General features: G+C 38.8%; 4 protein-coding genes across 4 annotated transcripts; all 4 read right to left on the bottom strand.

The window, feature by feature from the left end:
• Positions 1 to 33,853: 33,853 nt before the first annotated feature.
• Positions 33,854 to 41,636, bottom strand: LOC147490228 (taxane 9-alpha-hydroxylase 1-like). Its single transcript, XM_086571071.1, has 4 exons — positions 41,121 to 41,636; positions 34,946 to 35,514; positions 34,659 to 34,849; positions 33,854 to 34,360 (listed from the first exon to the last, which is right to left on the bottom strand). Exons 1-4 carry the CDS (start codon positions 41,516 to 41,518, stop codon positions 34,043 to 34,045), a joined length of 1,476 nt encoding a protein of 491 aa, XP_086427197.1. The 5' UTR covers positions 41,519 to 41,636; the 3' UTR covers positions 33,854 to 34,042.
• A 681-nt stretch (positions 41,637 to 42,317) lies between these two features.
• On the bottom strand, positions 42,318 to 44,874 carry LOC147490227 (taxane 13-alpha-hydroxylase-like). Its single transcript, XM_086571070.1, has 4 exons — positions 44,390 to 44,874; positions 43,469 to 44,037; positions 43,182 to 43,372; positions 42,318 to 42,883 (listed from the first exon to the last, which is right to left on the bottom strand). The coding sequence occupies exons 1-4, from the start codon at positions 44,782 to 44,784 to the stop codon at positions 42,566 to 42,568; spliced, it is 1,473 nt and encodes a 490-aa protein (XP_086427196.1). The 5' UTR covers positions 44,785 to 44,874; the 3' UTR covers positions 42,318 to 42,565.
• A 4,692-nt stretch (positions 44,875 to 49,566) lies between these two features.
• LOC147490226 (cytochrome P450 716B1-like) lies at positions 49,567 to 52,661 on the bottom strand. Its single transcript, XM_086573337.1, has 4 exons — positions 52,046 to 52,661; positions 51,295 to 51,760; positions 50,402 to 50,592; positions 49,567 to 50,063 (listed from the first exon to the last, which is right to left on the bottom strand). Exons 1-4 carry the CDS (start codon positions 52,559 to 52,561, stop codon positions 49,743 to 49,745), a joined length of 1,494 nt encoding a protein of 497 aa, XP_086429463.1. The 5' UTR covers positions 52,562 to 52,661; the 3' UTR covers positions 49,567 to 49,742.
• Positions 52,662 to 55,603: 2,942 nt separating this feature from the next.
• On the bottom strand, positions 55,604 to 60,428 carry ATSIK (Protein kinase superfamily protein). The gene is made up of 5 exons (XM_086571925.1): positions 60,160 to 60,428; positions 58,823 to 59,492; positions 58,338 to 58,595; positions 57,318 to 57,437; positions 55,604 to 56,438 (listed from the first exon to the last, which is right to left on the bottom strand). Exons 2-5 carry the CDS (start codon positions 59,456 to 59,458, stop codon positions 55,809 to 55,811), a joined length of 1,644 nt encoding a protein of 547 aa, XP_086428051.1. The 5' UTR covers positions 59,459 to 59,492; positions 60,160 to 60,428; the 3' UTR covers positions 55,604 to 55,808.
• Positions 60,429 to 72,089: the final 11,661 nt, after the last annotated feature.

The following is a 72,089-nucleotide window of genomic DNA, read 5'->3' as shown; positions in this document are numbered from 1 at the left end:
TTCTTTTAATCGTCATAAGATTTGAACGAATATTGACACAAGATGTGTGTGACGTTATATCTTTATGCGTAAGTATATATATATAGTTGCATAAAATGGCAATTAAGGAAAAGTCCGTCGTATTACTTGACCAAGGGAATATGGGGTTTGGAATTGATGGAATGACCACAATTACCATACCATATGTACAATTAGGGGCGTAGAATATTTTCCTACAAAGTATAATTAATAAAATGTCATGAATAAGATTTAATCACATACCAATGAGGTGACACGTTAGTATCGTGAGCTTACAGTTAAATCGTAGTATTCCTTGACTAGATTTGGATGATAGTTCTTGTTAGAGATTACTTGCTGGACGCGTTGATTTACGCCCCTATTTACCAATTTTACAGGTGAGCAAGGTTTAGCCCATGGAGCGCGTTCTTAGAGTTTCGGCAAGATCTGGGTCTCGAGTTCTTTAGTTTAGTTTGAAAGATTTATTTTGGTGTCTAGTGTTATTTAAGACTTAATAGATTTCATTATTTGTTAATGAGACTATGGATGTAATAAATTTCGTTGAGACAAGTTTTCAACTCAGAGGTTTTAAATGTTTATTTGTTTATTGATATATTTCTCTTTTGGAACGTTTTTGGATTATATTATTGAGACTCTGGATATTTCTGTTAGTTAGACCGGCCGGCTAATGAACAGAGATTTCTGGGGTGTTACAGTAAAATTGAACATTTTCTTTTTGAATACCATGAGGGGAGTTGTGTCATTTTCAGTAGCTTGACTTGAAAGTTAACGGTCAATCTAAGTTGACCGTATGTTTAAGGGGGAGACCCTAATTTCCCATCTAGTGGGGGTAATACTAGTTAACCCTTCTTATTATACTATAAACCCTGGTTAGTTGTTATGGCCAGAGAAGAATAACAAATTTACAAAATCTATATACGGTTGAGATGACAACCAATTTTTCGAACATTACCATAGACGAGTTTCAAAATTTCTTCTTACAAAAAAAAAATAGTTTCAAAATTTCTGCAATGTCAACAAGGTGAAAACCAAAATGTGAAATATCTTTGTGAGTTTTTAGTGACACTTCGTTAGTAAATTTGATGAACATTCTGTCTTTTTTCTTTGGTAAATGAACATTCTGTCTCGAATTAGGAAAACAATTTTTCCAGAGTTTTGAGAATTCCAACTAATTTTTTTTTTTATGCATAATATGTATCACTTCTGATTGTGACTATCACCGTGACGGTGACCAAGAGATAAATTTGGCTCTCCTTGAACAATATTGTCGCTCTTATATATTTTATTTTATAATACAATCATATATTTCGGTATTTGTAAATCTTTCCCTATTAATTACAATGTCACTAGCTTTGTGCACGTGGCAAAGCCATGTTTTTTAATGTTGAGTGGAGCGGAGCATATAGGTTGACAATTATATATATATATATATATATATATATATATATATATATATATATATATATATATATATATATTTTTTTTTTTTTTTAATGTGGAAATTTTATTGATAATGATAACAAATTTTACTGAATAATTATAACAAGCGTCTGATAAAATTGCGCCCTTGAGTCTTTTCTGAATAGCAAATTCTATCCTCCTAAAGACAAACTTGTTAGAACCAGCTGTCATTACGTTGCAGTCCAATCCATAACTTTTTGCAATCTCTTAAGGAGTTCAACAGACTGTTGTGCCAAAAAATCAAAAATGTTAAAACTGAACGGAATGAAACCATGTTTGTTAGCTTTACAAGCTTCTTCGTGTTTCTCAATTTTCTCTGCCACTGCTCTATTAGCCGCTTCTCCCATCTTAAAGACTCTATTTCCATGCCCTACCTCGTTTTTTTTTTTAATTTTTTTAAGAAGACTTACAACTTTGCCCTTGCAATTGATGATATTAATAATTTGAAATTGTCATGGGTAAGCTTTTCTACCGACACAGGGGCTTATTGATGCGACACGTTTGACAAATAAAAACAAATTTTAGAATTGCGAAATCACATTTCTGTCTTTAAAAACTCAAAAAAATAAAAAATAGATAAAACCAAAACAAACTGGGAAATTACACTTCTGGCACCGTGACAGAAGCAGAATCTATTTTTTATACTGTTTAGATTTATCATTAGTTTGTCTTATGTAGTACTCTAAGGGCGGATCCAGAATTGCCACTAAAGAGGGCTACTACTAACACGTTACCAATATTTTTTGGATGAATCATACACTATTATAACTACTATATTTTTTTGAACGGAAAAGTTGGGCTGCAGCCACTGCCCGCCTCTGTGTACTCAGCTCCAAAAATCGCCAATTAACCTGACTATCTTTGCATATTAGACACGTGTGTTGTGTGGCTCAATCTGGATTGGCCCAATGAATCTGTGTTAGGGGACCTTCCAAGCCAACAACTTTCTGACGTTTTTGTAACACCTCAACCAGCAAACACATCAGAACATGTATACAACCAACAGGTAACGCTTACATCTCAGCATTCAATTGATTTGATACTCTCGATATTCTATAGGACCGATGTAATTTTTGTGATAGAGAATGTAGAACCTACCACGTCGCATCTCCTTGCTCAATATGATCATTGAACAACATGGCCCGTCTAATAGTCGACTCCCACAAGTTTCTTTGAATGGTAGTAAGATTAGTAGCTGCGATGTGTTCCAAGATGTTTGCAAGATCGCTAGCGTCTTTCTCTGCGACCGTAAGAGAGATATCTGGCCATCGAATGGTGTTCGAAAATGAAAGCCTGATTCCATCGGCTATAAAGACTGGAACACATCCGAGGGCTACTGATTCGGCTAGTCGAGGACTCCATGGAGCCCAACCTAACGGACATAGACAAAATACTGAACACACGATTTCAGATTGATATCCATCAAATTTGTGCCTCTTTAGGTAAAATTTGCTGTGCCGGTTGAAACTTTGCCAAATAACAGTCCTCAATTTCCTGAAAATTAAAGAGTATGATTAGATATAAAATGTGTCTAAGAAAATATGAGAGCACAATTTTTATGTATTGTTATGTCTGAATTCAGATGAATAATTGTTGTAACTTCTTTTTTCCACCCTCTCACACTCCCCCTTTCTTTTACTCTAGTCCTCTTTTTCCTTTTTCCTCCCCCCTCTCTCTTCACTCCACTATTCTCTTTATATCCCTTCTCCCCTCCTTGGTGGCCCTCCATCTGTCCCTCAATCTCTCGGTCCATCGGTTGCCGCGTGTAGGGTTTCCACACGTACCTTAGGTTTTTCCCCCATACCTTATGTCATGCGTGTATCACACTTGTCTGACTCTAGGCTTACTCCCCCCTGATTCGCGGCCTTCCACTGTCAGCTCTAAGCCCTCGGTGTTCATCTCCTTCCCCCTATATTCCTTTGGCCGCAACCCTACTAGAATGCCTCCCATTCCATTGTCTACCTTATTTCCATGTCCATCTGCCGCCAGTCTCCCGGGCGTCCTAATTTGGGTTGCTACAATGCCCCCTCTCGAGTCCGCGAACCTCCTAAATGTTTATGGATTCGAAACCCACTTTTTTCCCGCCTTTTTTCTTGGCTTCTGCTCCACGCTAAACTGCCCCCCTTACATATATGTGTCCCACGCGTGCACCGTTTGAATTACCTCGTTTCTTGCTCCACCGGTGTCGCTTTTTCTCTGGTTCATTTGTCAGCCCCTTGGTTTTTGTTCTGCTGCTTTTACCCTTTTACCCCTTTCCTTCTTCAAATCTCGCTCGCTCTCCCTCTCTCATTCACCTCTCACTTTCCTCTTAGCTTTGTATCACATGCCATTTTTATTGCTCCCACTCCTCCTTTACTATCTTCACTTTCCCCTTGCTGGCAGCCATTTTTACCTCTTGGAGTTCCTCTTCCTCCCTCTTTCTCTTCCCAGCACTTGCTCAGACGCTCGCCCTTGCCTTTGGATCATCGTATCAAGTTGGTTGTTTTTCTTGTCCTTTCATTCTTACATTTCTTTTTGTGAAATAGTTCGTCTTCCATTTCTTCCCCCACATGTCGGACTCTCAATCAGAGGATCCGACAACTTCACAATCCAATACTGTGGTGTCCCCTCCTCCAACGGATTCCACCGCGGCCCCCTCCACCTCTGGGCGGCCCTTTAAGTTGCCACCGCCTCCTCCTCGATCTTGTCGACCTAATTTAGAGGTGATTAGGGTTGGCTATGGCATACCGGATGATGTCCTCATCGAGCACGTGCCTGACATGACTCATTTCCCTCATCTTGTTCCCAATAGACCGGGGTGTCTAGTGGCCACGGTCGGTCAAATTGTCTCGAGTTTGAGATTCCCATTGTCATTATTAGATGTTGAAGTGTGCAATAATTTCAATATTCCCCCTTGTCAAGGTATATGCAACTTCTGGCGTATCATGTATGTTGCGAATCACTATAACCAAAGCCGTGAGCCCAAGATAGTCCTTTGCGACATCATTTCACACTATTACATACGAAAGAGCACCAAGGACGTAAGCGTGGGCTATCACTCATTCTGTGTCCGTCCCGGCAAACAATCTTTTATTCTTCGAATCACCTCTTCAAATAAAACCTGACATCATTACCCCTTGTACATCTCTGGTAATTTTCTATCCGCAGATATACCTCCCGACGTGACTCTTAATCACCTCACCTTTCTGACCAGCGGTGAGTTCCATTACATATTTCTCTCTCTTATGTGCATTATGCCGCGGACTAATTCTTTATCTCTCTCTTGCATAGGTTGGAAGACCGACTCTAAATCCAGCTTCTACACCGGGGTCACCTTTGCGGTATTTGAGCAGCTTCGCAATCTGGGCCCCTCTCAAGCTGAGGTTCTCGACATTGATCCCTCTCTAGGGACTCCCCTATTGACAGACCCCGCCTTACACACCTTAGGCAAATATTTTGCTCCCTTCTACCGCCCACCGCCACCTAAAGAACGAAAGCCACGGCCCTCTCCTCCTCCCTCATCAGTACCCCGTCCTACCAAATGCAAATCCCATAGCCGCGGCTTTACCAGAAAAACCACCACTTCCCAGGCCAAGGCCCGAGCCCTCGCAGAGATAGTACGAAAATCCACCGCTGATCTTCCCTCTCAATCTTGTAGATACACCTCCTCGTCCCTTCGCTCTATCTTTGACTGGGAGGATCAATACATCTCCCAAGATACCCCTCTCGCAGACTCATCCCCTCCTCCCATGGATATCACTAAGATCAGGCTTTTTGACAGCGACTCAGATGACGAAGTGACGGAGGTTGCCGCTGTCCCGCTTGACCCCTCTGCGGCTACGGATCCTTCCTCCGGTGAACCCCCTCTCAAGCGCAACAGGCCCTCCCCCTCCACTGAACCTGCCGCCGTGGCTCCACTCACTGCCCCACCCCATCGTCTCGGCAAAGACACTGCTCAACCACCACTAGGGTCTGCGACCCCCGAGATGTTTTGCCCTACCTTCAAAGTTCGTGATCATCACGTCAATGTCTCGGATTCTACTTTGGAAAATCCGGCTGTGGCCTCTGCCATGTTCTATGGTGCCGATCTCCCCCGCGACTTGGCCTACGCAAATACTGGCACCTTTGAACAGCATCGCACCTCCCTCTACGCTGGTTGGGAGAAGGTATCCAGTCTTTTCTCTGCTCCTTATTCTCTTTTGCCTTTGTATATTCTAATCTCCCCACCGTTTGTAGGTGAGCCTGGATATGTCCTATATGATCCGCGGCCTCTTCTCTTCTTTGAGTACCGTTGAGTCCCTCGAAAAGGAGGTTGGCGGTCCCAGTGGGTTGAGGGCCACCTGCGCCTGCCTCTAAACAGACCTTGAGGCCGCGGCTATGGCTAAACTTCGAGCCGAAGATGAGCTGAGGACCACTGAAGCTGTCCATCAGAAATTCATGGATGGAGTAAATGATCGCTTGAGTAAGCAGCGGGAAGCCCTTCTCCTCCAACACACCGAAATCACCAATGCCCTTCTCTCGCAGCACACCCAAGATATGGAGCAACTGGGGATAAGTATCAAAGCTCAAGCTGATAAGTGGGTGGCTAAAAAACTCTGTGAAGAACATGCCCGCCTGGTTAAAGAAGGACGCCTCCTCCCAGCCAAGCCTCCATCTCCCCTACAAAAAACCCACAATGTCGTGGACCCCGTTGAAACCACTTCCCCCCTGCTACCTGAAGATCCTGTTGAAGCAAGTACTCCTCCAGATCCTACTGCGACCTCCAATGAACAGATCGCCCCTGCCGAAGACCCACTTCAAGACTTAGATTAGCCTCTTGTTTCGACCCCCACCTACGTGGCGAACGTCCATTGGTAGGAATCTCCACTTTATTCAATAATCGGCCGGGGCTAAAGCCCAATTAAGCAATACCATGAATCGATGTACGGGCCCATTAACTCATGTGTTTAAAATGAACCTTGCACATAGCTTGCCACTAATGTCACGTTAATTTATGTCAGTTAGTTTCTTATCAAAGAGATAATTATCGGTTGAGTTATATTCTATCACAATGACTCAAGCTACAAGAATACTTGAGCTACAAAGGATTCTCTACTCTACCTATATAAATACCAAACTATTTTTCATTCGAACTACGTTCACGAGACTTGATCCCATTGATAATTTGGGTGCGTAGGCAACCGCAAGGATCTGATCTCATCGATTCGCGATCACCATCATTTTCCAATTACTTTTCTCGTTCTTCGTCTCTTTTATCAACACTTGATGTTTTGATCATATCCGGTCGAAACATAATTGGCGCTCTGCGGTTCTTATACTACACCCTCTATCATGTTCTCGCGAAAGTTATGGCGCATACTTTCGAAGAGCTCAAGGTCCCGATGTGATTCTTGGCGATCATCCACGAACATGATGGTCAAGGACAACTTGGCGGCGGCATAATACCTTATAATCTTGTCGTTCCACCAATCGCCAAATTATTCAGAGAGGTTATTGCCTCGGCGATTCTCCGATTATCGATCGCGGATAATGTAAGTCATATGTCTCGAGAAGCACTTCTTCAAAAGTTAAAGACCTAATGCGCAAAGCGGAATAATTACTCAGGCGTCATCTTAAGCGACTCGCTCCACTTTCGCGAGATGATGTTGTATCTGTCACACCACAACGTCGTCACACGCCAACGACATAATAGTGTGTGGGATCGTTTAAGTGGTGAGGATGAGATTAGCGATATTATGACAGCCATCAACGAGTTAAGAGTAATGGGACGAATTCCCTGACCTCCGCCGAAATCTCCACCCACTTGGTCCGCGTTCCGGTAGGCAAAGTAATTGCTAATAATCGTCCGACTGCACCCACGATCCTACAAATTATCGGCAAGTCAGGAATTCGAGTGGCGAACAAAATAATGATCGCACTCATGATCGGAACCATCGGTATGGTGAAACACTTCAGTGGCGTTCTTATCATTCGAAGATTATCGTCTTTGAAAGCCAACGCATACCATCCACAATCATCTCGACCGCGAAGCGATGAATCTTCGTGCGTTTTCTTCTCGTTCTGTTACGGCTCCCATAGGCGTCATCATGACTATGATTACGATCCAACGATCTGGATCGATGACTCCTCAACGTGTCGAGAAATGATTAAAAAGCTCTTACGGGACGACGATCCTTTTGAATCGACACTAGAAAATATGGCGGTTGAAAATGGTATTTTGGACAAATTTTCTCGCCCGTCAAAGGTCTACTCATAACAAAGACTTCAAACAACCAGAGTTTGATCAATATGATGATGTCGAGGGTTACCCTATGCTTCATGTGATTAATTTCACAAACAAACTGGTTTTATCGGGAGGTGATGATGCTTTAAAATGCAAACTTTTCCCTTCTACATTGAAAGAGGAAGCGTTGGTATGGTTTAGCGAATTACCTCCGCGCTCTATTCGTCGGTTCAAGGACTTAACCGAAAAGTTTTCAAAACGTTTTCATCATAATCTAAAACGTCCAAATAGAGTCCGAGTTCTTTTCAACATCAAGCAACAACGTGAGGAAACTCTCCGTAGTTTTATCGCTCGTTTCCGCCAAGCTGCAGCTGAGATTTCTGAACAATCCAATCTAATGGTGGTTTATGCTTTTAAAGAAGTTATCTTGTTTGATAAAGATGGGTTATACAACTCTCTTGTTCGGGATATCCCATCTTCCCGGCGTCGTTATACCAAATGAGTTCAATAATTTATCAATGTTGAAGGCGACCGCGGTTTTGCTCGAACTTCGTGACAAAGATAATAAAGGAAAGGATTTTAATGATCAGCGAAATAAACAGAAGAATCCGACTTTTGATCAACAGCAACCCAGTCAGAAACCTCCATATAATAAAGAAGACTCCACGAGCAGGACCGGAAAGCCTTTTACTGATTTTGAATTAACTCCGCTTAATACCAAATATATGGTAGTTTACGACAAAATCAAGGATAAGAGTCTGCTCACTCCGCCGTTTCTCTTGCGCGACGACACTAAAATAACTCGCGATAAATCGTTATGGTGCAAATTTCATAATGATTATGGTCATAAGACGGAGAATTGTCGGTCTTTGCGGGGAAGACTTGAAAAGCTTGTGCAGAATGGGAAACTTGATCAATATTTGCAGAAGAAAGTAACAACTCAAGCTTTAACTATCACTGATCACAATGTCATTAAGGTTGGACATGCCATCATTGATTCATTGTCCAATACTCAGCGGAAAAATGCTCGTCGTTCTAAAGTCAAATATCTGTCTAATTCTTACGAAGTTAATGAGATCAATTTCATGGAAGGTTTTCGCGCGGAGACTATTGAAGATGAACCATTATGTTTCACTGACCAAGATCTAATGGGCGTGCATGTTCCTCATTATGATGCTATCGTGATAACTGTATATATCACCAGTATCGTGTACAACGATATAATGATCGACGACACCGGTAGTTCGGTTAAGCGTCATATTTTAAGGTGTTATCGCGGTATTTCTTTTATTGATAACTTGGTCACCCCTGAAAATGCACCTATCGTTGGTTTTGATGGTACCGCTACTCATTCGCGTTGGAAAGGTGTCTCTCCCGGTCACTCTTATGCAGAAAGAAGTCAATATTGATTTTCTATTGATGGATTGTAAATCCCCTTACAATGTCATCCTTGGTCGCGATTGGATTCATTATATGGAAGCTGTCGTCTCAACATATCATCAAGCCATCAAGTTCCCATTCAATAAAAAGTCCGTAAAGGTCTTGCCGATCAATTGGCATCTCTAATTTGCCGCGACAATGTTCTCGATGATTATAAAAGTCCGAAGTTGTTGGATGAACTATTCTGAGTTCCAAATCGTCAAATAGCAATTCTGACATCCGGGACCTTTAGTTTACTCTGCTAATAGAAATGTTGAAGGACCCCGACGATCGATCCACTTTTTAGAAGTTCAAATTGGCTAACTCCACGAAGAGACTACTTTTATTTCAGTAGAACTTCCGAAGCGAGAGACAAGAGCTTATTTTGTTATTGCAAAAGAATAGTCATGTTTTGCTTGGCGAATAGAGCAAATGCAGGTATAGATCCTTGGTGGCTTGTCATAAGCTCGACATTGATCCCATACAAAACCGGTTTGACAAAAGCCCCGGCGATGGCCCCCGATAGAAAGATGAAAGTGAAAGACGAAATCGACCGTCTCTTGTCGTTAACTTTATAAGGCTGTGACTTATCCAACATAGATGTCAAATGTTGTCGCGATGCCTAAAAAAACGCAAAGTGCGTGTTTGTATCGATTTCACAAATCTCAATAAGGCTTATCCGATTCATCCATATCCATTGCCTTGTATATCTGAAATGGTCGATCTGACATCCGGTTTTCGGCGTTTGTCTTTTTGGATGCTTATTACGGTTATCATCGATTCCGTTAGTCATTGAGGACCAAGAGTTCACTACATTCATTCGCACCAAGGCATTTCTTTACTATCGGTAATGCCTTTCGGTCCCCAAAAACTGGAGCCACATATCAAAAGCTAGTCAACACTATTTTTCGACCTACTTGGAAAGACGATTCGAAGCATACATCGATAACATGGTTGTCAAATCTACGTAAGCACCTGATCATCTTCGCGATTTGCAAGGCTGTTTTCGACGAACTCTCAATGTCAACATCGCGTTTGAATCCGGCTAAGTGTTCTTTTCGGTTTATCATCATCGGTAAATTCTTAGGATACATGATGACTAGGCGCGAATTGAAGCAAATCGGATAAGATTCGAGCTTTGTCCTTGAAATGTCTTCTCCGGCGTCAAAGAAAGAAATTCAACAACTTACGGGGCGGCAACCCTAAATCGCTTTATCTCGGTATTACGATCGATGCGTCCTTTTTCCAAACATTGAAAGACGGATCAATTTGGATGGAGGACTGTGAACTTGCATTTAGTCATTTGAAAGCATACTTTGTCCAACCTCCGTTCTTGCCGGTCCGAAAGAACGGGCAACCTATAGGTCTGTATTTAGCCACCACCGATCATCGCGTAAGTGCCGCCTTATTTGTCAATGGTGGCGATGGTCGCCCCATATTCTTTGTTAGCAAGACTCTTTACAACTCTTTGAAACAAGATATTCTCGAGTAGAAAATTGCATTGGCCTTGGTTCATCTTTGCCCGGCGTCTTAAGCCTTATTTCCGGGGGCGAAGTCGTCAAAGTTTATACCGAATATCCACTGCGAAAAGCTTTTCATAATGCTTTCGGGAATCAAATTAAGCCTCGCGAGAATGGGAAAGTTACCTTAGCGCTTATAGCATTGTGTTTGAAACTCGCACAGCTGAGAAAGGACAAGCTTTGGCTTCGCTAATGGTTGATTTTCCAATTGAGGATATTCTTATGTTTGACGCATTACTAGACAAAGAGAATGTCGTCGACAACACGCCATTACCTCTCAGGGACGATGATTTGCCAAACTTATCAGATGTATCTGCTGATTGTTGGATTGTTTACACTTATGGCTCGCATAATAAGTATGGCTCCGGTATTGGGTGTGTAATCTTGTAACCGAATGGAGAAAAAATTAAGAAGTCAATCGTTTGGGTTTTGGCGCTTCAAATAATGAGGCCGAAAGTCGAAGTCATCATTTTGCGGCTTATTGCACTTTGCTTTCACTTAGGGCGACTAAGCTACAATTATTCCGCAGATTCTAAGTTAGTTAAGCTAGCCGGTTTGGTGGATCGTGATGCAGCTTCGTGGACGATAGAATGGCGGCTTATGTGGACTTAATTCATCGGATTGCTCGATATTTTGATTCTATCGGTGTTGCAGCGGCGTCCAGCGTCATGGCGTCGCGACATCGCGGATTCTCTCGCATATTTATCCGCGACAATTAAGTCAGATAAGCCTCGCCAGATTACCATTGAATTTCAAAAGGAACCGAGTATCGATCTGTCCATCGAGGATGTGCGTGATATGTACATCACTCAGAGTTGTTTTTTCATCCAGACATTTTTTGAGGAATCACGTCATGCCAATTTGATATCTCCCCGTCGATTTCGAAAACGTAAGCGTGATCTTGATAATCAAGCTATCATTGCAGAGAAAACGCTTGATCTACAACTTATGCTATCAGATGACCACAATGATCCTGTCAACGATATTGTCTCGGTCCATACCGACGACGATCATGAAGCTGACAATGCTCGGGAGGTTCCCTGATATAGAGCTAAGTTTTCCACTTACACCTTGTGGCGAAGATGATTGGCGTCTTCCTTATATCACATATTTACATGATCACATCTTGCCTCCCCATCATAAAGTGGGTGATCGTGTCAACGCGATGCTTGGAAATATTGTCTCATATCGACTTGAACGATTACATTTGCAACTTTATCGCAAAAGGCACAAGTCTTAACCACTATGCTTCGTTGTCTCCGCAGGTGAAGGTTTGCTTTCGTCTTGGCGGAAATTCATTCAAGCCTATGTGGGAACTACTCGGGGCGGGAGTCTCGCTCATAGAGCAATGACACAAGGATCTTGGTGGCCGTACATGCAAAAGGATGCTAAAGCGTTTGTCCGAGAAGTGTGTTCCTTGTCGAAATATGCTAATATGGGAAATCTTCCAAAGAACGGAACTTCATCCAATCTTGAGCCCTTGGCGTTTGCAAAGTGGGGTCTTGACATTGTCGGTCCTCTTCCGAAAGCTCCCAGCGGTGTTAGTTTCTTACTCGTGCAATCGATTATTTTACCAAGTGGGTCAAGCTATGCCCTTAGCCCGGATCCATGCTTCGGATGTTAAAAATTCTTATGGCGAGACATTGTTTGTCGTTTCGTATTCCAACATCATTGACTTCCGACAATGGCAAACAATTTGATCTTGAAGAAATTCGACAATTTTGTTATTCGACTTGAAGATTAATCACAATTTCGGCACCATACCATCCTCGAAGCTAATGGACAAAATTTGAAGCTACTAACAAATCCATTCTTGCAATGCTCAGCGGCGACTTCAACAAGCCAAAGGAAATTGGGTTAAGGAACTTCCTAGCGGTTATATGGGCTTATCGAACCACACCTAAGCATTCAACCGGATTTTTTCGTTTAATCTTGCTTACGCATGCGGAAGCGGTCTTGCCTCTGAGAGTTGATGACACCAACCACACGAACTTCTAACGTGGAATTGGAGTCAAATGATCAAGCACTTGCTCGAGCCAAAGCCTTGATAGATGAGACAAAGAGATGTTGGTTTTCAACGGTTAATTAGTTATCAAAGCTGATATGAAACGAAAATATGATAAGAAAGTTCGACTTAAAGTGTTTGAGAAAGATGATGGGTACTCTGTCGAAGAGCGAGGTTGATAGATTCGGTAAATTTGGAGAAAACTGGGCAGTCCATACATCATAGATCGCACTGCCACTAAAGGATCTTATTTTCTCCGAGATTTAGATGGGAATGTTTTCGATAAGCCGTGGAATGCGTTTCATCTGCGCAAGTTCTATAAGTAGATTTTAGTTGTGTTTTTCCGTTATCCGGGAGAAATAAAATAATACAATATTTAGTTTGTTTCCAGTTCAGGCATGTATTTTCCGTTGTTATCTTTGCATTTTTTAAGACTCGGTAATCAATAAAGAAGTAGTTCTTTCACTTCAGTTCCAATGGTATGATTTTGGTTCTAGCGAACCTTATAATCGCTACAACAAAATCTGGCAAAATTACCACGTTTAATTTCGTCAGTCTAAGTTGAACGCTTTTACGCTCGCTTAGTTGTTACTATCGCTACAACAAAATCTGGCGAAATTACCACGTTTAATTTCGTCGATCCTAAGTTGAACGCTTTTACGCCGCTTAGTTAGTTACTATCGCTACAACAAAATCGGGTGAAATTACCACGTTTAATTTAAATGGGTCTAAGTTGAACGGCTTTTACGCAATTCGTTACTATCGCTACAAACAAAATCTGGCGAAATTACCACGTTTAATTTCGTCGATCTAAGTTGAACTTTTTTCGCTCGTTTAGTCGTTACTATCACTACAACAAAATCTAAGCGAAATTACCACGTTTAATTTAAATGGATCCTAAGTTGAACGGCTTTTACGCTCGTTTAGTCGTTACTATCGCTACAACAAAATTTGGCTTAAATTACCACGTTTAATTTTGTCGATCCCTAAGTTGAACGTTTTTACGCAAAAAGTTGTTGTTACTATCGCTCGACAAAATCGATGAAATTACCACGTTTTAATTTGGCAGCCTAAGTTGAACATTTATTTAAACAAGCATTAGTCGTATTATCGCTACGACAAAATCTGACGAACGTACCACATTTAATTTCGTCAGTCTAAATTGAACACTTTTACGCTCGCTTAGTCGGTTACTCGCGCTATGTCAACATCTAATGAAGTTACCCCGTTTCGTTTCGTCAGTTCTATGTCGGAGCATTTTTTCACTCAATCTAATTTTGCAAGCTTAAAGTTAGCATTGGGGGCGTTTCATTCTATTTCGTGTCATCTATATAATTCAACAACATTGTCAGTTTTCCACAGGTATGTTATTTGACATCACAATGATATTCAATTGCCAACACATACTTTATTTTATTAAAAACGAATTTTTAGCTCTATGGTATTACAAACGCACAATCACATGATCATTGGTTTGGGCAAATCCAACGGTTCCTTACAAACTTTTCGCATATACAACTCGTACAAATCTTTGTAATTCATCTTCTCACGTTCTAGTTCATCTCTCGTTTCTATTAAAATCTCAGTCAATTGTCTTACGGACGATTCACAATGTGCCATTTGCACGTGATCTTGGCCGAGCCGCTCGTTTAAATCCGTCATTAAACTTTTATTTTTCTCTGCCTCTTTTTTTGCCGTTTAAGTTCCTGATCTTTGGTCGCCACGAGTGACTTTAATTCTATCACATCTGCTTTTAAGTGTTTGTGTTCTTCCATTATCTCACAGGCTTTCCCAAAATCTTCGTACGATCTCTGCTCGGCTTCTTCCGTCCGCTCGGTTAAGTTTTTGTTTTCGCTTTCTAACTCTCTGTTGGTTCCACTTAACGCTTTGTTTGCCTCTTCCAATTTTCAGTTGAGTATTTTCATTTTCTCTATTTCTTCTACGACATTGACTTCTGTAACGCCCGTATTTAAAATACGTATTTATTTATTTATTAATTTATTTATTTATTTAAAAATCGGTTGGATTGGATTTGGATATGTGGGCCTAGTTTCTGGGCCCAAGTCTGTGTTGGGCTTGGGTTTCAGACCCAAGTATATAAACACATTGTTTTAGAGAATATGGTTGTGGAAGGATAAAAAATATTAAAAATGGAGGCGGCTGGTTTGCTAGAGCGTGGAGCGGGACGACTCGGACTCGGAGGAAATTCGTCGAGCTGTTAATACAGGTGAGTAGCTATTGTTGCTATTTCACTGGATTTATAGTTTTCTGGTATACCGACAAATTCTACGGTCAACTGTTTCTATTCATTTTCGGTTTGTTCCGCTGTAGTTATTTGTCGATATGGTCGAATTGATTAAACTAGATAATGTTAGGGTATCTTTTGTTTAAGTTATTGGACTGTTGCGCTTATTGGGCTATTTGATGTTGGTATCGGAAGCTTCGCTGAGCATCAATAAGCGACCAAGGCTCGATCGAGATATCGGCAAGTACCACTTTTGAACTGTTAATTGTTGTTTTTTGTTTGGTTGTGGGTGATGATTGAGTGTAGATTCGTGGGGAGGGGTGTGAGTGCTGTTGAAAGCTCCAAGAAGCTATTAATGGTGGCACACCCATCCTCCAGTAAACTAGTCGAACTGTTTTGGGTTGGTTTTGTTGGGTGATCGATAATGGGTTGAAGGGGGTATGTTTGAGTGTGTGAGGACGTCGAGATGGAAATTAGAGTGTGCTGTTGGAGCTTGAGAAGGCTTTAATGGCGCCGAACGCCATTACTGTGATATTGAGGGTTTGGTTTTTGATTTGTGATTTTCGTTGTTTGAACTATTATTTGGTATTGTGAGTGGGGGTTTGATGAATGGTGGTAGTGGGGCTGTTGAGTGAGGGTGGTGGGGAGCTTGGAGAAGCCATTAATGGAGGTCGAAACTTTAGATCTAGTTTGAAGAAGAGTGTTGATTTACTGATATTAGAGATTTTAGCTTTTATTAAAGTTGTGGGGTTTCTCATCCTCACCAATATCGGTTTGATGGAGTGAGGGGTGGTGGCCGATTTTTGGGTGGCCGGTTTTGGTGGTGGTGGAGGCTGCTGGAGGAAGGAGATGACCGAATTGGGCTTGGGCTTGGGCCAAAGCTTGTTGGCTTCTTTGGGCCGGTCTAATTTGTTTTGTGTTGGGCCCGGTTTTGTGTTTAGTGGCTGGACGAAATTTCAATGTTTGGTTGGGCCCGGATTGTGTTTAGTTTGGGCCGGATTAAATCCTTTGTTTCGGACCAATTTAGTTTAAGTTGTTTGGGGCTAAAACTAATTGCTTTTCTTTGGACCAGTTTCAAGTTAGTTTTGGGCTGGTCCATATAACTTAAAATAGATCTAATTGGGTCTTTAAATGTTTAGACTTAAGGTTAAGGTTTGGGCTTGGCGGTTAGGTCGAACCGTTACCTTAGTCATGAGCCCATGAGCCATGCATATTGACCTTAGCCATGAACCATGGCTATGACCCTGAACCTGTCAAACATGGAAACGACAGTTTGACTTTGACCATGACATGTTGACTTTGACTATGACCGTTGACTTTGATCTTTGACCGTTGACTGTGGAATGTTGACTTTTTCCAGTTTTCTCATATTTAAGAATATGGACAAATATAGTAATAAAACATTATCGGAAATTATATAACGTTGTTTGTCATTATCTAATTAAGATTTGACGTGAGTAGTGTGTAAAACGTATATATATTGGGCTTTGATTGTGGACTGTAGACTGTTTGATTGTGCTACATTTTATGTTGTAAATTGTATGGACAAATCAAATGCTAAAATGCTGTGGAAGCTTGTATAAATTTGGTGGTCATTATCTAATTAAGATTTGACGTTGATATTGTGACATTATATAATATGTTGGGATATATATATTAAATGCAATAGTTTTGGGAGAAATAAATGTATAAACACTCCATTATTTTATATGTGAGATGCTACTATGAGATAGTATAGTATGTGTGGATATTTTCCCACGGGATTATGGCTTAGTGCAATAATATATTGGCACGTGAAAGAATGGAAGTGGTTATGAGATATAATTGAGATATTTTCTAAATATTGTGGCTTAGTGCAATAAGATATTTGACATGCACGTGATATAGTGGAATTGTTATGAGTCATAAATGTATGACACTGAATAAATTGCGTAAACGAAAATCCTATAACTTGACTACCACAACTCATGTGATGCATACGTGTTGGTATGTGCTATTTGATTGGCCCTTACGGCATTTCGGTGAATCTGAATGGCCTCACGGTAAGTAATGTGATTGGCCCTTCGGCATTTCAATAAAAGGTGAATGGCCCATTCAAAATAATAGCCGAATAGTGGCTTGATTATTCCGTTAAGCAAAATAGAACGCGAGGCCGAGCGATATTTTATGCGAATAGTGGCATTACTTACATAATGGCTTCCGTGTGAGGGTTACGGGTGTGCGGCATCCGCATTTCGGGGTAGTTACGCGCGGAGTGGTACATTATGTAAGGGGAGGCATGTGGATGTACATGTTAAAAGTTGGGTAGCGATTGTGGTAGCCAGGGAAACTAGGTAAGACATAGATACGACGTGATTTTAGGGACACACAAAGAAAGCTTTAATTAATATAATTATGGTAATATGTTGGTTAATGATATATCTTTAGATAGATGATTGTATATGCTTGGCTGGTTATAGTTTAGTTAGAACCTAAGGCGCCTCGTGGAGGAACTAAATGCCTTTTTATTATAAGTATAGTTTGTTGTGTGGTTAGTGGGAAGTTAAGGCGCCTCAGCTGAGGAACTACCTGCCTTAGTTATTGAACTTAAGGATGTTGTATTAGTCATGGAAAGTTCAGGCGCCTCGATGGAGGAACTAACTGCCGTATGAATTGTGTATATATATGTATAATTATATATTGTATTTTAGAGCTACTCACACCAGCATTTTTATAATGCTGACCCGATTTGCATGTTTGCTTATCGGGTGTGTTCATTAAATGAACACAGTTGATAAGTCTTGACAGTTGATAAGTCTTGACAGAATTCGGAAAAAACATTATTTGTTCCCGACTCCTCGATCTCCAGAGGTGTGGCGACTCTCCACTTCCAAAACCCATAAACGGTTTAAATATGTGGATAATTAAAACCAATAAACTAAACCTATCAAGACTTATCAACGTGTTCATTTAATGAACACACCCGATAAACAAACATGCAAATCGGTCGGCATTATAAAAATGCCGGTGTTTGTAGCTCTAAAATACAACATATAATTATACATATATATACAATCCATAATGGCGGTTAGTTCCTCCATCGAAGCCTTAACTTTCCATGACTAATACAACATCCTTAAGTTCAATAACTAAAGGCGGTAGTTCCTCCTTTGGCGCCTTTAACTTCCCACTAACCACACAACAAACTATACTCATAATAAAAAGGCATTTAGTTCCTCCACGAGGCGCCTTAGGTTCTAACTAAACTATAACCAGCCAAGCATATACAATCATCTATCTAAAGATATATCATTAACCAACATATTACCATAATTATATTAATTAAGGCTTTCTTTGTGTGTCCCTAAAATCACGTCGTATCTATGTCTTACCTAGTTTCCCTGGCTACCACAATCGCTACCCAACGCCGAACATGTACATCCACATGCCTCCCCTTACATAATGTACCACTCCGTGCGTAACTACCCTGAGCGGGATGTCGCACACCAGGTAACCCTCACACGGAAGCCATTATGTAAGTAATGCCACTATTCGGCATAAAATATCGCGCGTCTCGTTCTATTTTGCGAACGAAATCAATCACTATTCTATTCGGCTTTCGAAAAGCCATTCAAAACTTTGAGATGCTAGAAGGGCCAATCACATTACTTACCCGTAGGCCATTCCGGGATTCACAAACGCCGCGGAAGGGCCAATCAAATAACACACACGAGGCGGATCACATGAGTTGTGGTAGTCAAGTTCTAGGATTTTCGTTACGTAATTTATTCAGGTGTCATACATTTATGACTCATAACAATTCCACTATATCACGTGCATGTCAAATATCTTATTGCACTAAGCCACAATATTTAGAAAATATCTCAATTATATCTCATAACCACTTCCATTCTTTCACGTGCAAATATATTATTGCACTAAGCCATAATCCCGTGGGAAAATATCCACACATACTATACTATCTCATAGTAGCATCTCACATATAAAATAATGGAGTGTTTATACATTTATTTCTCCCAAAACTATTGCATTTAATATATATATCCCAACATATTATATAATGTCACAATATCAATGTCAAATCTTAATTAGATAATGACCACCAAATTTATACAAGCTTCCACAGCATTTTAGCATTTGATTTGTCCATACAATTTACAACATAAAATGTAGCACAATCAAACAGTCCACAGTCCACAATCAAAGCCCAATATATATACGTTTTACACACTACTCACGTCAAATCTTAATTAGATAATGACAAACAACGTTATATAATTTCCGACAATATTTTATTACTATATTTGTCCATATTCTTAAATATGAGAAAATTGGAAAAAGTCAACATTCCACAGTCAACGGTCAAATATCAAAGTCAACGGTCAAAGTCAAAGTCAACATGTCATGGTCAAAGTCAAACTGTCGTTTCCATGTTCGACAGGTTCAGGGTCATAGCCATGGTTCATGGCTAAGGTCAATATGCATGGCTCATGGGCTCATGACTAAGGTAACTGTTCGGACCCAACTGGCCAAGCCCAAACCTTAGAACCCAGAAGTCTAAACATTTAAAGACCCAATTAGATCTATTTTAAGTTATATGGACCGGCCCAAAACTAACTTGAAACTGGTCCAAAGAAAAGCAATTAGTTTTAGCCCCAAACAACTTAAACTAAATTGGTCCGAAACAAAGGATTTAATCTGGCCCAAACTAAACACAATCCGGGCCCAACCAAACATTGAAATTTCGGCCCAGCCACTAAACACAAAAGAACAAGTGGGTTTTGTTCCGGGCAGATGCTCCCAATCTAGTATTGCCTTGGCTTCTGAGCTAATGAATGAGCTTGAACTCAAAAGAAATGGAGGTAATATTGCTATAAAGATCGATATTTCCCAGGCCTACGATACAATGTCATGGGAATTTCTCTTTAAAGTCCTAACTGTTTTGGGCTTCTCACAAGGATGGATGCAATGCCTTCACTCTATTTTTCATTCGACACAAATCTCCATTATGGTAAATGGAGGACCGGTTGGTTTCTTTCATATGGAGAGAGGTTTGAAACAGGGGTGACCCTCTCTCCCTCTCCTCTTTGCAATTCTTTGAAGACGTTAAGCGAGAGGATTAAGCGACCTCACAAATGAAGGAAATGCTAAAGCCTATGGTATCTCGGAGAGGATGTCCAGCTCCTAGCCACTTGTTTTTTGCTGATGATATCATAATTTTCGCAAATGGCCATTTTAGAGGTATTCGGCACCTTAATTCCCTCCTTGAGAGATATCAAGAGTCCTCTGGCCAAGTCATGAATAAAGCAAAATGCAAGATTTTCTTTGGTGATTTCTCTAATCTCAGAAAGGCTCGAACTATGCAGGAACTTCACATCTCTGAGGGTTGTCTACCGGATAAATACCTTGGAGTCCTCTTAACCTGGGGAAGAGTCACGAATTCCATTATCTATCCCGCTCGGATAAGATAAAAAAAAAAAACTCTAGTTGGAAGGGTCGTATGTTGTCTTTCCAAGGAAGATGCATTTTGATCAAGTCCGTCATCAATAGTATTCCCATATACAATATGGCCATATACAAATGGCCATCTCGGTTGATCAAAGAAGCAGAGACATGTATCCGAAACTTTCTATGGACTCGGGATGCATCAAAAAAGCAACGACTGTCAGCTGGGAGAAAGTCTGCAAACCCTGCTCTGAAGGTGGACTTGGTATTAGGAGATTGAAGGACATCAACAAAGCCATGTTGATGAAGCTAGCCTGGAAGTTCTTAAGTGAAGCAGACGACTTTGCAACATTTATGCAGCATAAGTATAGAAACAATCGGGGTGACATCATTGAGTACTACAAAATGTCCTCCTCCGTCGGGGCATTAAAGGCGCACTTTCAGAGATTATTCCTAGAAGCCAATGGGTGGTGGCTAACGGTGAAAAGATTGATTTGTGGAGGGACAATTGGCTCCAATCAGCATCCATAAAATCGGTATTAAACCTTAACTCCTATAACTTAAGGGGATGCACTGCCAAGGTGAGTTCTTTCTGAATACAAATGTATGGGTCATCAGACGCCTCTCCGTCTATACTCTGCTACCGGGTCTAAACATGGCGGGGTTCTTGAGACATTTCACAACCTCTCGATTACTTGGTATGGTGCCCCATCTTAAAGGGATCTTTTCTTGCAAATCAGCCCATGAAACCATCGAAAGAAGGGAAATACTATCGCCGGGCATAAGGCTTGTGTGGAACTCACATTTACATCCAAGAGTGGCTGCTACAGCCTGGAAAATACTTAAGGGGTGTACGGCAACCGACGAAGTCATCCAGAAAAAAGGTGTTCATCTAGTTTCTATATGCCGACTATGTGGGAAGCATTGTGAAACCTTAAAGCACATCATGTGGGAATGCCAATTTTCTCGAGGCTTTGGAAGTGGATTTGCGCGGCTAAGTTTGAAGTGTACGGACCGCCGATCCTTCTCGAAGCGTCTAAAATTTCCAAGCTTTGGAGTGCCAGACTCAAACACTTATGGAATGCAGCTATCATGGGTGGCATGGTCGTTCTTTGGAAACACAGAAACCAGATCAACTTTGAGGGAAAGAAGCCAAACCTCATTGAATGTAAGCACTCGATACAGTATCACATCCTCACCACCTCTCATCCAAAAAAGCAAGCAACAATTCTTCTAACAGGGGATGTGGCTACAATCACGAGCATGGAACTTAATAAACAAGTGAGAGATCGCCCACAACAAAGCAATGTTCATGGGTGCCACCGAGCAAACCTGTTATGAAGTTAAATACCGACGGTTTGCCTTTGGCAATCCAGACCGTCCGGTATTGGGGTTACATTCAGAGATTCGGAAGGTGTTTTTTTTAAATTTGTCTTTATGCAAGAATATCGGGATTGGATCCAACTTTAGGGCGGAATGTCGGGCTATCATTGAAGGCATAGAGTCGGCTATTAGTAAGGGATGGTTTTAGGTTATGGGTTGAATCGATTACGAACCGGCAATCAAAGCCTACATTAGTGGGAGAGTGCCATGGGACTTGCAGCCGAGATGGAGGAATAGCTGTACCAAAATTCAGTCTATTTTGTTCACCTCGATTTTTAGAGAGGGCAACTTCTCTGCCGACGTCATAGCCAAAACTGGTGTAACCCTCCAGTTGAATGAAGTCCAAATTTTTGAGGGTAAACCACCGTGGTTACTACATTGGGAAGCTCCTTTCCAGATTTTCTTTAGATATGAGATGTGAAGTGAGGTATGAAGCCATGTAAAAGTTGTTTCAATGTACCTAGTTTGAGAATGGTTAGACTATATGTCCAAACCACACAATTTTGTAATGTTTTCTTTTTTATATAATTTCTACTTAACAAGCAAAAAAAAAACTAAACACAAAACCGGGCCCAACACAAATTAAATTAGACCAGCCCAAAGAAGCCAACAGGCTTTGGCCCAAGCCCAAGCCCAATTCGGTCATCTCCTTCCTCCAGCAGCCTCCACCACCACCAAAATCGGCCACCACCCCTCACTCCATCAAACTGATATTGGTGAGGATGAGAAACCCCACAACTTTAATAAAAGCTAAAATCTCTAATATCAGTAAATCAACACTCTTCTTCAAACTAGATCTAAAGTTTCGACCTCCATTAATGGCTTCTCCAAGCTCCCCACCGCCCTCACTCAACAGCCCCACTACCACCATTCATCAAACCCCCACTCACAATACCAAATAATAGTTCAAACAACGAAAATCACAAATAAAAAACCAAACCCTCAGTATCACAGTAATGGCGTTCGGCGCCATTAAAGCCTTCTCAAGCTCCAACAGCACACTCTAATTTCCATCTCGACGTCCTCACACACTCAAACATACCCCTTCAACCCATTATCGATCACGCCAACAAAACCAACCCAAAAAACAGTTCGACTAGTTTCTATCGAGGATGGGTGTCGCCATTAATGGCTTCTTGGAGCTTTCACAAAGACACTCACACCCTCCCCCGAATCTACACTCAATCATCACCCACAACCAAACAAAACAACAATTAGAGTTCAAAAAGTGGTAATCGCTCGATATCTCGGTCGAGCCTTGTCATTATTGATGCTCTGTCGAAGCTTCGACAGTTCAACATCAAATAGCCCAATAAACGCAACAGTCCAATAACTTAAACAAAAGATACCATAACATTATCTAGTTTAATCAATTAGACCATATCGCCGAATAACTACAGCGGAACAAACCAAAATGAATAGAAATAGTTGACCGTAGAATTTGTCGGTATACCAGAAAACTATAAATCCGGTGAAATAGCAACAATAGCTACTCACCTGTATTAACAGCTCAACAAATTTCCTCCGAGTCCGAGTCATCGCGCTCCACGCTCTAGCAAACCAGCCGCCTCCATTTTTAATATTTTTTATCCTTCCACAACCCTATTCTCTAGAACAATGTGTTTATATACTTTGGTCTGAAACCTAAGCCCAACACAGACTCGGGCCCAGAAACCAGGCCCACATATCCAAATCCAATCCAGCCGATTTTTAAATAAATAAATTAATAAATAAATAAATAAATACGTATTTTAAATACAGGCGTTACAACTTCATTCGGAACGATACTTGTCTTCGCAACTGTTTCATGAATTTCTTTGGTCTGCATTTCTACGTTTTAACCTCAAGGGCGAAAAATATCTGATTTCATCAATCTTTCGGACTTAAACACAAGTTTGCAATAACCGATAAAAAAATACTATCATACTGGTTCATACTATCGAAAATCATTGACCTTTGCTCTGTCATATTCTCTTTGATGTTCTCCATATTAGTCACGCTTTGATATTTTTCGAGCCCCTCCATTGGCGTGGTCCCCTGGCGATACCTTCGGCTTCCGTCGTCAAACTTGAACATCTTTGCTTCATCTACCAATTTCATCGGTTTAGTGTTGGACATAAATTTCTTTACCATCCTAATGGAATAGTAAAAGTCAACGGTCAACTTCTATCATTAATGATTCGTGGTTATCCTCCATGAGTAGTATTACCCGGACAAGACTTGCCGTGGTGGTTGGATTCTTTGCTCCTGCATTTTGTTTTGTCGTTTGTTTTCTTTCACCGACTTTGTGTTTCTTTTTGCACTATCTTTTGTAAGTATCACGGTTTTCGTTCTTTTCCCCGCCATTCTTTTCCCTCAGATATACCAAACCGTGGCGAGATATTACATCTCCCCACACTTTTACATATCTATGTTTTCTATGGTATATACATGTTCCTCTTTATGTTGAGAGTGTATTATATTTCGTCTGAGATGTTTTGTGCATTGTAGTCTCGTCCCTCGAGGCATCATACATTGTAATGTTGGTTGTCTCTCTTGGTCTCCGTTCGCCCGTTTTCTTGTGGAACATCTTCTTTTGTACAATTCGCTTTTTCTGCTTGGCAAGCTCAGCACTAGTTCTCGCTGTGTTAATTCCGTTCCATCTTCTTTTTCACTATCATTATCGCTGCCAAATATTGCATTTCTGATAATCTTATTCTTCTTCGCCATTTCACTATGTGTCTCCTTGGACCTATCGGGCTGTTGTTCGATACCCCCATAGTGTTGGAAATCAACAATATCATCAAAATAGCTCAGATCTACCAATCTTTTGTCAGAACATTCATGAAAGAAGAAACGAAGGTTGTTCTCCACTTCCTTGTCCAATTCAATGTCTGGTAGTGTACTCGTGTTTTCTGTTAGACACAAAATAACTCGTGTTAGTCAACAGTTTACTCGTAGTACAATTTTCAATACTTATGTTTTGGCTTACCTCGAAATTTGTTTGGCACTTTAAACTCTGTCGGATTCCACTTCCCTCGCAAGTGGTATAGAAATCTATCCCATCCGATGTATACTTTTGGGAACCCTTTAAATGTTCTGTTTGAATCCTTGAATTCAACTTCAAATTTTATGTACCCTTTCGTCAGTATGGCTTTCGGTCATTCATCAACGCCAAGATTTCTTGAGCCCCAAACCTTCCATAAATTCATTTTGTAAATGGTGCAACCATTCGTAAGATTAACCAGAACGATATTGGCAGTTGTCCCAGTGCAATTTACCACCACTCCAATAATTGTGCAATTTCTTTGTTCAACGGAATTGTATTCCTGCAATTTAATTGTGTGTAAGTCATTACTACTTCATCTTCTTCGACTTTCGTTTCAAATTAAATTACACTTCTTCCATCTCAAATTTCTCGAGTCCTAGTATTTTCTCAGATTTCCTTAAGCGACCATCAACGCGGTTTGGTAGTCATTTGATATCATCACTTCTTTCCACCTCACCAAGTCTGCGATCGTCATCGAGTTTTCTTCTCGAGTATTTTTCACCCGTATAGTACGGTCGTTTCTCCCTGAAAAAAACATAGTCAAATAGCTCAAAAACCGGATTCACTAGCTCCACAAGGGTGAACCGGGTCAGATCAAGGCAACACAGGTACGGTGCCCTTCTTTTGCTGGCGTCACCGTATCGTATCATGTGTAGTTACTTTCAGTTCCGAATGCACCAGCCCAAATTAGATAACAGCAGGTACGGTGCCCTTCTTTTGTTGGTCATTGCACCGTATCATGTTTGTTAGTTTCGGGTTTTGAATAGCAGCGCCATCAATTTCGTCATCTCAGTCCGTCTTCCACAGCAGTTCCTGATGAAGTTCAATACAAAAACCAATTTTACTATTTTGTGTCGCCACCACATGTTCCATACAGAAGACATCTTAAGGAAAGAGTTCCAACGTTCAAAGGCGGATAGAGGACAAAAAACAAAAACAACACAAAAACAACAATAACGAACAACAAGGTAGAAACATACCGTAAACATCAATATCAAGATGGGTTGAAAAGTGCCTGTTTGAAAAAACAACAACAACAACAACAACAACAACAACAAGGTAACGAGGAAGGTAGAAACAAAGAGTTTGGGTATTCCCCGGTAGCCCGACCATTTCCAGAAGAAAGAGTTTGGGTATTCCCCTGGTAGTCACCTTCTTATCATCCGCCTCTCCTCCGAAGTTATCCTTATTTCTTACCATCCGTTTCTCCGAGTCGCGAGATAAATCTAGCTCATACCACCCAAGCTCCCCACCTAGACATGTTGAATCTTCAGGGGCCAAGGGGTGTTTAGGATATCTCCTACTCCCGCAGGCTTGATGAGTGAGATGTCAAAACGAGATATATGAGAAGAGCTGATGGTGAGAGAACGTGCGATTGAGGCGGAACCGCCGGAGCGTTCTAAGCGGCAATAATCTGAAAGAGGACGAGTTTTCTGCGACTTCAAAACTTTTCTTAACCACGGCTGTTTTGATAAGCGCCAGCACTTATATAGGGTCAAGCTGTTTTTCAGTTCTGATGGGATTCTTTGCTAATCCAACTTCATCTCTAATCTCAATTCTTATCTCCTCCACATTCTTATCTCATCCGAACACTTTGAGTCCAATTAGTATTTAACTTCCTTTTATTACTATTATTACTAAAATTCCCCTACATTTAATTTTCAACGGTATAATCCAAGTATCGCTATTCCGTTGGCACGCATCGTCGAATTCAAATTTCGTATTATTACGTGACGCGTTCGGTACAGTTTTCGCCAATCGAATTTTTTTGCAATTTTATATATGTGCATATTTTATTTTTTTCTATGCATTTTCGGCCATCTCTTATTTAACTACATTGTGTCCCGTATACGTTAGTTTGACATTATTTCGTTCCCGATAATTCCACCGAATTTTTTTCGACAAATAATTTTCAAATTATTTCTTTTTCGCCGCGACACTTCGTTATACATTCCGGCTCATTTTTCTTTCTTCTTTGCCATATGAACTTTGTTCGCATGCCAAAGAGGGGCGATGTTTGACCCCCACCCTACGGCGAAGTCCATTGGTAGGAATCTCCACTTTATTCGTTTACTCGACAGGGCTAAAGCCCAATTCGCAATACCATGAATCAATGTACAAGCCTATTAACTCATGTGTCTAAGGCTGAACCTTAGCCACATGGCTTGCAACTAATGTACGTTAATTTATGTCCAGATTCGTTTCATATCAAAAGAGATAATTATCAGTTGAGAGTTATATTATATCACAATGACTCAAGCTACAAGAATACTTGAGATACAAGGATTCTCTACTCTACCTATATAAATACCAAACTATTTTTCATTCAGAACTAACGTTCCTGAGACTTGATCCCATTGATAATTTGGGTACGTAGGCAACCGCAAGGTACAGTCTCATCATTCCCCCGATCACCATCATTTTTCCAATTAATTTTCTACGTTCTTCATCTTTTTATCAACACTTGATGTTTTGATCATATCTAGTCGAAAAACCTCTCTATTGGCTCTCCCTTTGCCTTTCAGATTATATTTTGAATGTACCTTAGCTGTTTTGTAATTGACTTTGACATTGGTAGTACTCAGTTGTTATTTTCATGGCGCTTAATTACCCGATTTGAAATGCTCTGTTCCCCTATCTTGTTCTTATCTCTATTTGTTGTAATTATGGTATTGAATGTGGTGCCCCCATGTGTGCCTCAGGCACCTCCTCCACGAAGGGCTCGTCCCGCTTCGCAAGCTCTAGTAATCTATACACCCCGTTGGGGCAGCTCTTCCTGCCTCGAACTTTATCTGGATCTCTCATCCGCGAAGGGCTCCTCCCCCTCGCAGTCTCTCTAACAAATTGTCGGGGCCTTTTCTATGCCCCTATGTGCATTTTGGACCTCTCATCAGCGAAAGGCTCCTCCCACTTTGCGGAATCCAATAGGCCACAATGACCTTTGAGGGCAGCTCGTCCTGCCCCCAATTTGCTTTCGGCCCCTTGCCCGCGAAAGACTCCTTTCCCCAAGCGGTATCTAACGTGATTGTTTGAAGTATGTATGACAAGGTATATTCTCCCCTTAAAAGTGCTATTGTATTATATATTTACAAACAGCTCCAGTGTTTTGTCTTGGATCTCCATTACATTCAAGTGTAGAATTTTTTCAACATTCTCACATTCCACGGCTTTTCTATTACTTTTTTCCCCGGTCCGTAGTTTGTATGTGCCAGCCCCTCCCAGCTTGGGCCCAACTTTCCGTCGATCTCTTTCTTGGTACTGGGAGTCACTCGTCGCAGCACTTAATCCCCTATTCTGAACTATCGCGGCTTGACTATCTTGTTATACTGTCTTTGAAGGCGTCGATGATACTCCTCTAGTCTAATGTGTGCCACGTCCCTTCTCTCTTTTGCCAAATTCATATCGACTGCCAATATGCTTTTGTTCAAACCCGTTTCCACTACTTTTGTTCGCGTTGTGGCTGCCACCATTTTTGAGGGGATCACGGCCTCGACGCCATAAGCTAGAGAGAAGGGAGTTTCACCGGTGGATGTTCAAGGCGTGGTCCTGTAAGCCCAGAGGACGTGATTCAGTTCGTCTGCCCACGCACCTTTCTTATCCTATAGCTTTCTCTTGAGATTGTTCATAATAGTCTTATTAGAAGATTATGCTTGCCCGTTGCCTTCAGGATTGTATGGAGCCGAGAACCCTTGTTTCACCTTATACGCTTGTAAGAATGCTTGCACCTTTGATTCCGTGAACTGGGTTCCATTGTCCGCAATGATTGTATATGGCAATCCAAATCTACAGATGATGTTCTCCCATAAGAATTTAATCACTTGTGTTTCCTTCACCTGCTGCAGGGATATAGCCTCTACCCATTTGGTAAAATAGTCTGTGGCCACTAGCATGAACCTCCTCTTGCCGCTGGCCATGGGAAGCGGACCCACTATACCTATTGCCCACATTGCGAATGGCCACGTACTAGATACACTATGTAGTGGTTCTGCTGGTGCAAAGATCATCTGAGCAAATCTCTAACATTTATCACACCGCTTAACATATTTCACGGCATCCCTCTTCATGTGGGGCCAAAAGTGGCCCTGTGTTATCAATCGGTGCGCCGTGGTTCTACCCGCCAAATGGCTTCCACAATCTCTTTCATGTAACTCCGCCAGCACCTCTAAGGCTAGCCTCGGTCTGAGACATTTCAACAAAGGCCCGTTAAAGTTCTTTCGATATAACTCTCCTTCTAACTGAATGTACCTCCGAGAAGTTTGTTCCAATCTCCTTTTCTCCTTTTTATCCGTCACCAAGTCCCCAGATAAAAAGCTCTTGATATGATTCATCCAACTTTCCTCTTCCTCCTCGTCCTGACATATTCCACTTCCTCGGTACTGGGTTTTTCCAATCGCTTTATCTTTATCACTCTCTCCTCAGACCCGGGTATTGCTGCGGCCACATATGATAAGGCATCAGCATGTCTGTTCTCGCCGCGACCCAGATGCATGAACTTGATCTTTGTAAACCTGGTAGATCTCTTTTGTAACACTTTCAAATACTTTGCCATCCGCGAACACCACACGGCAAACCCTCCATTTGCCTGACACACTACCAGATTCGAGTTCGAATACACTGTCAACTCTTTTACGCCCCACATCCTCAACCATTCTCAAACCCGCTATCACCGCCTCATACTTTGATTCATTGTTGGATGTTGTGAATCCTAATTTCATGGTTAGTTCTATCCTGCTGTTATCTGGTGTAACCAATACCACCCCTATCCCACTGCATGCGTCCATGGTTGACCCGTTGGCGAACACTCTCCACCCATTTCTCTTGTCCCAAGGGTCTAACAAATCCTGCTCAATGGTTTTCTCCAGTTCCATGACCATCTCTTCTCCCCAAGTGGGATCCTCCACTGGGAACTCTGCTAGGAATTCTGCCATAACTTGTGCCTTCTCTGCCGTCCTGATTTGATATTGTATCTCGTATGAACTCAACATTACTGCCCACTTTAACATTCTCCCAGATTTTTCCGCTTTTAACGCTTGTTTTAAAGGCAGATTTGTTACTACCACTACCGAGTGTGCTTCGAAATACGATTTCAACTTCAAGGCAGAGAAAACCAATGCCAAAGCATACTTTTCTACTCTACTATATCGGGTCTCGTCATCCAACAATGTTTTACTTTGGAAATACACCGGCTTCTCTATCTTACCAACGATCCAGACCAGCACTGAACTAACTGCATATTTCATGACCCCCAGATATAAGTAAAGTTTTTCTCCATGTTCAGGTCGCGACAACAGAGAGGCCTTGCCCAGATAACTCTTCAATTCCTGAAACGCCTCCTCGCATTCTGTGGTCCATACGAAATCTGGAGTGTTTCTTAGCAACCGATACAGTGGCCTACACTTGTCCGATGACTTTGAGATGAATCTGTTCAAGGCCGCGACCCTTCCTGCAAGTCTTTGCACCTCTTTGACGCCTTGCGGCGATGACATATCCACCAAGGCTCTTATCTGCTCAGGGTTAGCCTCTATTCCCCGGTAAGTAACTATGTAACCCAAGAACTTTCCCGTGGTCACGCCGAATATATGTACACTTATCTGGGTTAAGCTCTAAATTGTGTGTCCGCAGTATATCGAACGTCTCTTTCAGACCCTCTAAATGTTCCTCCTCTGACATACTTTCTCCACCATGTCATCTATATATATCTCAATCCCCTTTCGGATCTTGCTTTCAAACATTTTCTCCCCTAGCCATTGAAATGTAGCATCGGTGTTCTTCAATCCAAACGGCATTCTCGTATAACAATATGTGCCTCCTTCTACCACAAAGGTTGTCTTTTCCTGATCTGGCCCATATATCGTGACTTGGTTATATCCCATAGATGCGTCCATGAAAGAGAATATTTTGAACCCCACGGTTCTATCCACCAATTCGTCCACTCTCGGCATGGGGTAGCTGTATTTAGGACATTCTGAGTTCACATCGGTGAAGTCGACACACATACGAACCTTGCCATTCTTCTTTGATACCGCGACCACGTTAGACAACCAGTCGGTGAACGCCACCTCTCATATTATACCAGCCCCCTTCAACCTCACGACCTCCTCGCGAATTCCTTCGGCGTACTTAAGCCTAATGCTTCGCATCTTCTATCTCACCGGCTTAGCATCTTTCTTCATGTGCAACTGATGACATGCAAATTCTGGGTCCAATCCGGTGACCTCCTCAATCGTCCATGCAAATACCTCTTTATTGGCAGCCAAAAACTGTATTAATTTAATCTTCCATTCCTCAGACAAGCTGGAGCTTATTGACGTGAACTTCTCCTCATCCCCTTCCCCTAAATTTACTATTTCTATCTCATCCAGGGTCTTCGGCCCCTCCGCCGACTCCCCCTCCTCCTTCCCGAGGCGCACTATAATTGCTATGTTTGCCTCTTTCTGGGATGTGGAGTCTCTCCCTCTGATCCGCGGACCAATCTCTTCACCGTACTCTGATGACTGTTCTTGGCCGTCACCTGATCCCCGTGGACCTCATACACCCCAGTAGGGGTAGGAAACCGGATCACTTGGTAGTAGGTAGAGGGAACCGCTTTCATCTCATGAATCTACCTCCTCCCCAAGATGGCGTTGTATTGTGAATCGGCATCCACCATTTTGACCCTAAAGAACACTGTAACCGGTCCCGTGGTCACTGGAGCAAGAGCTCCCCTAGAGGCTCAGTCATGCTTCCATTGAACCCATACAAATTTGTCGGCGAGGGCCTCAGCTGCTTCTTTTCTATCTTCATTTCCTCCATTGTCCCTCTAAACAGCAAATCCACCGCGTTGCCACAGTCAACTAACACCCTTTTCACCATGTAATTTCCCATCGCCACTGTGATTACCAATACATCCTCATGCAGGGAATCAACTGCCTGGAGATCCGCATCGGTGAACACTATGCTTCCCCTATCGCTCGCGAACCATGGGGTTGCCCGCGAATGGCCCGCTGACTCATGGACCTGTTGTATACTCGCAGCTCACCTTATCCTGTCTCGGTGTGCGTTGTGGCTCAATATCTCTCCACTGAAAATTACATTGATCGTTCCCAATATCCTCCCTTGAGCCGGTGTTTGCTCTACTTTCTCCTCCTCCATTATAAATTCCTTCAACAATCCCTTCCCTATCATCCTCTGAATTAACCACCTCAACGCATAACAGCCGTCCGTCTCATGATTATGTATCTGATGGTATGCGCAATAGGGCTTGCCTTGCATCTCCATTGGTTTGGTTCGCGGCCCCTTGTACCCCTACAAATTCTGAATTAGTGGCAATATCTCGCTCAGCAGCTTGTTCAACGGCACTTGTTCTACTTCGCGGTAGGGTTTTCTCTCTCGGTTCTCCCTCCTAGCCTCTTATCTACCCCTTTCGGGCCGCGATGAATACCCTCGGTATCCGCTGCCTCCTCTGTCAGATGACTCATATCGTCGACGGTCCTCGCCTCTATCCAATGATAACACTACCTTCCCCGGCCTTTTCATCTCCTTTTGCATTGTGTCTTCATACCTGATATATTTCTCCACCCTCGGGTATAGATCCTGTAATGTCGCAATTTCATTCTTGGCTACCGACTCGTGTACCCTCGTCCCCGGACATAATCCTCTCTCAAAAGCTATCACCGCAGTCCTTTTATCCAAGTTCTCCACTTTTAAGGTCTCCGCCTTGAATCTACACAAGAAATCCCTCACCGACTCCGCGGATCTTTGTCTTACATTAAACAAGGATGCAATGTCAACTACCCGTTTCTTTTGGTGTATAAAGTGAAAAGCCCACATATAATGTTTGGCCCGTTTCGTGACTAACTATGTTTTGGGTCCATTAGTCAGAGAATAGTTCCATGTAACTTTGGAAGAAAGAGAGATCGACAACAACAAAGTGGATATCAATCAAAACCGATTTTTGAGGGATTGTGATCAACAAAGTGGATATCAATCAAAACCGTTTTTTGAGGGATTGTGATCAAAACTGATTTGATCTTGGAAGTCTGAGAGGTAATATAAAACAAGAAATGCAGATAGTTGGGGTAAGCTTTTTCAGTAGAATAATTCTAGAGATTCCCAAGTGCGTTAAGAAAAAATACTTCATTCATCTTGCCAGTTTAGTGTTCCTATTGTTGAGACGACATGAGATCACTGAATTGAGTTCTTCCATACTTGTTTATTGTTGGTGGCTTCTGCGAAAGGAGTGATTCTTCTTTCTGCGAAAGGAGGTGAAAGGTTACAATATTGAGGAGTACGATATTCGGGTAATCATGGGACTTGATCCCCATTATGAGTATTCTTACTTTGTAACTGATTGATTTATATAGTGGATTTTTATCTCACTACCTGAGATAGGTAGTGATGTGGATGTTTCCCAATGATTGGGTTTACCACGTTAAAAAAATTCTCTGTGTCTTGTCTCGTTTTATTTTTTCAGTTTGATTGTCATAGATAATTGTTTGCTTGTGCATGATTAAATCTAATTGGGAACATTGAATTCATCGAGATTACTCTGTGAAATCGTATCTGGGAATTTCATAAAGTGGTCTATGAAGTCCTGCTCTAACTCCTGAAAGCTATTGATAGTCTTAAACGATAACCGGTAATACCAGTCTGATGCTCCCCCTTTTAAGCTTGTAGGGAATATCATGCATCTCAACCCATCATAACGCGGCTCCTGCCATAGCGGCATCTGCTGCCGAAAATGGTGGATGTGGTCCGCTAGGTCCCCCGTCCCATCATACCTCTCGAACCTAGGCTGGTTGAATCTCTTTGGCACCTCGGACTTCCAGATCGTGTCCGCCAACAAGTTATGGTTTAATCCTGCCACCACCTGGCTTGCCGCCTCCCCTTGGCCTGTTCTAGGTTAGCTTTCAGATCGCTGGCGATCATTTCCCTCACTTGCTCCTTCGTGAGTCTAGCCACCGCCTGATCTGCCAAGTCCGGCCTCCCTTCCTCCTCTCTCTCTGTGCCTCCGACACCTCCCTATCAGACTTCTCTATGGTCTCTTTCTCTCTCCTCAACCCTTCATTTTCTTCTCTCAACCTTGATTTTCTATCTTAAATTTCTTTTCAAGCGCATGATGGACGGGAAAAATAAATATGGATTAAAATGCGATAAAACTTCACTTTAGACACCTTAATGTAATAACGGTCAATCGAAATCCAAACCATACAATAACTCAAATGATAAACATTCATCTTCACATTTTAGTCTTTTTTGCCAACTAAAATGTAAGTAAAAACATATCAATTACTATCTTCTGGTTCCACTCCTCCGTCGAACAAACACACATTGAAGTTTAAATCTTTGACGATGAAAGTATGGGTTTGAGGTTGATTGGAAGACCCAGTGATGGATATGGAAACGGTTGACACTTGATCGCTTCATTGGGATTCACCAGTGACCACTCAAACTTTGTTACCAAGTGATGGATGACAGCGAGCGCTTCAATTCTCCCGAATTCGTTCCCTATGCACATTCGAGTCCCTGCTCCAAATGGTATATATGCATATGGAGGAATTGGTTTCAGAGGGTGTTCGAAGCGAGAAGGATCAAATGTAGTCGGATTATCGAAAATGTCCTTGTTCAGGTGAGTTCCACAAGCAACCCAAAACACCTGTAAAAATTAAACATAAAGAAAAATAAAAAATAATGAAATTAAAATCAGCAGAATGCTAAGAAGCAGGTACAGAAAAAGGTGCATCCATACCACCACAGTTGCCAAGACACATCACATTTTGCTTGGCAACTCTTCCAATAATCTCCTAGTCATTTTTTTTCGGTTTCAACACAAACTATGTCTTGTAGACCTGTAGTGAGGTGATATGGGTACAACTCCGTATCATTCCAAGGGAAAGTGCTAATTTCAAGTATGTGCAGATGACCAAACTAAGTTTACTGCATGTGGGGATTACCTGCCATCCTTTGGGGATATCGTATCCTCCAAAACTAGTGTCCTTAACGGCCTTTCTGAAGCTACCAAATACAGGGGGGGTTATCCTCATCAACTCTTGTGCAACTCTCCATGTGTATTTCATCTTCTGTATTTCATTCCATGTAAGGTTTTCATTTGCGTCTTGTCTTTCACTTAGAATGCGCAATTGCTCTAATAAATATAGCAAATGAAGATTCAGTACGGCGTTCCAATTTTTTACATGGCCACGACAAGTCTAAGATGAATTACAATTATATATAATGTTACCTTCTCGAATTTTCTCGTAGATCTTTGGATCTTTTGCCAACTTCATAATCATTGAGCTCAAGAGACTCGCTGAATTATCATGACTAGCTATCATCAGCATCATTAAATTATCCATCACTTCTTGTTCTGTAATAGGTTCTTCAGTGTCGTCTGTTAGCGCCAATAAGCTACATATCACATCAGTTTTGGGATAAACAATGCCCTTGGTGAGATCTTCCTTTTTCTTCATTATGATTGGTGACATTCGACGAATAATCCTTCGTCGTGCTTCTATGCCTTTTCGGAAGTGTGTGCCAGGAAAATTGATAGGGAGAGACCAAATGGCCGTGAATGCTATGGTGAAATCACTCAACAAGTCGTTTTTAATTGTTTCGTCGTGTATACCAAATAGTATTGTGCATGCAACATCAAGCGTGATGGTCTTCATCAAATCCACTGCCTTAACCGTGTTTCTATCTTTGGTTTCACTATGTAACTTCTTAGCAATCAAATCGTCCATATGTTTAACGTAATGTTGGAGGCATTCTGGTTTTAAAAAGCTCACCATTGCCGCCTTGATAAGCTTGTATCTGCATCACAGAAGAAACATTTACTCGATAGAAAAAATCGTACTCAGGTAAAATGCAAGAAATAATGCATGGCGGAATCATTGGTCTGAATAGTATTTGTAGAGGAAATTGAAGTTGTTGTATATATATGCAGAAGCGTCACTTCTACCATTCCATGAGGTTACATTTCATTGAAACCTGGAATGGCCATCAATTCATCACGACCAGCGTGGCGTGTGATTTGGTAGTGACGCATGATGCCATGACGCAATTAGATCCTATCAAAAAGACACTTCTAACACACATTTATGTTGTACAATATACAGTAATACCTTGAGTCTATCATTTTGGGTATGTATTAGCAAGAAGTCTATTCACTTAAAAAAATCATTATATTCCCTCTCTGCCCTAGCATATATTGTTAGTGTGGACCAAAAATAGAAATAGTCTCATATTGAACAAGAAAAGAGTTCATCATGGGTTGATAAAGTGGGAAGATCACTAACTAGTACGGATGCCTTTTAGGATAAAATCCCACACCCATGGCCAAGATGTGGCCCAAGCCTAATAGGTGGTTAAGTAGGGGACAATATCGGTACTAGTTAATCCCATGGGTGCGAGGCCCAGGCCCAAAAAATATATCCGACAGATCCGAACCCGACTCGAATAAATAAACGGATATAAAAATCGACCCGAACCCGAATTATTCGGGTTCAGGTCCAGTCAGATTCGGGTCAAACCCGACCCAATTCCCTGCCCTAATCGGTACTTATCCCATGGGCGCAGAGGCCCAGGCCTGGCGGGTGTGCCCAGTTCCTAAAAAAATTGAAAGGCCCTGTGCTCGAATATATTACTCCTTTGGAGAAGAATTGCCTATGTATCGAGTCGTTTAGCCTGACTCGAATCAAGCCTTACATAGTTCATACCTCCCTTTTATTGTGGCATAGAGTTGTCTCTTCCTTTTCTGGATGCGTCTGTTACGAAGTTAAAACCTGGAGATCATTACCGAGTGAAGTCTCCCATTAATGTTGTTGTTGACTAGTTTGTAGTGCGCAACGGTTACATTTCGTAGGTCATCTGGACGACCTAACTTTGGGGCGTAGTGGTTGCTTCTTCCAGGTCGTGTGCGTGTAGGTCGTGGTTGGAATCTAGACACGTGGGCTGCCACGAGTAGTTGAGAGTGGAGGATACTAACACAGCCCCTCTTTCTTTTTATCACTATTTTTGGAACAGTGGTGTAAAGAAAGATAATAAATGATACCACGTGTCTTACCTAGTTTGAAATGGAGATTGTTGTGGATTGAATTTTCTGTGTTAGTAGGTTGGATGTCGTTTGTTGATTAGAGCTTTGTTGCGAGGTAATGTGCTAGGTCCTACTTCATAGCTCATAGATTGTAGTGCGCAGATCGCAGTTCGTAGCTCGTAGCCGATTATAGTTGAATCGGACTTAACCCTTGCATAGGTGTTAAGTCGATTTGTACGCCTTTTGGGGGTGTTATTGTTGATAGCTAGTCTTTTGGGGGCATCACTATAGTTGATTCCCGTTGAGCGTCTTTGATGGCGATCTGACATCGTAGTTTGTAGATCGTAGTTCGCAGATCAAACTTGATCCTTAATTAATAGGGCATCAAGCTGATTGGTGATAACTAGCCTTTTGGTGGCATTACTATGATTATTAGCCTTGAATTGGCGTGACTGTAGCTAGCTCCAGTTTTGGAGCTTAAGTGACCTGTAAAAAAACGAGCTAGCATCAAGGAGTTAGTATCAACTAGTTATTACACGTCAATATTAATTGTAGTAATTTTGGAGATGTATGGTGTATTGAGCTGGACTAGACATGGCCAGATGCCTTTAGTTAGTCCCTGTTCAGAGATGTTGTGGCTAGCCCCCAGTTTGGAAATGGTTGTGGCTAGCCCACAGTTTGGAGCTTGATTGACCTGCATTGTGCATATGGCTATTGCGAGCCCCAGTTCAGAGTGTAGCTAGCCCCTAGTTCGTGCTGTAAAATAACCTGACAAGGAGCGAGCTGTAGAAAATGAGATTAATTGTATTGAAACTTAATATGGTAAAAATGTTGCACGTAAACTGTTCCGAAAACTTCAAGCGCAAAAGAGACTCAAATTCGGATGAGTGGTAGTCCTTGTCAAAAATCAGAATATGATCAACGCTAGCTGGCGAAGATGATGGTTCATAAAAGACGATAGTTTAATCGAATATTTGAACGTTAGGGGGATGGGTGTCAATATGTGGACGACCTTTCATAACTGAAACTTTTCAGACGTTGTCCTTGACTCTTCTTCCACCTTCAATGTGTCGTTTTCATTTGCAATGTATACAAAAAACTGTAGTAGATATATTAGTTCTTAAATTTAAAATCTCAATCTAAGTTTTCGAAATGAATCGAGCGATCACGATCGCTACATTTTTTGCATCGGCTTTCGCTTATTGTCCGTCGATAGTCTGGGAATTTAAAGCTAAAATGTTGCATATATGCAAATGTATATATGAAACAAATTGTAAGGCATGCTCCGAACATTATGACATGAATATGGTAAAACAAAAGTATGGTCGACCTACGCAAGTAAACCAGGTCGAGCCTTGACATAAATATTGATAGCTCGCTCATTATTATTACAAATCATTCAAAGGGCAACGCATAACAAGCAGCAAGTTGACAACGCATGTGCACTTTGTGAGTTGCATGTAACGAAAACCAACAATTAATAGACTGAGACTTGATGGGAACAGTTTCAGTCAAGCTTCATCAGAAGTAATGGTAGCTATGATGCAATTAACAAGAAATAATTGCAAAAATGAAAGAATAGACTCAGATCTAACGTTCAAGAATAATACTTGTGAAAGACAAATTTCTAGACACTAGTGCTTTGCGTAGCATAGGCCACTGATCATGTGCATGCCATTCAAGCCAAGTATTTTGAAGTTGAGTGAGGTCAGTCAAAAATTAGCTAATGTCTGCACAGAACCAGACACTAATGGAATATGTACGACCAATTAAGATTGATGCTGCTTGTTGGCAACATAAGTATTTTGTTGGACCAGAAACAAATGATTCCAAAGATAGCAGTAATGGAGTTTTGAAAGGAGTACTTATCTTATTAGAACGTGGCAACCTAGTTGCTAGATTTAAACTGCAATTCATCGATTCTACAATTTGTTTTTATCCAATTGTCACTTGCAAATCTATGATTTCGGTAGCTTTTCCTTTTGATTACCACGCTTCGTGAGCTTAAAAATTGAAAATTTTAGAAAGGTTGAGAGAGTTGAATTGAGTGGATGAATTTTCAAGTATTTCGATTCACAGACGGTGCCAATGTTTAGGTATCGAATTATACCTACAAACTAAGATTGAGTTTGTAGGAAATGGTTGTGCTCTTCTTTTGGAGAAGAGTTGCCTACATATCGAGTCATTTAGCCCGACTTGAATCAAATCTTACGTAGTTCGTACTTCCCTTTTATAGGCATAGAGTTGTCCCTTCCTTTTATGGATGTGTCTGTTATGAAGTAAAGACCTGGAAATCGTTACCGAGTAAATTCTCCCATTAATGTTGTTGTTGACTAGCTTGTAGTGCGCAGCGGTTACATTTCCTAGGTCGTCTGGACGACCTGACCTTAGGGCATAGTGGTTGCTTCTTCCATGTCGTGTGCTTGTAGGTCGTGGTTGGAATCTGGACACATGGGCTGCCACGAGTGGTTGAGAGTGGAGGATCCTAACACTTACTTAACATCAGTGATCCAGTGCACCAGTTTTTTACTACTTTTAGCTGTTGAATCTGGTTCGAAGCAAAACTTATCCTGTTTTTCCCTCCAAAGCATACTCTTTTAGGGAATATTTTGAGGAAGACGAAGATAACTTTTGCTCAATATGGAATCTGCTCAACTTAACCAAACTGCTTCTTCTTCACTACCACCACCTGTTCGACCCACTTCCATCCCAATATCGGGTGGCAATGGATCATGGAGCTCTCTCTTCAAGCAAAGTGAAATCTTCAAGACGACTGCTTTGCAAGCTTTTAACCCATCGGTTATCGACGGTGTTGCAGATGTGCCCTTGGATATTATCGAGGATGGTGTTAGTGAATGGGAGGATTATTTAATCGGTTATTTCATTAATAAGAAGCTTCCATTTCCACTAGTTCGAGATGTGCTACAAAAAACTTGGAAGATTAAAGGAACATTTGATATTACAACTGATCAAGATGTTTTCTATATGAAATTCTCAGACCTGGAGGAAAGACGGTTTGCTCTTGAAGGTGGTTCGATTTATATTGCAGGGAAACTTTTCATTGTTAAGCCATGGTCAAGGGAAACTGAGAGTCAAAGAAACAAGATCCAGACTTTACCCATTTGGGCAAAGATCACCAAAATTCCAAAAGAAATGTGGACACTTAGAGGTATTGGATTCTTTGCTAGCTTAATTGGTGGCCCTTTGTGTACTGATGAAGCTACTGCAAAATAGAAAATGTTGGACTTTGCTAAGGTATGTGGTGAAATACCTATTGGATTTAAATTTCCTGAACATTTGTCCTTGAATTTGAGAACTAGAATTGTTGTGGTTGACGACGAATATTCGTGGAGACTTCAAGCCTGTACTTGTTGTAAAAAGTTTGGCCATTTAGTGGTTAAATGTCCACACAAAGGAGCTACTGTATGGATACCTAAGGATTCAAGCATTAAAGTTACAAATGTACCTACTGAGGTAATGGAAGAGGATGCAACTGTAGCTCCTGAAGAGGCTATATGTGAGCAGAATGGTGAGGATTCACCATCAAGGGTTGAAGCTCGAGGTGGAACTCCAGCTAGACAGAATTTACAAAACATAATTGCTTCACCAATTGTGCAAAATGTAAATCCCTTCCAAATGATAGAACAAGAAGAAAGGGACGAGGAAATAGGTACACCTACACAAATCAACTACCATCATCAACTGCCCAATAGCAAAGAAAAAAACATGTATAAAGGGTTAGTTTCTAGAAATGAGGATGTAGATGATGTTCTCTCCGAGAATGAACTTGAGTTGTTTGGGGATACTTTTATAGAGGCCCCAACACTTGCATTGCCTAAGATCGAGCACATCAAGGTATGCATTGTCATTAGTGGATCAAAACCAATGGACTATTGTGAAGCCAAAAAGAAACAAGAGGATCCAAGAGTATTCTTCAGGAGAAATAGAGCCTACCCTTGCAATGTTGAAGAAGGTGAAGTCGTTAACCAAGAACAAAAAAAATGAGATATCTTGAGTACTACACCAAAGAACTTTGGGATGAAACTCTTGGACTCACTTATGTGTGTTGTGATTGCAAAGGTTTCTTTTGTAATTATGAGAAAGCTCAAACTTATCTTAGGAAGGATCATCCTAAGATAGTGAAGGAAATCATGAGTAAAAAGTTAGATTGTGGATGTCTAGTGTACATGTCACCTCATGTATGTAAGGCTAAAGAGCTTGTTGATCTTGTGTCTTGTGTGTGTCCTTCTAACGATCAAACTCTTAAGGAGGCTTGTAAGGTTTAACTTTTCTCAGTAAATACAGGTGGGGGTTTCTTAAACCCATAACCATTTCCCAAAAAAAAAAAAAAAAAAAAAAAAAAAAAAAAAAAAAAGGTAAGTACCTGGCCCCTGTGAGTTCTAAAAGGTGGTGTTTTCCAGATATCTCTGAGATAATCTTTGGTTGCTTTGAAGCAAATATCTCGTCATCAGAACCCAATACAAATTTATTACCTTCCTGACCAATGATAATCACAGTAGGAGCACCCATGAGAGAGGTCTTGAACACTGGACCATATTTGGTCACCCTTTCAGATATCCATTTCATCCCTTGGTTTCGGTTCTGTGCTCGAAGGAAGTTTAAAGTTTCGCCAATGTAAGGGAGACCTAGAGATCCTTTAGGTAGATTTTTCACTTTATGATTCTTCTTGAGAAGAGTAAGGAAAACCAGCGAGGAAAAAACGGTGACAGCAATCAATGGAAGAAGTGACATACCTAACGATGTTTCTAAGGCTCCTAACATGTCTTAATATCAATCAGGGGAAGCTAATTTCTTGAATAAAACTTAATATATAGCTCCACTTGATAAATTGCGTGTTTTTCATAAGAATGGCAAGAGCATTTATAGTGAGAAATGCTGATGGATAAGTGAAAATGAATTTAAGCGAAGAAAGCAATATAATAAGAAGAAGGAAAACCTTTTTCTGATTGGAAGAAACTGACATAACTAGGCCGGCAAAATGATAGAAAGAAAAGACATGTTGTTAAACAATGATCACTACAAAATCCAAAGGGTCGAGGATTCTGATGATTCTGATTTTACTATGTTCCAAGATTCCAAGTTATTTGTTACTTATCCTCCAAGAATATATAGAACTAGACTTCCACATAGCAGAACGTCTGTCAGATCGAATGCATGTATTATTTCGTTTCCTGTCAACTAATTATTTGGTTGAAAAACCACATAATCTTCTAGTGGACTCGTAATTAAGATTTGCAGTTAGAACTGGTCTTTCTGGAGGGACCTCAGTGGCTCAGTCCCATAAAAGAACCAGATCAATTAGATATATCTGCTTACAACAAACTCAGGTTGTTCCGGAGCTTGTGATTGCTTGAACAATTACTTCAATTCATTCAAGTCAGATATTGATCGCAAATAGAGATCGGGGCACTATTTTTTGCTTTTCTTTTTCTCTTTATTTTTTATGATGTCATATACGAGATTGCAGGCGAATGTTGTGTACCTCATTTATCTATCTTCGAATGTCACTTTACGCACTCAAACTAGATATTTTTGAAACCATTGTTAAGTCAAAGAAACATATCTCAAAGGCTAGCTCTTCTAGATTCTTGATCAATATATTTTATCTGAAGAGAAATAGTTCTTAAAACACATAGATAGTTGCTTGACTGATAACACGCCAATGAATTACATTCTTGACATATGGAAGTCCGTTTAACTTTGAGCACACTAGTTTTGTTCAGTACAAAGGCTTAGAATCACATTAAACCAACATAAGTTGGTTCATAACAAGATCAGTTACAGTTCACCTCCGTCGAACATTGAAGTTTAAATCTTTGACGATGAAAGTATGGGTTTGAGGTTGATTGGAAGACCCAGTGATGGATATGGAAACGGTTGACACTTGATCGCTTCATTGGGATCCACCAGTGACCACTCAAACTTTGTTACCAAGTGATGGATGACAACGAGCGTTTCAATTCTCCCGAATTCGTTCCCTATGCACATCCGAGTCCCTGCTCCAAATGGTATATACGCATATGGAGGAATTGGTTTCAGAGGGTGTTCGAAGCGAGAAGGATCAAATGTAGTCGGATTATCGAAAATGTCCTTGTTCAAGTGAGTTCCACAAGCAACCCAAAACACCTGTCAAAATTAAACATAAAGAAAAATTAAAATTAATGAAATTAAAATCAGCAGAATGCTAAGAAGCAGGTACAGAAAAAGGTGCATCCATACCACCACAGTTGCCAAGACACATCACATTTTGCTAGACAACTCTTCTAATAATCTTCAAGTCATTTTTTTTCGGTTTCAACACAAACTATGTCTTGTAGACCTGTAGTGAGGTGATATGGGTACAACTCCATATCATTCCAAGGGAAAGTGCTAATTTCAAGTATGTGCAGATGACCAAACTAAGTTTACTGCATGTGGGGATTACCTGCCATCCTTTGGGGATATCGTATCCTCCAAAACTAGTGTCCTTAACTGCCTTTCTGAAGCTACCAAATACTGGGGGGGTTATCCTCATCAACTCTTGTGCAACTCTCCATGTGTATTTCATCTTCTGTATTTCATTCCATGTAAGGTTTTCATTTGCGCCTTGTCTTTCACTTAGAATGCGCAATTGCTCTAATAAATATAGCAAATGAAGATTCAGTACGGCGTTCCAATTTTTTACATGGTGACAACAAGTCTAAGATGAATTACAATTATATATAATGCTACCTTCTCGAATTTTCTCGTAGATCTTTGGATCTTTTGCCAACTTCATAATCATTAAGCTCAAGAGATTCGCTGAAGTATCATGACTAGCTATCATCAGCATGATGAAATTATCCATCACTTCTTGTTCTGTAATAGGTTCTTCAGTGTCCTCTGTTAGCGCCAATAAGCTACATATCACATCAGTTTTGGGATAAACGATGCCCTTGGTGAGATCTTCCTTTTTCTTCATTATGATTGGTGACATTCGACGAATAATCCTTCCTCGTGCTTCTAAGCCTTTTCGGAAGTGTGTGCCAGGAAAATTGATAGGGAGAGACCAAATGGCCGTGAATGCTATGGTGAAATCTCTCAACAAGTCGTTTTTAATTGTTTCATCGTGTATACCAAATAGTACTGTGCATGCAACATCAAACGTGACGATCTTCATCAAATCCACTGCCTTAACCGTGTCTCTATCTTTGGTTTCACTATGTAACTTCTTAGCAATCAAATCGTCCATATGTTTAACGTAATGTTGGAGGCATTCTGGTTTTAAAAAGCTCACCATTGCCGCCTTGATAAGCTTGTATCTGCATCACAGAAGAAACCTTTACTCTACAGAAAAAATCCAACGCAGGTAAAATGCAAGAAAATGCATGGGCGGAATCATTGGTCCGAATAGTATTTTTAGAGGAAATTGAAGTTGTTGTATATATGCAGAAGCGTCACTTCTACCATTCCATGAGGTTACATTTCGTCACACATGATTTGGTAGTGACGCATGTTGCCATGACGCAATTATATTAGATCCCGTCAAAAAGACACTTCTAACACACATTTATGTTGTACAATATGCAGTAATACAAAAAATCAGTATATTCCCTATCTGACTAGCATATATTTCTAAAAAATTTGAAGGTCCTGTGCTCGAATATATTGTACCTGGCCCCTGTGAGTTCGAAAAGGTGGTGTTTTCCAGATATCTCTGAGATAGTCTTTGGTTGCTTTGAAGCAAATATTTCGTCATCAGAACCCAATACAAATTTATTACCTGCCTGACCAGTGATAATCACAGTAGGAGCACCCATGAGAGAGGTCTTGAACACTGGACCATATTTGGTCACCCTTTCAGATATCCATTCCACCCCTTGGTTTTGGTTCTGTGCTCGAAGGAAGTTTAAAGTTTCGCCAATGTAAGGGAGACCTAAAGATCCTTTAGGTAGATTTTTCACTTTATGATTCTTCTTGAGAAGAGTAAGGAAAACCAGCGAGGAAAAAACGGTGACCGCAATCAATGGAAGAAGTGTACCTAACGATGTTTTTAAGTCCCCTAACATGTCCTAATATCAATCAGGGGAAGCTAATTTCTTGAATAAAAATTAATAGCTTGACTTGATAAATTGCGTGTTTTTCATAAGAATGGCAAGAGTATTTATAGTGAGAAATGCTGATGGATAAGTGAAAATGAATTTAAGCGAAGAAAGCAATATTACAAAAGAAGGAAAACCTTTTTCTGATTGGAAGGAACTGGCATAACTAGGCATTAAGGTAAATGATAGAAAGAAAAGACATTTTGTTAAACAATGATCCAAAGGGTCGAGGACAAACCACCTTTCTGATGATTCTGATATTACTATGTGTCAAGATTCCAAGTTATTTGTTACTTATCCTCCAAGAATATATATTATTTCGTTTCCTTTCGACTAATTATTTGGTTGAAAAACCACATGATAATCTAGTGGACTCGTAATTCAGATTTGCAGTTATGCATAGTAGTGTTGGAATATTTGTTACTTTAGTTAGGATTAGCAATCTTAGTAAGAGTATTTTTTTCTCCTAGATATGTGGATCTAGGAGATCTTATGTATTCTTGTATATATACCTACTATATCAATAAAATTATCAGAAATATTCAGTAAAACATCTTTGACATGGTATCAAGAGTCAACTCCGATTTTCTTTTCATTACCCCATTACTATTGGAATCGGAGCTTTTTTTTGGTGTTTTGATTTTTTTTTTTTTCTGGTCATATAATACAATCTGTTACACTATATCAGATTGTATTTATTACCCTCTTCTTTCTTATCGTTCTTGTCTATTGATCTAGTTCATTGTTTATGTTCTATATCATAATAACAGACTTACCTACCAATAATGATTCCGTTGTTGTGCATTCCAATAATGATTCCGCTGTCATGTCTTCTAACTCGAAGAGTCACTTAGTCACTGCTGCCGGATTTGTTGCCCAGTCAGGTATATCTAACTCTGCTCTTATTGCTTTTACTATAAATAGTGATTGGATAATTGACACAGGTGCTACTGATCATATGACTTGCGATCGCTATAAATTTAACAATTTCTCCTCTAGTTGTTCCAAATTAGTCATTACTAATGTTAATGGTGTGTCATCTCCAATTGTTGGTGTTGGCATTATACCTCTGTCCCTTCTTTATTTATCCATGATGTTTTATTTGTTCCATCAATAAACTGTAACCTTCTCTCTTTTAGCCAATTAACCAAATCTTATAATTGTGTTGCTTTGTTCTTTCCTACTCATTGTATTTTTTAAAACACCCTTACTAAGGAGAGGATTGGCAATGGTAAACAAAGTGGAGGATTATACTATCTGGAGGATGGTTTTCAACGGTCCAATCAAGGAGTCCAAGCTCATGTTATGAGTGACGATAAGGTTAATAAAAATAAATGCGAGATTTGGCTTTGGCATAGACGACTAGAACATCCCTCATTTGGTTATCTTAGGAGATTATTTCTATCTTTATTTAATGGTTGTAGTCTTTCTGATTTTGCTTGTGAAACCTGTGTAATGGCGAAAAGTCATCGTACTGTTTTCTCTTCGAGTGATAATAGAGCTGATGCTCCTTTTTCTTGAGTTCATTAAGATGTTTGGGGTCCTGCCCCACGTCCTACACATAACGGGATGAAATGGTTTATTATTTTTGTCGATGATTGTACTTGAATGACCTGGGTATATTTTTTGAAACATAAAAGTGATGTATGTACAGTTTTTTCCTTTTTCCATCAAATGGTGCTCACACAGTTTAGAATCTCTGTAAAGGTTGTTCGCTCTAATAATGAGGGTGAGTATTTCAAAAAGGAATTGACTGACTTTATGCATTCGGCTGGTATTCTACTTCAAACCTCTTGCTCTTATTCCCCTCAGCAAAATGGGGTTGCAGAACGAAAAAAAATACATCTTTTAGAGGTCACTCGGTCTTTATTAATTGGTGGTCATGTCCTCTATCTCACTTATGAGGCAAAGCTTTGACCTTTGCTGTTTACTTGATGAATCGTACACCTTCTAGTGTTGTCCAATTTCGGAGACCCTTATATGTGCTTTCTGATCACTGTACGCTTCCGCCCATTGTTCATTTAGCACCCTATATCTTCAGGTGTGTGGTGTATGTTCACTTACATACACAACAACGAACCAAACTTGATCCACGTGCATTGAAGTGTGTCTTTGTTGGGTATGGCTTAACTCATAAGGGTTATAAGTGTTATCATCCATCTTCTAAAAAAAAAATTGTCTCAATGGATGTCATTTTCCATGAACACGACCTTTTTTATACGAAGATCACTGATTCTTCACTTCAGGGGGAGAATAGAAATAAAATACATAATCATGATGATATAATGGACTTTGATTTATCGAGACCACAATCACCTAGTGATAAAAACTCAATAGAAGAAGTCGATGGAACCTCCACTGAGTGCTCAAGTGAAGATGTGAAGATCAAGTCCATGATAGTACATTACCTCCTACAACAGACAACAGATCCACTAATCCAATATTCTCTAGAAAACCCATTAGAGGTATTGCCCGACTCTATTATTGTTGATTCCAATACTCATAATGTTGGTGATTCTAATATTCATGATGCTAATCTACCTAGTCTTAATTCTGAACTAGTTCAATATCATCTTCCACCTCGATCTAACCGTGGCCAACCACCAATTCAATATGAACCTGATCCTAAAGCTAAAGTGAAATATCCCATAAACAACCATGTGTCATCTCACAAGTTGCCCAAGTCATATGCATCTTATGTATTTCAGTTATCATCTGTCTCTATTCCTAGTAAAATGCATGAAGCTTTAGCAGATTCTAGATGGACCAAAGCTATGGCAGAAGAAATGGCAGCATTGAAAAAAAATGCCACTTGGGAACTTGTAATCTTACCAAAGGGAAAGAAGACAGTGGGGTGCAGATGAGTATTTATAGTCAAGCTCAAAGCAGATGGGGCTATTGAGAGATACAAAGCTCGGCTGGTTACGAAAGGGTATACACAATTTTATGGTGCTGATTATCAAGAAACCTTTGCACCGGTTGCTAAACTCAATACTGTGAGAGTATTTTTGTCATTAGCAACTAATAAAGATTGGCCTCTTCTTCAGTTTGATGTTAAAAATGCTTTCTTGCATGGAGATCTTATTGAAGAAGTATATATGGATCCTCCCCCAGATATACCAGAATACTCAGATACAACAATGGTCTGTAAACTAAAGAAGGCATTGTATGGGTTAAAACAGTCCCCAAGAGCTTGGTTTGGCAGATTCACCAAATCTATGAAGAAGTTTGGCTACAAACAAAGCAACTCGGATCACACTTTGTTTTTAAAACACAGAAGAGGTAAAATCACTGCTTTGATTATCTATGTTGATGATATGGTAGTGACAGGTGATGATCATGAGGAGATTTCTAGCTTACAACAGTATCTGGCTTCTGAATTTGAAATGAAACAGCTTGGAGACCTTAAATATTTCCTTGGGATTGAGGTAGCCCGACTAATCAAAGAATGGTATTTTCTTATCCCAGCGGAAATATATTCTTGATTTATTATCTGAGACGGGAATGTTCGGATGTAAGCCAGTTGATACTCCCATTGAGCAGAACCACAAGTTGTTTCTGTGTTTGAATGCAACTCCAACCGATAAGGGGAGATATCATAAGCTTGTAGGGAAACTGATCTATTTATCGCATACCAGGCCAGATATTGTGTATGGAGTTAGTGTCGTGAGTCAATTCATGCATAACCCACATAAACCTCATATGGATGCTGTATAGCGCATATTGAGATATTTGAAATCTCCTCCGGGTAAAGGCTTATTGTTCTCGAAACATGATCACCTAAAAGTATAAGGCTACACTGATGCAAATTGGGCAGATTTAGCCAACAACAGAAAGTCTATCCTCAGGATATTTCACTTTTGTAGGTGGAAACCTTGTGACTTGGAGGAGTAAAAAACAACCAGTAGTATCAAAATCAAGTGTTGAAGCTGAATATAGAGGTATGGCATATGGGGTATGTGAGTTGCTATGGTTGAGAAACTTGTTGACGGACTTGGGTGTTAAACCAAAAGTGGAAATGAATATGTATTGTGACAATACGTCATCTATAGAGATAGCAGCTCATAATCCTATTCAACATGATCGGATGAAGCATGTGGAGATTGATAGACATTTTATCAAAGAGAAACTTGAAGCTTGAATTATTATTTTTCCATTTGTAAAGTCTGAAGACCAACTAGCAGATGTCCTTACTAAAACAGTGGCTAGCAAGGCATTTATTGACTCTCTTGTCAAGTTGGGCATGTGTGATATCCGCGCACCAACTTGAGGGAGGGTGTTGGAATATTTGTTATCTTAGTTAGGATTAGCAAGTATCTTGTAATCTTAATAAGAGTATTATCTTCTCTTAGATATGTGGATCTAGGAGATCTTCTGTATTCTTGTATATATATATACTGTTTTATATCTTTGACAAGTAGTACTATCTTGAAGAACTCAGGTTGTTCCGGAGGGGCCTCAGTCCCATAAAAGAGGCCAGATCAATTAGATATATCTGCTTACAACAAACCCAAGTTGTTCCGGAGTTTGTGATTGCTTGAACAATTACTTCATTTCATTCAAGTCAGACATGGATCGCAAATAAATATCGGTGCACTATTTTTTGCTTTTCTTTTTCGATCTCTTTATTTTTTATGATGTAGTATACGAGATTGCAGGCAAAGGTTGTGTACCTCATTTATCTATCTTCAAATGTCACTTTACGCACTCAAACTAGATATTTTTGAAACCATTGTTAAGTCAAAGAAACATATCTCAAAGGCTAGCTCTTCTAGATTCTTGATCAATAAATTTTATGACCGCTAACACGCCCATGAATTAGATTCTTGACATAAGGAAGTCCGTTTAACTTAGAACGCACTAGTTTTGTTCAGTACAAAGGCTTAGAATCACATTAAACCAACATAAGTTGGTTCATAACAAGATCAGTTACAGTTCACCATATCCTTCCTAGGATGAAGCTTAATTGGAAGACCCATAGCTGGATAAGGCATCGGTTCACGTGTTATAGCTTCATCAGGAATCAACTCTGTCCACTTGTAATTTATTATCAAATGATGAAGGATCAACATAATCTCAATTCGTGCAAAATCGACTCCAGGACAAGCACGCGGTCCAGCTCCGAAAGGGATGTAGGTATATGGTGGTGCTGATTTTGAAGGATTCCCAAAGCGGGATGGATCAAATTTCTCTGGTTCTTCAAATATTTTCTCATCCATGTGTGTAGCACATGCAATCCAAAATACCTGTGATAAATTCTTAGTTAGATTTCCACAGGATTACAAACTGAAGTTAATTATCCTCTCATTGGTCAAATTTGCGTCTTTGGTACTCAATCTTCTAATGGGAATTTTTTGTGGTGATTGAAAGAGCACTACAAACAGGGGAAAAATGCAAGCCTACAACGACAACAAGGTGAGAAGAATTGCATACATGGTTGCTTCCATTTCTAGTTGCTTGGCAACAACAACATACACACTTAATATTTAGAGATCTATAATATTTCTGTACTTAAAGATATTGACGAAATAGTGCTTGTGTATATGCTACATTGCTACTCATTAAGTCATTCATGGACACGTACCTGCCATCCTTTTGGAATATCAAAGCCACCAAAGCTAGTATCTTTAGTAGTTCTCTTAAAATTCCCAAATACTGGAGGAGTCACTCTCATGAGCTCCTGGGCCACTCTCCATGTATACTTCATCTTCTGTACATTACTCCACCTAAGCATTCCATCCTTTCCTTCCTTTGTCTTAGAGATTTCTGTTTGCTCTATAGAATGTAACGATGTAGCACTTCAACTAATCAGTACATTAGAACAAACATTCTTAAATTAAATAATACTAAGCTAGATCATAATGACTATGTCTAATATGAGTGTTAGTACCATAGTACAAAATATTCCGATATATCGTAATATTTGGGGATATCTATCCAGATTTCAGAGAAAGATATATAAATATCACGATATGTTCAGAGATATATATGACTGCAAATATCAGCGATATTTCAATAATATTTGTGATATTTGGAGATATTTGTGATATTTGGCGATATTTTGTGTATATAATAATTTTATTTAATATTTACCATTATATTTCAAATAAATATAAATAATGTATCAAGAAATATTCACAATATCTACGATATTTGTCGATATTTTAGATATATCCACGATATTTGCATGTGAAACAATGTCAAATATCCCCAAAGAGGAGAATATATTCACGATATATATCCAGAAATTGAATGTCGATAAATACCCATATCCTGATATTTTGTACTATGGTTAGTACTGCATCCATATTGTTACTGTATATGCATTATAGGTTAGAAGTTATTATATATATAGTCATAGTGTTGATCAAATGTCAGTCACCATCAAGTGAAGAAATGGATATCCCAAATATTTTTGCTGTTATTGACTATGAGTACATTATAGTAATAGTACTGAAATTGGCAATTGTGACTAACCTTCAAGTACTGCCTCGTAAACATGAGTATCTCTAGCGAGGTGTCTTAGAAGGAGACTCAAAACAATTGCACTTGTATCATGACTGGCAATGATCATTGAGACGATGTTATCAATCATCTCATCTTTTGTTAAAGATTGATCTTCTTCATCTCTCAAATTAAGAAAACTTGAGATAACATCTTCACGAGGCGCCTCTTTCCCCTCTTCCATTTCTTTCTTTCTTCTCTCTACAAGTTTAGTGATCACAGTCGTTATCCTGTCTCTTGCCTGGCATGCTTGTCGGAAAATGGTTCCTGGAAAATCTATTGGAATTGCCCAAGCTCCTTTAAGCGCGATTGTAAAATCCTCAAGCAATGCATCTTTCTCCTTACCTTCTGGTAATCCAAAAAGCAAACTACAAGTTACCTTGAATGTGACCTTCTTCATCATCGTTACAACTTGTACAGAATCCTTCCCTTTCAGTTCCTGCGGAACATAGTTATTCAATCCTTTTACAAAATATCGCCAATTATATTCTGGAAAAGACTAATTAAGGTAGTAAGGTCCCAAAATCATTACCTATCAATTATAAAACAATAAGAACATGCTGCATAAATCATCCAGCGTACAACAAAAGTATACTGGCTATTATTTCAACATGATTGTACAGGTTAAATGTTGCAAGAAAAGCAGAGGGGAGACTTGGTAGTGTACATGTAGTTGTGATTTGTGAAGTTGAAACAATTCAAAACTAGTCTTCATGTACAATACCTGTAACAGTTGTTCCTTTACTATTGCATCCATCTCTCCAACAAATCTCTGAATGCTTTCAGGTCTAAGAAAACTCATCATTGCACCCCTCACAAGCTTGTGTCGTTTCCCATCAAGTTCAAAGATACTATGATCCCCAAGAATTCTTGCCACCGATACTGGTTGGTTGCTCCCTAAGGCGTCATTGGCGCTGAATATGAACTTGTTGCCAGCCTGGCCGGTCAGAACAATCACCGGAGAACCCATCAGTGAGGTCTTGAATACTGGACCATACTTGACCAAGCGTTTGTCAATCCATTGTTTTGTTTTGTCAATCTTTTGGGCTCTCATAAAGCCTATAGACTCACCAACAAGTGGAAAGCCGAGTGATCCTGGAGGGAGTTTTTTCCCTAACAAAGGGGAGACTCTAAATCTGTAATACCCACCCAGAAGTGCCAGTAGTGTAACTAGTACAACAGCTAGTGATGGATGTTGAAATGTAAAAAACGGTTCTATACGGCTCAAGAGTGACTCCATTGAAGTAGGCTGAATGAATATTGGTGAGGATGACTAACTCATGCCTAGTTATTTATAGTGCCTAAATATTATTGTGTTAAGTAATGAAGTTGAGTTCCTGTAACCTTTTATTTTTACACATAATACAATTACCTTTAGCCAAACAATAATAATAATGTCAAGTAAAGGAGCATTCTTAAACAGAACAACAATTAAAAGGTAAAAAATAAACAAATCAATCGGCGTCTTGATTTTTTCTATTTTCCAAATAAAAAGCTATGATGCTTACTTTTTAAAAGTATTTCCAGAGTCTATATTCATGGGATTAGGCTCAAAATATATTGTAGCTTACACTTTACAGTGAGAATACAAGTTATACAACAGAGTAATCCAAAAGTACGCCTACGTCTTCCTATCAATCAATTTTGACTATTTGCGTTTTTAACCAAGGCAGAGTACAGGTGGAAAATGATCCGAGTTGCTTGGGTTTTTCGGCATCTTGCTCGCCCACTCTTTTGTGGTACTGTTTAAGTTTAAGCCGAGCCTAATTATACTGAAGTTCGATTGTGCTCACTTCGGCGCTCCAGCTTGTTTTCTCATTTGCATTTCAATATAAGCCAAAGCCTGAACATTTTTTTTTTCTAAGTAAGCAAATATTGCTTTAAGAGTAAAAAGAAAGTGTACAGAGTACAAGGTCGACTTATAGCCCCGCTAAAAACAGCAGTGTTACATGAAGTTAATCAAATCTAAACTCTAAAGTATGACTGGTGAGGGACCTCCCATTTGGGGTTTTACATTATACACTACTTGTTCAGTTGTCTGTAACCCCACTGCATATTTGGCCACTTGATCTGCTGCAAAGTTGGCTTCCCTCCAAGTTCGAGTTAACTTGCAATAATCAAGAACTTCCTTACTTCCTTACATCTCTCTCGTCTTTGCTGCATCCACCATGGAAGTTGCGAGCATCCAAATGCATGTGAGCAAATTTTAGAACTCATGTGAAGAACAATAAGCACACTGAAGCTCAACTCGTTTGGCTCGGATTTGAGCACGCCCTAGCAGAGAGAGCAAGATTACTACCTCATCCCCAACCCCAACTAGCAATCACTAGAGAGAAAGCGATAGCAGCACTAAAATCCAACTAAATCAAACAAGCAGTAATCCATTGAATCAGTGACAACTTTGTTCGAACCGTCCGAAGCGGCATCAGAATCTTAGGGTATTGTAAACTACAAGACCAAGGCTAGTATTATATACTTAATCAAGTTTTCAAGTTTATTGTCATTACTCATAAGTAATAATTGTGGCAACTCAATAACATTTTAGACCATCTAATCAAGGATGATCAATCTACAACTCTGCCTCTTTTATGAGTATTAATGCAAACATGGAGCCAAAAGAGCACCATATTACTAACATAATCAAGAGAAAAGAAATCATATTATTTTAGATTCAGCTCACTTTAAGTTAGACCTTTCTCTATGGGCTATGGCTAAATTTAACCATTTGACCAAATCAAAATTTCTGAGCTTAATTGTCAATTTTTGGAGGCTTTAATTACCTTCAGTCTCTTGCTAAAACTATGTAGTTTTGACATATGGCTGGATGTAAAGATCGGACAGTTCTTTCTACATTTTTCCGACCATTTTACTTAAATATTTTGAGAAGCTATCTTTCTGTTGAATAATGTCATTATTTTAACAGCATTAGGAATCTTGCTCTTGAATCCTTTGAGCCTTCAAACCGTCCGAACTATAAAATGGAATTTTGTGCTTCGGAGGTCTGTGTTCTGGGATTACGTCCCAAAGGACAAAGCCCAACAATAGTTATGCAATAAGTTCAAGACTAAACTGAATTTCGGCTCAAGAACAAAACCGACCTCATGTCAGTAATTTTGATTAATAATTTCGGTTTTATGACAAATCTTCATTAATAATTTCGGTTTTAAAACAAACCGGTCTAACATCATATATAACATATATAACAATGTAAATTTACATAATTTTCTTTACTTATGCAAATTTAAATATGTACATTTATATTTGAATTAAATGTACATATAAATTTACACAGTATTTTATATATGTACATTTATATTTATACGTGAAAATTTAAATTTACATAGTATTTTTCACAATTGAAAAAGTCTGTAAAATTATATTTACACAGTTGTTGTGTGTAAATTTAAATTTACATTGCTAACGTCAGCCTCATATTTTTGTTCTAAATCCATAATTAAAATTCATAGTGGACTTGGGGCGAAAAAAATTGGAAAACCAATCACTTGTTCTGTGGTTGTATCTAGGCCTTTGATATAGAAATCAAAGCCCAATCTAAACAAGTGATTATTTTTTTTAAAAAATTCCAACTTACGTAATGTAAATAGAATTAATATGACAAAAAAAAACGGAGTAGCCCAAAACTTTGAGGGAATTTTGGTTAATCTGGGTCAAATGAGATCATATGCCATGTGCACGAGTCAATAATGGATGACGCGGGTGGAAGAGGCAACTTTCTTTCTGTAGGAATCAATGAATCGTCAATGTTCAAGCAGTTATTGTTGTCTTCTCAATTTTAGAAATGAAAATTAGTCAATACTTAGTGGCACATTCATTGCACATTTGCATATCACTCTTTCTTAAGTTTCTCTGGACTACACGATTTCTACGTAGCAGCACTTGGTACTGGGTTAAGATTTCGTAACAACAACTCCAGGAGCTGAAAGCGGCCCATAGTCTGAAGGAGGGCACCAAATCAGCTTAACAGTGTTCGATACACACCATCGCACATTTTTGCCAAAAGCGCACACTCCACTAGTCCACTGTGATTCACAATTTCACATAGCTAGAGAAACAGTAACGGAACGTGCACTTATGAATTAGGTACACAACACGAACGGAATATGCACTTATGAATTAGGTACACAACACGAACCCAGTTAATAGTGGGAGCCAACTAAGTTTCTATGAGACTAACGATTGAACTAAAGGTCCCGATTCATGTTACTGGAAAAGGCAAATTACAATGACCATTCACCATTGTACTAATTTTAAAGGCAAGATCTCCGGGGCATAAATTGGATGTGTGCCCGACACAACCGATTGATTCCATTTGAAACTCTTCATTATATACACAAGGCCAACCTCTGGTTTTACAGGGATAGAAAGGGTGGAAGAAGCACAACTTTTAATTTCTACAACCTTGTTAATATCTCAAAAAAAGGACATCAAGAAAACCAAAAAATATCTACATATTTACTACCGACATTTCAGAACCCTTCGACTCCATCCCTTTGTACAATTGATGAAACAGATTTGCGGCTTTCCTGTCTCTCATTATTCTCCAATGTAAGAGTAGATGAACAAGTTAAAGCAAGTGACATGGCCAATGCGGGACGTCTTGTAGGAGAAACAGAATGCCGGAACCTTGAAGATGGGGATCGCGAGAAACTTGATCTTGATGCTGGGATGTGAATCACATTCAGGCTTGGGGATCTTAGCATCTGTTTGCCTGCAATTGTTGCAGGTTCTTGAAGAGGGAACCTGCAGGAGTACTTCATTTCTTGAACATTTTTCAGAGACTCAACAATGGTTCTCATCGTAGGTCTTTCGGATGGGTCTTTCTGGAGGCATCTCAAAGCTATGTCAGCTACTGTCCGAACTGCTACGGCAGGAAACCGACCTTTTAACCGAGGATCCATGATTAGCGACAGTCGACAGTCATCAGCAAGATAAGGTCGGCTCCATTTGACCAGGTTCCTTTCTCCTTTAGGAAATCGATTGTCAAGATTCTTCCTGCCTGTAAGTAATTCAAGAAGAATAACCCCGAAGCTCCACACGTTGCTTTTAGGGGTAAGTAATCCTCTCTCCAATGTTTCCGCAGAAAGATTTACTGCTGCCTGGACAGGACAAAGAAGTGTAAGGAAGCAAAACAAAGAACAGAAATTACTACCCCAAAACCAATTATAATCCCAAATACACTTAATAAATAAATGTGCAAGCTGAGTGTTTGGCAATCATTGAAGCCCTTGAACTGGCAACCACTAAGGGATGGTCTGACATTTGGGTTGAAACAGACTCTGAAGCAGCAGTCCAGGCTTTTGGATCGTCACAGCTGCCATGGGCCTTTATGCACAGATGGAAACATGTCCAAAATATGCTACAAAAGTTTGTCATCACTTCAATTTGGAGAGAAGCAAACTTCTCTGCTGATGCTGCTGCCAGAAAGGGAGTCACACTTACAGACAACATGGGAAGAACATATCTTGGTAGACCTTCATGGATTACAAGATGGGAGCATCCTGCTAGTACCTACTATAGATTTAGATAGCGCTTTGCACTTTTTTGAATCTTTGTAAAGACCTAGTGCTGATTCTGAGTGAGATGTGAACTTGTCACAATCCACTCACACCATTTTTTTGTTCTTTTTTTCCTTTTAATAAAATCGAACGAGCTTACCCAGCAAAAAAAAATGTGCAAGCTGATTGATATATCATCCCTCGGGGAAAGAAAGGTGCAACTCATGTATGAAGTAATTCTCTTCTTAGAATTCGTGAAGCACACACACACACACACACACATATTGCTCATTATTATAACAATCTATACATTTCTCATCCTTGAGGTTAGCTGATATCTTGTAATAGTCCATATATATAGTAGGTTCCACGCATAACAATTAATGGATTGAAACGAGACAGCAAAAATGAGAAGGTAGCATTTTAACTCATAGTAAGCATAATTTCAAATAATCCATTAATCCTAATGTTATCCCTTACCGGGGAAGTGTTTGAGATTTCTGCTTCCGGGTTGTGGCTGACACAACCATAACCTGAGAGCTTCGCGCTGAAGTCTTTGTCAATCTGTATGTTGGCAGTTGAGAACTCGTTGTACATTGCCTGTAAATACAGCAGAACCACTGAGTGAATAAGTAAATAAGAGATACCAAATAATTGGACTTTTGAGATGATGATGACATACTGTATGTCCATCAACCATAAGCACATATAAAATGGAAAAGGGACTAGGAGCTGATGGGAAAAAAATGGTTTTGTTAGAGTTCTAAGAAGACATCTCCTGAGAGGCGGACTAGGGAAATGTCCCATAATGCTACTAGTTGTGTGCGGGTGGGTGGCCCACTGGGGGTTCAGGGGGAGCGCCAAATATTTTAGGCAGTTTCTATATTGTACACCATTATTTTTCGTACATATATTGAACTGATACAAGACCAAAACTAATAAGGCCGTATCCTCTTTTTCTCCAACTTCTTCTCCATTAACAACAATACATTTTTATTGGTTTTATACGTTACATAGCCATTTCTCATAGATGTTTGATATCGTTGCTCTTAATTTAAGACAAATAGCGAACAGATAACAGTAGTTGTAATACAAATGAATTGACCAGGAGGTCATCCATTGTGGATATATTCAAAATTAACAATGATTTTTGTGTGTGATCCTCTCTACAAGACTTGGATTTTTAAAGTACTGGAGCAGATAGTTCTAAAAACGCTTTTCTAATAATATTGTGGGTCCAACAACACAGCATGGAGCCTTTACGCTACAACTGGCACCAACTTTTCCTTTTATTTCTCTGGATCGGTGTATTTGACACTAGCTTATACCAGCCAACTATTCCATCTTAAAAGAACAATTGCAAATGTGCACAACTTTTTTATTTGACTTAGCTGATATTTCTATAGAAGACTCAATATTAAGATCATATGCTATATATCTTTTAAAAGTTGAATAATTAGCCCTCAGAGTCTCAGAGAAACCAACTAAATCTATTATTACCTGAAAAGGTCCTTCTTCATGTAAAAAGGCAAGACCCTGTGCCGCACACAGAGCCACTTTAGTCCTGGTGCACCAATCGATGTGAAACCCATCAGATCTACCGAACAATAGCAAGTCCAAGCTCCCATGGGCGAGCCTCTCATAGACCAACAAGCGTTGATCTGAACCCTCACGTGCATGAAAACCCAGCAGTTTGCAGAGATGAGGATGTTGCAAAGATGCAATGATGTTAACCTCATTAACAAATTCTTTAAATCCCTGCAAAGTTATACAGAAAGAACATAGAATAAAACGAAATTTCAGGCTGCATGCGTTGGGAAAAAGAACAATAGGTTTAATTCATTGTAAAGTCTGGTTGTGACTAGTTTTATAACAGTCATTCTAAGATATTAGTTCGTTCAAAGCCAAGGATTGAATAAAGTACATATTCTGTCAAAGATGTATACATGAGGCCCAGCTGCCTAGGGTTGAAAACTGTATCTTACCTGCTTGAACAAAAGAAGGCGAGTAACAGTAGCTTCGAGCTTTTTGGAAGCTGAGGTTTCGTCTCCAAATGAAGCTTTGTAGAATACTGAAGATTGACCTTCCGAAATGCATCGATCTGGTGAAAATTGCTGACAAGCAGATGCGATTTCTTCAAAAGAGAAGTTCCGAAGGCCTACCAGAGGAGGCAGTGGCAAAGGGCCAGATGCATATAGGGGGCCGCTAGCATTCCCTGACTTGAAGCTACCCATGTTTCTCAACATAGAGCCACTCTGTTGTGATGGAAGAGGAAGTGGTTGAGGACATGGACTGCGTTGTTCTTTTGTCAGGCAAATGCGGCTCTTAGAATCTTCATATTCATCACATTGAGTTGGTGAGATTGCGTCATGCTCGTCAACATCTAGGCTTGACGGAGCAGATAAAGCGCGGGCTCTACTCTTGGTGATTTGCCTAACTGGTTGAACTTGTACAGGTTGAGTTCTCGTCTTGAAGCTTGGAGGAGCAGATTGGAGAGACCGGCTATTGGTCTTAGGCTCCGGGAGCACTGTAGGTGTAATATCCTGAGGTTTAATCCGTTTAGCAATGACAGGGTAATCACACTTCTTCTTCTTACTCTTCAAAACTGTGAAACAACCCATGTCTTCAATTTCTTTCTTTAAATTGAAGTGCCTCCTGCAATAAGAGAAGTTTTAATAAACAATGACCACAGAGTAAAACTCCAATACACAATGAAGTGAACACAATGTAATGGAAAATCCTTCTACAAGAAACACTTATAGCTCTAAGCCTTATTAAGAATTAAAAGGGGGAAATCCCGCACCCACTCATAAACACAGAACCTCTTTAAAATTCATAATTTAAAAGAACAGAATAATTGAAGGAAGGGGGAAAATGACAGAGACATTAACTTCTCCATAAAAGGTTTCATGTGAAAACAAAATCAACAATTCAGCTCCCTTGTAGCTCAAACTCAACAAATTAATTAGCAAAATATAAAACAAATATAGAAACAGGCATTTTAAATTCCAATGATGTATATCACAGAATTGCATCAAAACTCCAAACATAAATCTCTTGTTAATTTTCATCAAAAGCATGATAACACATAAAGGGGCACTTTGAGTCCCTAGTTTAAAGATCACCATGCATATTAAATTAACTAATCTGAATAAAAAACCAATCTTGCACTTTCTAACAAAATTCATCAATAAAAATATATATATATAAACTAAAAAGGGTATTTCCATTTCCTAAAGGTAATCACTATTGAAGCAGAACTTGAAGTAAAAAACAAAAGTTTAAAAAAAAAAAAAAAAAAAAAAAAAGAAATGAATCTGACCTGAAAGGATCTGAAGAAATTAACCAATTCTGAACCAATTTAAGATCCAAACAAAGAGGGGGGAAAACAGAGACTCAGTGTGGAGTTCCGTGAGTTGATTGGATTGAATGTGGAGAAGGGGCACTTCAGAATTAGACGTCAATTCAAAGCAAAAGCTTATTGAAAATTTGAAATGGTGAGAAAAAAGGAAAGAAAAAAAAACAAGAAACTGAAAGAGAGAGAGAGAGAAGCAACAGTCAAAGTTCAGGAATTGTTTTAGTGGGAAACACAGACTCTAAAAACACTATATTACTATTCAAGCATCAGAAAACGTTTTTTTTTAAACACTCTTCTTTTACGGATATACCCTTTTCTTATTCTAACTTGATACCAACGTTGTAACTTGTAACTACTAGTCCAAACCTATTTTCTTCCTAACTCGGAGATTTATAACATCGTTCATGTATGTGTTAGAGCATTTCTAGGTGGTGGTTGCTTCTGAAATTTGACAAATTTTTTTTTTAAATCTGACCAATTTTAGGTGGCTACAAATTTCACCCTACGTGTTATTAGTACTATCGCGTAACATTTTCAATGTCACCCTAAATTTTAAAAAAAAACAAATTTATGCGATATTTGCAATGGCGCGCGATATTACCACTGGCGCGCCCCATTTGCATTTGAAATCGAAAATTTACAACTAAAAATGTGGCTAGACAAGTGATGCGACTGTGAATGCTTCCACTTAGAGTTGAAATCCACCGAAATTTTGAGAATTAGAAGCAAATTTATAAATAGTGATGCGGCCACCTAGTGATGCTCTTAGGTAAAATATTATTCTACAGTATATAATGGAGCACAAAATTAGATTAAGATTGATAATCACCGTGGGTGAAATTTTTTACCAACATTCTAGTAAAACGATTGAAGAAGTAAGGGTAGTTGTGGAATTGAGGAATTATTGGACCCCAATCGATGTGGACTATTCAGTCAAAGTAGGGAAATGTACAAAAATAGAAAAGGCTTAATTTATGGTCAAAGAGACTGATTATGAAAGACTATGACTGAATGATCCTCGTTAGATACGCATCATGTGGGGCGTAGGTATCCACGGTTGTAAGTACCATTCATTTTGCTTACGTGGGACCTACTGACATCACTCTATGTCTGGTTCCAAAGTAGAAACAAAATTGTCACAGAATTTTACTTTGTGATCTCAGCTTAATGATTGTGTTCATCATTTCACCCACGGATAACCACCTTGGTGTTTTTTCTTTTTTCTTTTTTATATATCACCACTAAAATATCGGCATCCTGAATTTTTTATTTTTGTTTCGGCAGATTTCAAATTGTACAAAGAAGAGCTTAGGACCGAAATGTGTTCAAAACGGTTGAAAACTACACGTTTGGTATTTATTTTTTTATATTTTTTTTTTATTTTTAAAGATTTTTTATGTGAAAATACTAATATGGATACTAAATGTGTAGTCCTCAGCTATTCTAAACACATTTTGGTCCTAATCCCTTTTCTCAAAGTTTAGGTAGTAGATGGAATTTGGCTCCATGAAATTTTAACAGGTAAACTAATGACATGTGATATATTGATGACTGATTCTTGAAAAATCATCAATATGGTGATATTTCATGCCATTTTGTATGAACCCATGCAACAGGTAAACTTATTGATATATTGATGACTGATTCTTGAAAAATCATCAATATGGTGATTTTCGCCATTTTGGATATGGCTATTATCCGATCGGGTCGGTTCGGTCGGATATGGCTATATCCGAATCTGAATCCAAATAGTTTCATAATATCCGAATCCGAACTCGAATCCGATTATATCCAAAATTTAATATCCGAATCCCGACTAACCCGATCCAATAACACTAAAAATTCAAAAAAAACCAAAAAATTATATCCGAATCCGAATCCGAACCCAAACCCGAATCCGACCTGATTATATAAACGGATATAAAAATCAACCCGAACCCGATGTATTCGGTAATTGGGTCGGGTCAAATTCGGGTCTACCCGGTCCGATTCCCTGCCCTAATTATTGAGCTTAAACATGTACACGTGGTATGTGAGAATTAAATCACGTGGTCCGGACTAATTGAGAGTCTCCTTTTTCTAGAAGTAATATTTAATCAAGTTTGTGGCACAATAGTGACAACATGCTTGGGGAGGTGGAGATCATAAGAATTTTGGGCCAGGTAAGTATGAAATATGTCATCTTCCATGTTTGGTTTGTGACTTTGTGTACATTTTTTTCAAATGTTTATTGATTAAATTCAAGGTACACAGAAGGATAGCACACAGGACTACACGGTCCATGACTACCTTAAAGGATAAGCCATTAATTTTGAAATGTGACCCATTTGACTACAAAAGAGTCTTGACTTGGCTCACCTGCCCACAATGAGAGAAATATTAATGCCCAACTCAAAAATGTCATCTGGCACATACTTTAAATTGGGGTACAAAGGTTAAGGCCATGATAATTGGAAAAGACTTCGGTACTCAGTCGCTGTGTCCAAAGCCGCTAAGGACCACATATATAGTATTTTTTGTTTTTTTGTTTTAAATTTTTTGTGTGAAAATGCTAATGTGGATACCAAATGTGTGGTCTTCGGCCACTTTGGACGCATTTCGGTCCTAAGCGTTGAGAACCGAAGCTTTTCTCATGATAATTTTACATTGGGCACATACTTTAAATTGGGTACAAAGGTTAAATTCTTAATTCGACCATGATAATTGCACATTGTGCTTCAGCCCATGCCTTTTAATTTTTACCCATTCAACGGATTTTTGACTATTTTGCCCTTACTTACAATACTCTTTCTCTTCCTGTCACATTCTCACTCCTATTTGTACTTTTAATGTTGACACGAGAAGTTATAATAACACACTATTTTTCATAAAAAACTACGTTATTAAGACTTGATCACATCGATAATTTGGGTATGTAGGCAACCAAAAGGCACAGTCTCATCATTCACTCAATCACCATCACTTTTCTCACTATTTTTCTACGTTATTCATCTCTTTCGTTACCACTTAGTGTTTTGATCATATTTGGTCGAAACAATTTCCATGTAACTTCTTTCTCATTTTTAATACAAAATCTTGCTCACTTAGAAAAAAAAAATATTGGTGGTTGAGATTGACTCTTCTACTTTGGGATTCGTGTTGAGTAATAGGGGCAGTAGGAGTTTAAGATGGAAACAAATTCTTAATAAAATCGTTTCCAAGCTTTTATCCTAAATCATTGGCAACATATATGGAAAATTATTAAATTTTCAGATTTTTTAAATTAGGTACGTAAAAGAAAACACCTATAATAATTATAACATTTAAGAAACTCATTATATATATATATATATATATATATATTATAGCTCTACCCTCTTCAATTGAGGAAGTGTTTCTAGAGTGTCCATGTGTCATGACTAATTAAGAAAAAATAGGAAACAAATATTTATCTTTATCTTTAGATATATATTATAGATAGAGACTCCAGTTTTTCCTAAACTCTATTACTAAATATAAAAAAGTATGATATAAATAAGGAAACAATCTCATCTAGAGTTTTAGTGACTCTTCAACTTTTCCTAAACACTATAGCTAATTACGAAAAAAAACAATCTCATCTAGAGTTTCACAGAATCTCAAACTTTTCTTAAACAATATTACTAATATAATTACGAAAAAAAAATATGAGACAAAAAACTAAATTGCTAAAAACAATAATTTCCACTGAAAACGATTTTCCTAAAACCCTTTCAATTTGATGCGTCATCTATTGTGTGATTTAGACATTTATTCAGTTAAGGATTCAAAAAATCACAATTACGGCCACAATAATTACGACATATTTCAATTCCTTAGATATATATTATAATTATACCCTCACCAATCTATTTTTTGGAACACTTGCAGGGACTCTAGTTTTTTCTAAACTTTATTACTACTTATAAAAAAGTATGATATAAATAAGAAAACAATTTCATCTAAAGTTTCAGAAAGTCTCTAACTTTTCCTAAACACTATAACTAATTACGAAAAAAAAATAATCTCATCTAGAGTTTCACAGAGTTTCCAACTTTTCCTAAACAATATAGCTAATTACGAAAAAAAAAAAACAAAAAACTAAATTACTAAAAGCAATAGTTTCCACCGAAAACGATTTTTCCTAAAACCATTTCGATTTGATGCGTCATCCACAATGAGATTTAAACAATTATTCATAGTTAAGGATTCCAAAAATCACTATTCTGGCCACAATAATTACGATATATTCCAATTAAATTTATAAATTTTCAACACTGTATATATATATATATATATATATATATATATATATAATGAGATTCAGTGTCTTAAAAAATGAGATTCGTTAAAGTGAGCTTAAATAAATTATATACCAAACCAAAACAAATTACATGTGTAAAATTAAATTATACAAAAAATAACATCACAAAATATATAATAGAAAATGAAAAAAAAAATAACGGCAAAGCAATAATGACAAATATTTTAAAACATATATAATACTGAATAAAACTAATGTCAAAGAACAATTAATGGGGAACCGAAAAGTGGATGCATTTATATCCATCAAACTAACCTCAAATAATATTTAGCAGAAAATCAGAAACTAGATGCAAATGCAAGCATTAAACTAATCTTAAAAATTAATTAATAGAAAATCAGAATATGGATACAAGTATACAACTGCATTAAACTAACCTCAAAGAATAATTAACGGAAAATCAAAACTTAGATGCAAATACATCAAACTAATATCAAAAAATAATTGTCGAGAAATCGGAAACTGGATGTAAATGCATTGAACTAACATTCAAAGATTAAATTAACGGGAAATCGAAAACTGGATGCAACTACATTGAACTAACCTCAAATAAAAATTAATTATAAATTGGAAACATGATGCAAATGCATGGAACTAATCTTAAAGAATAATTAATGGGAAATCAGAAACCGGATGCAACTGCACTGAACTAATTAATCTTAAAAAATAAACTGGATGCGAATGCATTGAACTAACCTCAATAAATAATTAACGAAAAATTAGAAACTGGATGCAAATTCATTGAATTAACCTCAAACAATAATTAACGGGAAATCGGAAACTAGATGCAAATGCAACCTTATCAAATAATAAACGAAAATTAGAAATTGTATGCAAATGTATTAAACTAATCTTACGACTAATTAACGGAAATCGAAAACCGGATGCAAATGTATTGAGATGACCTCAAAGAACAATTAATGAAATTGGAAATTGGATGCAAATGTATTGAACTAACTACAAAGAGTAATTAATGAAAAATCGAAAACTAGATGCAACCGCATTAAAGTAACCTAAAAAAATAACGGAAATCGAAATTGGATTCAACCGCATTGAACTAACCTCAAAATATAAAATAACTTAAAAAATCGAAACTTGATGCAAATACATTAAACTAACCTCAAAACATAGTTGGATTATATATTGTGAGAATGTCTCGATAAGTATAATTTTGCATTTAAAATTGTGTTTATCTTATCTCTTTCCGTATGATTGGTAACTCTTTGCTATTCAAGTAGCTTCAATATATATAAACTTAGCCTTATTAGGTAATCTCGCAAAACTTCAATTAAACTTCTATTATTAAACAACAAAATAAAGTTGAAGGGTTTTATCAAATATAAGTTTTTTTTTTAATGAAGAGTGAGGTTTTCACGTTATAAGAAATTTGGATGGATGAGTGATCAATATAATATTAATATATAATAGTTCTGCGTATTTGCAAATATTTTTTAGAATAATTAATATAATAACACCCGTTCGTAGATAATCTTTGCAGATTCCACATAGTGAGTCATGCATAATTTAAAGAATAATTAACGGGAAAATTAACTAATGGAAAATTAGAAATTGGATGCAAATCCTTGAAAAATATTTAATGGGAAATCGTAAACGGTATGAAAATACATCAAACAAACCTCAAATAATAATTAATGGGAAACCAGAAACTGGATGCAAATGCATTGAACTAAACTCAAAAAATAATTAACAGAAAATCAAAAACCGGATGCAACTACATTGAACTAACCTCATAGAATAATTGGTGAGAAATCAGAAACTAAATGCAAATATGCATTGAAATAACCTCAAAGAATAGTTAACGGGAAATCATAAATCATATGTAATTGCATCGAACTAACCTCAAAGCATAAATAATAAATTGGATGCAAATGCATTGAACTAACCTCAAGAAATAATTAACAGGAAATTGGATGCAAATTCATTGAACTAACCTCAATCAATAATTAACTGGAAATCGGGACCTAGATGAAAATGCAATCTTATCAAATAATAAACGAGAAATTGGAAACTGGATGCAATTGCATTGAACTGACCTCAAATAACAAATAACATGAAATTGAAAATTAGATGCAAATGTATTGAACAAACCGCAAATAATAATTAACGAAAAATCGGAAATTGGATGCAACTGCATTGAACTAACCTCAAAAAATAAATAACGGGAATCGAAAATTAGATGCAACTGCATTCAACTAACCTCAAAATATAAATAACGAAAAATCAGAAACTGGATGCAGATGTATTGAACTAATCTCAAAAAGTAATTAACGGAAGATTGGAACTTGGATGCAAATGCATTGAACTAATCTCAAAGACTAATTAACGAAACATCAAAAACTGGATGCAATTATAGTGAATTAACCTTAATGAATAACTAACGGAAAATTATAAAGTGGATGCAATTGCTCTAAACTAACCTCAAATAATAATTAACAGGAAATCGAAAACTTGATGCAACTGTATTAAACTAATCTCAAATAATATTTAATGATAAATTAGAAACTGAATGCAATATACTACATTGAACAAACCTCAAAGAATAATTAATGGAAAATCAGAAACTTGATGCAAATGCATTGAACTAATAACCCTAAAACATGTTTGTATTATATGTAGGGGGAATAAATGTCACGACAAATATAGCTTTGCATTTTAAGTAGTGTTTATCATAATTTTTTTATTATGATTAAAAATGTCATGCTATTCAAGTAGCTTCAATATTATTTTCGTCACATTGGGCATTCTCACAAAACTTCAATCAAACTTCTATTATTAAACCTAACAACAAAAAGAAATCGATGAGTTTTATCAAGGTTTGATACTTCATTTTTATAGAGAGTGGTGCAAGAAATTTGAATGACTGTTTAATATAATTTTCATATCTCATAGCTATACATAGTTGCTAATATTTTTTACAATGATTTAATATAACGACACCCGTTCGTAGGACGGGTTTGAAAGCTAGTAAGTATTACCAAAAGAAAAAGACGTTGATGGTAGACTGTCAATTTAGGAAGTTTATGTATAAATTGAAATTTTGATGAATAAAATTGATGAGTGAATTTTTTTGACAAAATCTAGAATTTAAGTATGCATATGAATTGATGAAGAACAAATAACAACAAAATTTATGCTACTTGATTTCTTATGTCTCTTGGGGAGAACTTATTAATGGCATAGCCACTAAAAACATTACAACAACTTAATAGGCGCACAATATATTTGGTTCATGTGTTTGAGATTACTGCATATAGGTTGTCAATAGATCAATTTGGGTTGGATTCTGAAAAATCCGAATCTGAACCGATAAAAAAATTGGGAATCCGAAACCGAACCGAAATCAATAAGAAAATTGAAACCCAAAACCTAACTTAACCGAACCGATAAAATATACTACAAACCGAAACTAAAATGACCCAAACCGAAAACTATAAAATCAATGAAATCCTAAATTAAATCGATTAATTTCATACACACAATTGATAAACATATACAAAATTAATCATAAATATTATTAAAATATCATCTTATCGGTTCGGTGGATAACTGTAGAGAAAAAAAAAGTTTTTCTCTCTTTCACGAACAGTATGTTAGGCACGCACGCGCTCGACTTTGCCTGGCCAAGGGCGTGCCCGCGCTCCACCGTATTTCAGCAAGACTTTGACTGTTTTCGAAAACATTATAAACATAAGTTTTTGTTTTCTAAAAACTTAACATAACTAATACTAGAACAGAGAGAAAGGTTGAGAGTGAGTGTTTATTATTTGTGAGTGAATTGAGAGCTCTTGTAACCTGTTACTTTGTGCATCTAGTAAAGCTTGGAACTTGTCGTGTAGATTAGGCACATTATCGAACCACGTTTTATATCCGTGTCTTGTGGTTTGTTCTCTTTTACATTAATTTCTTTACTTTATATGCTTGTTATTTGATATTGTGAAGGATCAATCCTTGTGTAGGGTTGATCTATTTGTAGTAGATAGCATTGTTTCTGCTGTTAGTTATTTACAACAATTGGTATCGGAGCTTAGATTTACGACCTAGGATTTTGAGTTTTTGTGAAGAACCATAATGCTCGAAATTTGTGTAGACAAGATGTTCGATAAAATTCTCAAGTGAAATAATTTTTGGGTTATTGTGTGTGACTTGAAAAATGGCTCCCAAGATATCAAATGCAAGGTTTGAAGGAGAGAAGTTTGATAAAGAGGCACAAGAAAAGACGGCGAGGGTGATGTCAAATGAGATGACTTCCACAAGCAAGTGGAAGGGTAGTTCTAAGAAGCCTTTAAAACATGTACGGTGCTACAATTGCAAGGAAAAGAGGCATTATCTATGTGATTACCCTAGCCCGAAAAAGAGTAACAAGATTAGTGGTAAGTTTGAGAATGAGGATGTTAGTGAAGCAAGTCTTGCTTCTGGCTTCGATGGGAATGATGTAAGTCTTTCGGTGTCTACACAAAATGACCACATGACCGAAAAGTGGATTCTTGATTCCGGGTGTTCCTACCACATGTGTCCATATAGGAAGTGGTTTGCTACCTATGAGAACTTGAGTGGAGGTTCCGTTTTGATGGGTAATGACGTTGCTTGTAAGACGGTAGGAATTGGAACCATACGGGTCAAGATGCATGATGGTGTGGTGAAGACTTTAACCGATGTGATGCATGTTCCTGAATTAAAGAAGAACCTCATTTCTCTTGGTACCTTGGATTACAAAGGCCATAAGTTTGTGGGAAATGGTAGAGTCCTAAAGATCCTTAGTGGCTCTTTAGACATTATGAAGGGTCAAAGACATGAAAACTTGTATACTTTGTTGGGTAGTACAGTGATAGGCAATGTAGCAGTGGGTACATGTGGTGATGATTCTAAGTGCACAAAATTATGGAATATGCACCTTGGGCATATGAGCTAAAAGGGATTGTCTGAGTTGTGCAAGCGAGGGCTACTGAAAGACTTGGAGAAACCAAGTATGTAATTCTACGAGCACTGTGTCTATGTCAAGCAGTGCAGAATCAATGTAACGCCCCGAGACCCAACACACATCCCAACGACGTAGAGTTGAATCTCGAGGCAGTCACTATCACGATTCTATTGAAATTTCAGCGGAGTTTCATTTGTTTAATCGATGTTTCGTATATTACAACCTGTCATAACCTGGAAATCCCAACATTCATTCTTCCAACAACCATATATATATACAAATCTACGTTATACACAACAGTGATGTATATACATATATCCACAAAATGTTTAAGAGTATCGGTTACTCAATTATATCGAGTATACATCAAAATGAGCGGAGCTCTCTATATATACAACCAAAAATGAACTAGACTATCTCTATACAACCCAAAATATGAATTTGACTCTGTCCCTCGTCAAGCATGGGGGAAACCACCCAAATCCCCATACCCATCATCATCGGTGGTAGGGAAAATCTCCTCCTCAACTGGCTCGTCTGAAATGTTAATGTAGGATGAGCAAACAACTATGCCCAGTAGAAACGCACATAGCCAATAAATAGATTATTTATAGCAAAACATTTAAAACATGCAGGTTTTTCCATAATAATAATCAAAATATCGTGACTATATAATAAATCACTAGCTAACATCAATCATATCGGCATGCTTCTTTAATATTCAAAATAGAGTTTTTCACAATCATCATACAACTATTGTGGTCGTTGCATCCTATTAGAATGGTGAGGGTACGACTGGTACTCAGCCCCAGTCACAGGCATATCTCGGTTCAGTACTTTCCAGTGTGAACCATGCACCGTTGTTTTCTTGATTTTACCGGCAGGGAGCTGAAATGCCGTTGTTGTGTTTCGTTTACACAAAAAATCCCCAAAGCTTTTAGGGCTCAGGTGGGCCCTGTAACCACGACCCCCATACGAGCTGTCACCTAACTTACGGTGGTCAACCGTTCGACGACTGCAGACTGCTCAGGATCCTGACACACATCCAGGAGTGGACTAAACTCTCACTCCTCACATCTAAACCTCATCGAGGTAACATGTAACCTCACACAAGCTAAGCACCATACAACGTGACACGTACAAACAGGGTTATCTAGAAAAGTAGAAAAGGAATTCCCGGACTACATCCAGTGATGCATCCCTTTAAAGGTGGCCCACCACCTCGAAAGGTGTACACCACAGTTGGAATCCTAAAGCGAACTGCCGTCTCCGGAAATGCGACAACAGTTTCTTCTTTATAGGAATTCACAATTCCTTTTCTAAATCCCCTCGTGATAAGCATAGTAATATATATATACTCGTATTACCGGTTATTTCCAAATAATATAGATACATATTTAGTTTTTATTTTAAAAATGTTGGTTATGTATGTGTGAGTTCCTGGATTTCCAACAATCGAGTAATGCAACCAATGACTCCCAAATGGGCCAATCATAGTAAATGACAATCGATGATTCCCAAACGGCGAATCATCGTAAATAACAACGAACCATCCGTGGAACAATCCAGAACCTCACACATAGTTACAAACAACCGGGTAATCCTTACCCGCATTACAAAATCCATCTCTCTGTCTCCTTACTGAGACAAGAGACGAGAACCCTTCCCAAAACCAGTTTTGCTCTTTTAACAAAGAAAATAAATCCCCACTACCCAGATTTCGCAAAACCATTTCACACAAAAGCTATTCATATATTTAGTTTATATCGAGTAAATACAATGCAAAACATGAATATCACATATACATGCATGGTTGATACGCAAACTATCTTTCCCAATTTAAAACAATCAAATCATGCATGAAAATAAGCATGCAATATATTGGTACGTAAGTTCCTACCTTAGCAAGCTCCGTTCTCCTCAAGCCCAATTAACCGAATCCAGCCTACTTAACCGAATCCACTCTTATTTAACTCCTATAACATCATATACATATACGTCGGTTATTAGAATTGATCAACTAATGAGAAATTCTTATTTAACGCAAGCCGAGAAGAAATCTCGATACTACGAATTTGGTTTCCGAATTTTTTTTCTCTAACTACAGTTGACAGAGCTACAGGCCATTTCTAGCACTGTACCTCACGTCAACACCAATCATATCACTTCCAAATTTCCAACTACAACAAATTCCACACCCTTCGATTCCTATTAAATATAACTACAATTACGGTTGTGTTCCTTATTCATCGTTCCTCACTCGACTTAATCCTAAACAAATATATAACTAACATAACTTCTCAAAATAGAATGAATATATACAATTCTTACCAAGCCAAAAAAATCTCTCCTTAGCTTTCGGCTCCACCGATAATCCACTCAACTCTAGCTCTTCCAAACTGCTACTGCCGACATTCAACACCTCCAGTTAAATCAATTTCATCAATACACCCTCAAGCTATCAAAATTAAATCTAAATATTAATTTGAAACGAAATTAAACTCACCTTTCGCGGGAATACGACGAAATTCCAATCAATTTTTGAATCCCCACACTCGCGTTTACTGTTGTTAAGGATTGGGTGTTCGAATTCTTTGTTTTAATCCCTGAAATTGGGGAGAATTGAAGGTTCTC

This window comes from Coptis chinensis, chromosome 7 (genome assembly GCF_015680905.1).
Source record: "Coptis chinensis isolate HL-2020 chromosome 7, ASM1568090v1, whole genome shotgun sequence".
NCBI lineage: Eukaryota > Viridiplantae > Streptophyta > Magnoliopsida > Ranunculales > Ranunculaceae > Coptis > Coptis chinensis.
This window is presented reverse-complemented; position numbering and strand designations above follow the sequence as displayed.

Excerpts from the sequence above, each read along its gene's own strand:
- LOC147490227 (XM_086571070.1), bottom strand. The coding sequence starts at position 44,784 with ATGTTAGGGGACTTAAAAACATCGTTAGGTACACTTCTTCCATTGATT. Across the intron at positions 43,373-43,468 it reads CTACGAGAAAATTCGAGAAG|AGCAATTGCGCATTCTAAGT; the intron begins GTAGCATTATAT and ends TATATTTATTAG. Across the intron at positions 42,884-43,181 it reads ATATCCCCAAAGGATGGCAG|GTGTTTTGGGTTGCTTGTGG; the intron begins GTAATCCCCACA and ends TAATTTTGACAG.
- LOC147490226 (XM_086573337.1), bottom strand. The coding sequence starts at position 52,561 with ATGGAGTCACTCTTGAGCCGTATAGAACCGTTTTTTACATTTCAACAT. Across the intron at positions 50,593-51,294 it reads TTACGAGGCAGTACTTGAAG|AGCAAACAGAAATCTCTAAG; the intron begins GTTAGTCACAAT and ends TACATTCTATAG. Across the intron at positions 50,064-50,401 it reads ATATTCCAAAAGGATGGCAG|GTATTTTGGATTGCATGTGC; the intron begins GTACGTGTCCAT and ends AATTTATCACAG.
- ATSIK (XM_086571925.1), bottom strand. The coding sequence starts at position 59,458 with ATGGGTTGTTTCACAGTTTTGAAGAGTAAGAAGAAGAAGTGTGATTAC. Across the intron at positions 57,438-58,337 it reads ATGAAGAAGGACCTTTTCAG|GCAATGTACAACGAGTTCTC; the intron begins GTAATAATAGAT and ends CTGTATTTACAG. Across the intron at positions 56,439-57,317 it reads AAATCTCAAACACTTCCCCG|GCAGCAGTAAATCTTTCTGC; the intron begins GTAAGGGATAAC and ends TGTCCTGTCCAG.
- LOC147490228 (XM_086571071.1), bottom strand. The coding sequence starts at position 41,518 with ATGTTAGGAGCCTTAGAAACATCGTTAGGTATGTCACTTCTTCCATTG. Across the intron at positions 35,515-41,120 it reads TTAGAACTCACAGGGGCCAG|ATACAAGCTTATCAAGGCGG; the intron begins GTACTTACCTTT and ends TCTGTGATGCAG. Across the intron at positions 34,850-34,945 it reads CTACGAGAAAATTCGAGAAG|AGCAATTGCGCATTCTAAGT; the intron begins GTAACATTATAT and ends TATATTTATTAG.